This window comes from Barbus barbus (genome assembly GCF_936440315.1).
Source record: "Barbus barbus genome assembly, chromosome: 39".
In the NCBI taxonomy this organism is placed as follows: Eukaryota; Metazoa; Chordata; class Actinopteri; order Cypriniformes; family Cyprinidae; genus Barbus; species Barbus barbus.
In genome coordinates, this window is record NC_136717.1 from 5261942 (window position 1) to 5334030 (window position 72089).

Consider the following 72089-nt stretch of genomic DNA (forward strand, 5'->3'; position numbering starts at 1 on the left):
GAATATCTTCCCGTCAGAAAAATCTTCCAAAAAGTCACCTGAAGCTTTTTTGCCGCTTCTTTGAAAAGTCAAAAAAGTCCTTTTTCTCTAGCTGGACCTTCATCAGATATGTATGGAAGCCCGTTTCCGCCACTGAATTAAAAAATTTTCATCTCACAATTCTGACTTTTTTCTCATAATTGCGTGATACAAACTCGCAATTGTGACCTTTTTACACAGAATTGTGACAAACTCGCAATTGTGAGATATAAAGTCAGAATTGCGTGATATAAACTCGTAATTGCGATTTAAAGTCCAGTTTTGAGGGAGGAAAAAAGACTGATATGTTCTCAGAATTGCGAGTTTATATCTCACAATTCTGACTTTATCACTCGCAATTGCGAATTTATATCATGCAATTCTGAGAAAAAAGTCAGAATTGTGAGATAAAAAGTCGCAATTACCTTTTTAATTTTTTTATTCAGTGGTGGAAACGGGCTTCCATAGATATGGGTATATATACAGGTAGGGTTCCTCAAATGTTGCCCTGGAGGGTCAATGTGCTGCAGAGTTTAACTCAAACCCAGATCAAACTCACCTACCTGTGATTTTTCTGAGTTGATTTTCTTGAAGATTCAAAATAAAAAGAGCAATATGATGTTTCAGACCACTCAAAAGTATATTCAGATCAAAATGAGGGACACAGTTGTCATCAATGTATTGCAAGCTCTCTGTCTCCATGAGGTCGGAATGATTTGTTTCACATTCATGAGTCTTCCTGGATGGAGGGCAGTTACATTTTATGGTATACGTAAAACTTGACATTATTGTAGCTCCTCTTACACCCATCTATATTACATATTATTTTAAAGTCTCGATGGTGTGATGAAGTAGTTACAAATGTTTCAAATGTACCTCTGTAAAGTGTCTGATAAATGTCTTTAAAATGTCAGTTTTACATACATTCTAAATCATAAACCTCTTAAAGACATTTTCTAAATGATGTTTTATTAACAAAGTTCGGGAGGAGCACGTTCAGATAATTAACACAAGTGGAGAGCACTCAGCAATCAATGGTAAGAGGTATATATACACTCAGCAGTCCCACCTCATTCCATTGACAGTTTTGCAGCAATGTCTCAACGTCCAAGCTCTTCCTCCGACGAAGAAGCAAACTTTGCCAGGGATGCACCTGCGCATTCCACCGGTCCCACGACCATACCTCCTACGCCGGACGTCGCACCTGAGCCCCAGGCTTCTTCGCACACCGGCCCGAACAGCCCTGCGCTCACCAAGACGCCGTGGCCAGTCTTCACCGCCCCCGGCAAGACTTCCATCTTCTTCCCCGGCTTCCTCCTACCACTCGGCCGTCCCGACGATCCCACCTATCAGGAAATGGACCGTAGCTGGATTAAAACAAGCACAGGGGAATTCAGACATACACGCTTCGTGGAAAATGAACAAGGCGGAGCTGTATGATCTGTACGTTTCCTTACAGTCAACTCCCAAGATGACCCACAGGCAGAGCAAAGCCCGCAGCAAAAATCGCCTGCCCAGTCACCACCGTCATCTTCCCGCACAGGATCCGGATCGCTTCGCCCATCAAGACGCAGCAACAGGCCTTCAGCGAGCCTGGGCCGCGCACCAGATTCCGCCATGGCACTCCCACCTCTCAATGAGGCCCAGCCCTCCACCACGGCTTCTGCTGCCACAGCCGGGCCCAGCGGCCTCCCCACAACCACTCAGTTTTATACTCCCGCTGTTTATAACCCTTTTCCTTTTCAGTGGCCTCCAGCTCCTGTCACAGACACTAGCGCAAGGCTATCACCGCTAGCAGCACAGGTCCAACCACTTCAACAGTCTCACCCAACAGGTTACAACCCCACCCACTTCCAGTGGCCTACAGCTCCAGTAGCTCAAACAAGCACGGGCCCGCCTCCGCTTGCAGCTCAAGCCCATTTTTCATCATATAATCCTTCCATTCCTTCATATCCTCCAACTAACTTTCCTTTTTAAGCCACAGCATGTCATCCAAGCGTGAGGCCGCCGCCGACATTTGCAGACCCGGCTTATACCCTTTCCAGTTCTATGTTACAACAAAAATCACCTTATTCTCTGTTCACAGCAACACCGATGCCCGTTCCGTCCAACGCCATGGAACCACCACCAGTATCCCAAAACATCCGCGCACAGATCCTCTCAGGTGCGGATGTAGACCTTTACTCCCCGCAGCTGAACCAGACCGCCAAATAGATTGCGGGGATTTCTCTGTTACCCTCAAACACTCACTCATCTCGCGTTCTTTCATTTTCAGAATTTTCAATTGCTTTTTCCCGTTACACTGAAATCATCTATTCAGCTTTCCCCCACAGGCGACGCGAACTGAATGATTATCAAGCAATCATAGCCGAACTCGCACTGTCCTATGGGGTTGGGCACTTCTTCACGTACCATAAACTTTTTTCAGCCAAACGTGCCGTGCGAGTCGCACAGTGGAACCAGTGCACATACTGGGGCGCACTCGACAGCAGGGTGTTTTTAGGTTGCAAAAACATTTCTTGCGCGGTCTGCAGGTCAGTAGCGCACACGACCGCGTCATGCCCGCAGGTTAACCCTTCCTCTCTTCCCCACCCGGGAACAAGCACATCTAAATCCACCAGCTACGTGCCTCGTGCAGCAACCACCAGCGCAAACCAGGATTCCACTTTCGACGAAAGCAGACATCCTTGTAACCATTTCAACGCGGGTAAATGTAACAGATCGCGTTGCCGGTTCATGCATATCTGTAGCTTCTGTGGCGGCGCTCATGCCCGCATTACAGTGGGGATCGAAAGTTTTGGCACCCCAGGTAAAAATTTGTATTAATATGCATAAAGAAGCCAAGGAAAGATGGAAAAATCTCCAAAAGGCATCAAATTACAGATTAGACATTCTTATAATATGTCAAAAAAAGTTAGATTCTATTTCCATCATTTACACTTTCAAAATGGCATCTGCAAAAGTTTGGGCACCCTGCAGAGTTAATATCTTGTACTGCCCCCTTTGGCAAGTATCACAGCTTGTAAACGCTTTTTGTAGCCAGCCAAGAGTGTTTCAATTCTTGTTTGAGGTATCTTTGCCCATTCTTCCTTACAAAAGTCTTCCAGTTCTTTGAGATTTCTAGGCTGTCTGTCACGCACTGCTCTTTTAAGGTCTATCCATAGCTTTTCAATTATGTTGAGGTCAGGAGATTGTGAAGGCCATGGCAAAACCTTCAGTTTATGCCTCTTGATGTAATCCACCGTGGATTTTGAGGTGTGTTTAGGATCATTATCCATTTGTAGAAGCCATCCTCTCTTTAACTTCAGCTTTTTCACAGATGGCATCAAGTTACCGTCCAAAATTTGCTGAAATTTTATTGAATCCATTTTTCCTTCTACTCGTGAAATGTTCCCTGTGCCACTGGCTGCAATACAACCCCAAAGCATGATTGATCCACCCCCATGCTTAACAGTTGGACATTCATTAAATTCTGTGCCCTTTCTTCTCCAAACGTACCTTTGCTCATTCCGGCCAAAAAGTTATATTTTAACCTCTTCGGTCCACAGAACTTGTTTCCAAAATGCATCAGGCTTGTCTATATGTTAATTTGCAAAGTTCAAATGCTGATTTTTGTGGTGAGGACGTAGAAGAGGTTTTCTTCTGATGACTCTTCCATGAAGACCATATTTGTACAAGTATCTCTTTATAGTGGAATAGTGTACCACAACTCCAGTGTCTGCCAGATCTTTCTGGAGGGATCGTGCAGTCAAACGTGGGTTTTGACTTGCTTTTCTCACAATCCTGCGAGCTGTTCTGTCTGATATTTTTCTTGGTCTTCCAGATCTTGCTTTAACTTCCACTGTTCCTGATGACTGCCATTTCTTAATTACATTCCGAACAGAGGATATTGGCATCTGAAAACGCTTTGCTATCTTCTTATAGCCTTCTCCTGCTTTGTGAGAGTCAACTATTTTCAGTTTCAGTTTTTTAGACAACTGCTTAGAAGAACCCATTGTGCTGATTGTTGGGGCAAGGTCCGATGAGTCTGGGCATTTAAAACCTTTGAGATTGACATCACCTGGTCTTTCCAGACGATGATTGAGAACAATCCATGACACTGTCAGGTCTCAGCTTTCCAAAGGGGGCAGTGCATGCTATAAACTCTGCAGGGTGCCCAAACTTTTGCAGACGCCTTTTTTTGTTTTCTGTTATTTTGAAAGTGTAAATGATGGAAATAAAATCTAACTTTTTTTTACATATTATAAGAATGTCTAATCTGTAATTTGATGACTTTTGGAGATTTTTCCATCTTTCCTTGGCTTCTTTATGCATATTAATAATTTTTTTTACCTGGGGTGCCCAAACTTTCGATCCCCACTGTATATGTCCAGTTTACAAATCTGTGAATAAAAAATCTAAAAATTATTTGGCGACTCCTGTAAATATTTCACGCATGCAATTCGAACTAGCTCATCACCCGGACGTTGAATTTACTCATTATCTGCTGTCAGGTCTAAAAAATGGATTTAAACCCGGCTTAGAATGCCCACTCTCCCAAAACATCACATGTAATAATCTTCAATCCGCCCTCATAGAACCTGAAGTTGTAAACAAACTGATCAAAAAAGAAGTTGAGTCAGGCTTCATGATTGGCCCGTTTGACAATCCTCCATTTAATCTGTTTCGTATTAGCCCCATCGGAGTGGCTACAAGAAAATTCTCGGGTAAAAAACGCCTAATAATCGACCTGTCAGCCCCACACAATTCCCCGTTCCCAAGCATAAACCGCTTGATCCCTCTCGATGAATTTTCGCTGAAATACCACGACATAGATCAGGCTATCGACATAATCAAAATCGCAGGTCGGGGTGCTTGGCTTGCAAAAATTGACATTACATCTGCTTTCAAAGTAATGCCCATACATCCAGATTCTTGGCACCTATTTGGAGTTCGCTGGCTCGGGAAATATTATTTCGCAGTGCGTTTAACGTTCGGATGCAAAAGCAGCCCTAAAATTTTCGACATGCTATCAGAAGCCGTCTACTGGATTTTGTCGAACAACTACGCCATTCCCCACCTCATTCACCTGCTAGACGATTTTTTAATAATCTCGTCTCCCAATGCTATCCCAGCCGCGCACATCCTCACAGTCCAAAACGTTTTTCCTGAGCTAGGAATTCCTATCGCAGAGGAAAAAACCATGGGCCCTGCAACATCCATTGAGTTCCTAGGAATTCATTTGGATTCAGACAAATTCCAAGCATCCCTGCCCAAAGAGAAAATGTATCGAATAATTCTTGTCTCTTCTACTCTCCTTAAAAAATTAAATTGTTCAAAACGCGAACTCCTATCCCTGCTCGGCCATTTAAACTTCGCAATGCGCATCATTCCGCAGGGCCGCCCCTTCATATCGCATCTCTTCTCACTCGCGTCCTCCGTCCACTCGCTAGAGGACCTCATTTCTATAACTCGAGCATGTCGCGACGAACTCAGGCTATGGTTAACATTTCTAAACCAGTGGAACGGCCTATCCTTTTTCTATAAAAACCTTGTTTCGTCCCCGACCGATATCCAACTGTTCACAGACGCCGCCCCCTCAATTGGTTTCGGGGGATTTTTTCAAGGTCGTTGGTTCGCGGCTCCGTGGCCACCGCAGCTCCAGGACATATCTCAATCCTCAGCTCTATTCGAGCTTTACCCTCTCGTGGTAGCAGCTTTTCTGTGGGGGAAAGAATGGGCTGCTAGTAGCATTTTAGTGCATTGCGACAACGACGCAACAGTGCATTGCATTAACAAAGGCCATTCCCATTCACCTGCTCTGATGCCACTCTTAAGGCGTCTCACCTGGATTTCAGCTTGCGACCAATTCATCATAATTGCTAAACACATCCCTGGGTCAGAAAACCTAATCGCTGACTCCCTGTCTCGTTTTCTGTTCCAGAAATTCAGGACACTGGCTCCAGAGGCGGATCAATTCCCAACTCCAGTACCTCGCTATTCAGAACTAATATTCCCGTAACCCACCTGTTAAACCCCTGCTTGACGCATCGCTCGACACTATCCTCCAAGCAGTTTCTCCCAGGACCCTCCAAACCTACGTAACTGCTTGAAGATGTTTCAAAACATTCTATGTCTCTTATAACATGCCTTTCCCTGATTTTTCTCTTCTTTCAATCACCTCAATAGCGTTAAGGGCCTTCAAGTCGGGTCCATCAAAGGTTACTTGAGCGGCATCCAGTTTTTCCATAAATTGATGTACGGCGCTCCTTCCCCTGAGATAAACAATTCACAAACCTCCCTCCTGATCAAAGGGATTCAAAGATCCCAGCCCACCCGTCCCGACGCCAGACAACCCATAACGCTAGACATTCTCACCAAATGTATTCACGGCCTCCGCACAGGCTACCAGCCCATCAGTACCGCTCGCACACTCGACGCCATGTTTATCCTAGCCTTTTTTGGTTTTCTTAGATGCTCGGAACTCGCCATCACTTCCAAATTCGACCCAAAAATCCACCCCACCATCTCAGACTTATCAGTACTAGATGGTGAAACAATTTCATATTTGATTAAACAAAGCAAGACCGACCAAACCAAAAAAGGTCATTTCATCTACATTTTTAACCTCTCATCGCCAATCCAACCATACCAGTCAATTCTGGCATATTTGCAATGGAGAAGCTCTCAGGCTAAATCTCCTCTGGAACCCCTATTCATAGACGAATCCAAAAAACCTGTGACACGTTTTTGGTTCCAGAAACACCTCAAATCTGTTCTCCAACAGTCAGGCATTCCAGTAAAGAATTGTTTCATCTTCCGGTCAAGCTCTCATCTTCCTCTTTCCTGTTTTTTCTTTCTGTCCAGCGAGGATTTGGTCTCACAGCGGACGCAGTGTGAGAAAATCTCCCGGTCAAGCTCCCATTTTCCTCTTCCCTGTTTCCTCTTTCTGTCCAGCGAGCATTTAGTCTCACAGTGGACGCAGTGAGAACTTTCCCGGTAGAGCACTTACGTTTTCTCTTTCGTCAAGCGAGGAGCATTTGGTATCACAGCGGACGCAGTGTGAGAAAATCTCCCGGTCAAGCTCCCATTTTCCTCTTCCCTGTTTCCTCTTTCTGTCCAGCGAGCATTTGGTCTCACAGCGGACGCAGTGAGAACTTTCCCGGTAGAGCACTTACGCTTTCTCTTTCGTCCAGCGAGGAGCATTTGGTCTCACAGCGGACGCAGTGTGAGAAAATCTCCCTGTCAAGCTCCCATTTTTCCTCTTTCCTGTTTCCTCTTTCTGTCCAGCGAGCATTGGGTCTCACAGCGGCCACAGTGTGAGAAAATCTCCTGGTCAAGCTCTCATTTTCCTCTTTCTGTCCAGCGAGCATTGGTCTCACAGCGGAGAAAGAAGGCGCAAACTCTCCCGATCGGTCGCTCCAAATTACAACTGCTCCCCGTTGCAGGCCAGAAGGGCCCGTCAGTCCAGGCACAGTGAGCCGCCTGGGCAAACATCCAGACCCTTTCTCGAGATACCAGCCCGCCAAACTCGGCACTCATTTGGGGGGGTCTTTAGTTCGGTGGCTCTCCTCTGCTCTTTAGCCTTTTGGGGGGAGTACTCTGGGTTCGGGCCGAACTCCGAGCTCGGAGCCCTCCCTCTGGACAGCACGCCAAATACGCATTAAAATTTACCCCTTGAAATTATATGTAAGTGTGAACTCGTGAAATGATGTTTTATTAACAAAGTTCGGGAGGAGCACGTTCAGATAATTAACACAAGTGGAGAGCACTCCGCAATCAATGGTAAGAGGTATATATATATACACTCAGCAGTCCCACCTCATTCCATTGACAGTTTTGCAGCATCCCTCCACCACCCCTTCTAGTCCTAAGCACTTACATAAGGAGGGAGTACTCTGGGTTCGGGCTGAACTCCGAGCTCGGAGCCCTCGGACAGCACGCCAAATACGCATTAAACTTTACCCCTTGAAATTATATGCAAGTGTGAACTCGTGAAATGTCTATTTGACACCTGACAGGATATGTCCTAGAGACATATTGCAGATGAGCAAACACTCTTCTCACCTTTATTCCAGGTAAGAAATAAACATTTTAAATTCTAATGGTTTTAATTGTTATAGGGTATTTTTAGTGAATATGTTCAATACATACATGCAGTGCAAGCCAAAACAAAACCATGTTAAATTCTAATAAAAATAATTGACAACACACTGCATTCATTTATTAATCTGCATTTAAGTGTCACTTTCTACATCTGAATTTGATTGTGTGGGTAAAAATTGGTTTGAGTGAGTGGACAAAATTGTAGGGATCAGCAGTCAGATGTGATGATTCAGGAGCGATGGGTTTTTTAGCGCTATAAGGGATCAGATTTTGAATGTATAGCTGTATATTTGAGTAATCAAAATGCCAGAGTGACCTAAATAAAAGTTGCATGGAAAAGATTGGGAGAGTGCCTCAACTCTCAAAACGTGAATCACACCTGTGGAGGGAGATGACATGAAGGCTCTTGATGTCAGTGTAACTCTGAAATCAGAGTACAGCTGAATAATTGAATCAAAATCAAAACATCTTTTAAATGGTCCAGATTGGTATATCCTTCAAAGCTGCTGGATTACATTAGTTTTGACTGAAAGTTATGTATTGTATTCTTCAATATGTACTTCACAAAATAATTCCTCTAGTTCTGACTGCTGACATTGAAAATGATGCATGTTTTTTTTTTTTTTTCTCGGATACTGGGAAATTCGTTGATTGCCATTTTGACATGTCTGCTTACATATTTGGTAATAATTCTCTTTTCAAATAGATTTCTATATTATTTTGTATTAAGGATTTAAAAATGATCCTTATCAACCTTGATTGACATGGCAATATTCTATCACATTATTTTGACAGTTAATGTTTGGGCGTTATTTTGTTGGAGTGGGTGGGTTTCAGTTAACTTTTGGCTTGGAAATCATCCATCCAATATGGCAACACTGATTAGCATATATGAATAGCAATTAAAGAGACCATTCACCATTTCTCCAAGTTTGCAGTTTGCAGATGACACCACACCGATCGGCCTCATCCAGGACGGTGACGAGTCTGCTTACAGATAGGAGGTTAAGGAGCTGGCTGCCTGGTGCAGTCTTAACAACCTGGAGCTTAACACTCTTAAAACTATGGAGATGATCATGGACTTCAGTAGAAACCCCCCTGCTCTCCCCTAGGCTTGCTGCGATAGACAGATAGATGGCGGTGATACCGCAACACCGGTTACTTCACTTGCCCACCGCTCTGCACTTCAATAACTGTCTGGTTCAGCTCAGCTACCAAATCTGACCTCAGAAGACTACGGAGAGTAGTCCGGACTGCTGAACGAAACACTGGTACAACCCTCCTCAGTCTCCAAGAGCTGTACTCATCCAGAGTGAGGAAAAAGGCTGGTTAAATCACTCTGGACCCCTCACATCCAGCACACTCTGTGAACCTGAAAGGCCAGACACAGAAACAGTTTCTTCCCTCAGGCAATCCATCTCATGAACACTTGACTAAACGTGGAACACCCAACTCTATTATAAATTATTTACCACACTTACTTTTTTTCTCTCATTTCAAATTTGCACATATCAGACCTGTACACACATAATTGTCTATATTATATATTGTTTTTGCTGTTTTGTACATTGCCTATTTGTATATTATTCTTTTATTATCTGTGTCCTGTCCTGTTGCTGTCTTTCTGTTGCACTGTGGAGCTTCTGTCACTACAACAAATTCCTCGTATGTGTAAACATACCTGGCCAATACAGCTCATTCTGATTCTGATTCTTAAAGGTGTGGTGCCAGACTTGTTTAGGACATAAAGTTGAGGACTTGCAAAGACTCAAGACTTACTTGTGACTTGCAAAACAGTGACTTTGGCCCCGTTTACACTAGTGCGTTTTCGTTTTAAATGCATAACTTTTGCTACGGATACGCCATTATCCATATCGTTTACACTACTCCTCGAAAACGGAGACGTTTGAAAACGCTGCAGACCCCGTTTTAGATTGAAAACTCCAGGGTTGTGTTTCAGTGTAAACGGACCAAAACGGAGACTTTTGAAAACTATGGCGTGGCTGCCCACATTTGCTCTGCGTATACTTGACGACCGTGTAAACAATAACATCATGTTCATTATTGTACCCATAGATATGTATGGGTAGATTCCCCATTCGACTGCTCCAAGCACGCAAATGCATCCGGAATCTAAATAATAGGGAATCTACCTATACATATCTATGGTCGTACCTGCATAAATGGTCATGTGACATGTGTTTTCGGTTGTGTAGTATTAACGAAGATCGTTTCGAAAAAACACCAGTGTAAACGTTGATCGTTTTCATTCTAAAACGCCGTTTTAAAACGAAAACGCACTAGTGTAAACGGGGCCTTGGTCTCACCTCTGACAATTCCCTCTCTCATGAACTCTTATGTCAAGTCAGGCAAGTCAGCTTTGAAATGACATCAATTCAGCTGTAAAGCAACTCTACAGAAGATTTTTTTTAATTTAATTCATTATTTGACAGGGACAATAGACAGTCAGAAAACTGCCCCAGAATTAGCTACAGAGCTAAATACGAAACAAAATGTGGCAAAAACATCAGTATAATACCATTTACAGTAAAATCCCCCCACAATTTAACAGATAAAAAAAATATAATCCCCCACATAGAAACTACAATCCAAATCTCTACAAAATATCCCCTATAATACTACAAAGCATCATCCTACAAACAATTATAAAAATTTTACAATTCAAAGTTTCATTCAAAATACAGAAATATTTAATGGTCACACACCTGACTCGTCTTTAACCATATTTTCAAATGTAGCTTAAATTGTGCTAAGGTAGAACACTGGCTTATATAAAATTGTCAAAAGGAAAAAAAAAACTTTTTAATAATCAAACGATGATTTCTTATTGAATACTTTTAGAGCATGTTTATACAAAGTATATAAAGGTCTAAGAGTAGATTTTCCTGCTTGCGACCATGAAGTAACACAATAAGAGAAATGAGAAAAGATCAAAGAATTCAAAAAGACTCTTGAAGCTTCTATTGAAAGTTGACTCTGTATACATTTTTAATTTCTAAGTTGAGGTGTCACTACACAAACTATATTTTCACCATTACCTAATATATCTGGTTGCACCTCCTCCTTTTTAAATTTAAAATACATACATGCACTTTTACGAACATTTAATGTTAAGCAGCACTGAGTAAACCAATCTAAAAGTTTTGTCATTGCGATAGATCATTTTTGTGCCACCTTTTCTTTTGTTTTGTCATGTATATAAATTACAGTGTCATCTGCGTACATTTGAATATGTACATCAGGACAAACATTTGGAAGATCGTTCAAATACAGACTAAAGAGTAATGGCCCTAGGGTTGACCCCTGAGGAACCCCTGTAGGACGATCTCTTAAAGAAGATATGTATTAATCCGGGTACACTGTTTCCTTGATGTAAGATAAGTCTCAATCCATTTTATTGTATCTTCTGAAAAATTTCAATGTGATCATTTGGATAATAAAATATTGTGATTTAGTGTATTGAATGCTTTTTTTGTGAATCAAGGAACACAGCCCCACCCTTATCTAATTTTGACCGAATTTGCTCAATAAAATAACATACAGCAGTTTCTGTCAAATGCGGTTTACCAAACCCAAATTGCATAGGACATAATAAATTTTGTATATCTACGAATTTCACAATTTGATCAGTTACTACTTTTCTACTATTTTAGACACTACGAATAGAATTGAAATCGGACCAATAATTTACCACATTAGTTTGATCACCCGTCTTAAAGACTGGGGTAACTAACCCCGTTTTCCAACAACTTGGGAATGTAGATTGTCTAATTGATAAATTCACAAAATGAGTAATTGGTGCTAAAAAGATATCACTATTATTATTTTTTTTTTAGTCTAAACCATCTATCTGAATTATACTCTCTGTAACTGTTGTCAAATGAAATGCAGATTTTACTAAATTCACTAATTTAATTTCTTTGTAGACTCAGTTCAAAATTTGAGTGATAAATTTGGAATAAGACAAAGAAATTATTAAATACATCAGCAATTTCATCAGGTTTATCAATTATACTTCCTTTAAAATCCAATTCTAAACATTTATTACATGATTTAATGTCTTTATTAATAGTTTCCCATACCCTTTTACTACTGCCTTTAGCCTCATTTAAAATATTAACAAAAAATTGTATCTTAGCCTGCCGTAATGTCTTAGCTACCTTATTTCTTAAACTATTAAAAAGTCTATCTTGTTGCAAACCAGATTTTATAGCTTTTTTTAAGCAGTATCACGCTTTTTCATAAGCATCCATACCTGTTCATTAATCCATGGACTTATTTCCAACTAGCTTTTTATATTTATTCCTTACATTTTTTAGCTCCTCTATAAATATTATATGTGCAGTTTCCAGGTTTTCAGAAAATAAAAGTGATTGCCAATCAATTTGTCCAAGCTCTTCTTCAAAAGCACTCATATGCTTTTTTGGTATTCTATATGAATAATTCTGGTCAGTATTATGATATACAAATCTATTCTTATTCAGCTTCCTAGAAATAAGCATTAAATTGTGATCTGATATTCCAGTTAAAAAAGATGAAAAGTTTTTGTAATTCTGTCTGGTTTATTAGTAAAGATAAGATCTAGGAAGGTTCGAGAAGTTCAACCAATTGTGTAATTCAGTTACTTCCTTCAGTTTATTTTTGGTCATTTTATCAGCCCAGTTAAGATTAAAATCCCCCAAAACAATACACTCTACTTATCTCAATTTCTTTAAAAAGTATTCTAAAATGATCATAAAATGAAATATCAGGTGAAGGGGGCCTATAAACTGCAACAATGGTAAAAGACGAAGCAATACATTCAAAATCATTTGAGCACTCAAGATGAACTTGTTTACTTATAAAATGTTCTTTAACAGGAAAAATGGCAGAGGAGGAGGGCTTCTTATCTTGTCTGAAATATTTATACCCTTACCCAGGCATTGCTAAAGATGCAGTAGGAAAAGTTTTAGTTAGCCACGTTTCAGACAAACACAAGAAGTCTAAATTTGAGTCCATAAGCAATTTTTCAAGTTGTTCATGTTTTGATAACATACTTCGAAGATGGTATGCCATCATCCAGCTTATGTGAAACTAGAGATTTGCTTTGTTTCTGGAAGTCTTTCCACAGTGAAGGCACATGATAGGCTTCTCTCCGATGCCCCTGAATGATTTCTTGTCTGTAAAACGCATTCCACACTGATGACATTTAAACAGGTCCCTCGAGTAAATACCTAAGGTTAACTTTTCGGTTGAACCCTCTCTCCGGTGTGCATTCTTCTCATGTGGGCTACAAGGTTTCGTTTTTGACTGAAACTCTTTCCACACTGAGGGCATGTGTAAGTCGTCTCTTCAGTGTGAATTTTCATATGAATTTTAAGGTTTCGTTCTCGCTTGAAAAATTTTCTACACAGATGGCAGATGATGGGCTTCTTTCTAGTGTGAACTTTAATGTGGTAATTTAGGCTTCCTTTTTGGTTAAAACTTTTTCCACACTCTTTACAGGTGAAAGATTTCTCTCCAGTGTGAATATTCATGTGGATTTTAAGGTTTCCAACTTGATTGAAACTCTTTCCACACTGATAACATATGCAAGGCTTCTCTCCGGTGTGAATTTTCATGTGGTCTTTAAGGTGGCGTTTTACGCTGAAACTCTGTCCACACCGATAACATGTGCAAGGCTTCTCTCCGGTGTGAACTGTCATGTGCCTTTTAAGGCCTCCTTTACGAGTGAAACTGTTTCCACACTGATTGCATGTGTAAGGCTTCTCTCCGGTGTGAACTGTCACGTGCGTGTTAAGGCTTCCTTTAGTGAAATTATTTCCACACTGTTGGAAGGTAAAAAGGCGTTGGACGTCAAGGTTTCCATTTTGATTGGCACTCTTTCCAAACTGAGGAGAACTGTTGTGAATTTTCATGTGCCTGTTAAGGCTTCCTTGTTGACTGAAAGTCTTTCCACAATGAAAGCAAGTCCTACTTCCTGCTCTTTTTTGAGTGGAAGTCTTTTCAGACTGTAAGGAACAAACCGATTTTTCTCCGATTATGAAATCAGGAAGATTCTCATACTGATCTTTCTCCTCAATTTCATTCATTCCGTCCCTCTCCTCTTTCATTGCCATTAGGTCTAAGGTGGAAAAACAAACAAAAGTTAACCCCAGTTTAATAGCTCAAAGCAGTCAGTATAGTATATATTTAATGCCATGTCAGCATCAAAGACTATTTTCAAGGCAAAACAATTTTAAAAATACAAGTATAACACATAATAAAAAAAACAGCAAACAAACAAACAAGTTATATTACACAAGATTTTTAACATTGTGATAAAAATTCTAAAACATTTCCTGGCAAAATTATAATAACTTCATAAAATAGTTTTCTACATACATTAAAAGCTGGACAGTCCAATAAAATATGTTTGACAGTAAGAGGAACCTTGCAAAACATACATAGAGTATGGTCTTCACCTTTAAGCATAAATGCACGTGTCAAGCCCAATGTATACTTCTGTGTCGAACCTACGCCGTAACTTACACATAGACGCACACCTCTCCAAAGATCTAACAGCGCGTCAATTCTACGTGGACCGCAAGTGCTGTGATTGGTCTGCTAGAACCCCTCCCTCTGGATGTACTTGAGTTTTGTGTGCGTTTATGAGCTGCTGCTCCAGCCCCTTTCCAGAATAGAGCTGTGCCATTTCAGCTTGTACCTGCTAAAATATCTGTTTTGATTCTGATTATCATGTTTATCGAGCTGAAAGCATGCGTTTTAAACCATATTAGTTTAAAGGAGCACTGCGTAAGTTCTGAAATTTCTAACAGTTACTGACACCAGTGCACAGTGGCCGTTAGAGGAACTGCAGCCAGTCTCATGCACGTTCTCGGTGCACACTAGATAAGGCTTTTTTTAATTTTATTTTAAGCTTACGAGGAGTTTCCGTGGGTGTCTGGGTTGTGCTGGAGGCTGGTCGCTTCTTTCCGTCCGCAGAGTCCATTTCAAACACTACCGCTAGCGATTGCCGCTGTAGACGAGAACGCGCATGACGTCACATTTTCGCGCCAATTCGGACCCGACTCCTCCAGACACAACTGTGCCTGCAGGCTGATAGAAGCAACCGTGGTGGACAGTCAAGGTGTCATTCTTCCTATTACATTATGGTTGGCTCATAAATGGACAAATGAAAACTCTATCTTAAAGATTTTTTTAAGCAAAAACCTACAGCCCCTTTAAACTTCTGATATACGGTTTTCTGAGTGCACACATATGAAGCACACGGACAGAAAGCGACTGTCACACCATGTGAGTAAACTACGTTTTCTGTGCTCTTCTGTGCGGCCAAATACAGAACAATTAGCATGTTTTGCTCAATCTTTCACCATGGCATTAGAACTCGTACACCGTTGTCACTTGCGAAATCAAACTGAAGGCACAGCGGGTGGAAATTTACAGATTAGGGGGCGGTAATATTATAATGAGATCCCTTTGCCACGTCACCAAAGGAGCGAAAAGGCTCGTTTTTTCAGAAGCTTGCAGAAAAGGGCTCACTAAAACAAAATTACTGGGTTCATCTTTTTCACGTGTTCTCGGTTGGTAGATGAACTGGGGACCTGATTAAAAACTTGGAAAAGTCAGATTTTCATATGTCACCTTTAAAAATAAGAAGCAAAGAACAAGTGTCTTCTCATTTATTATACTACATAGCATTATACATCAGTAGTCGGCCGTGACAAACAATGTTGATCTTCCATCGTAAAAGTCAGCATTGAAAGAATGCCATCTTCTCCTGTTCCGTTGTTGTCTCCTTTTTGTAGTTTTAAATAATGATTTGATATGTATTTGCTGCCACCACGGCTATAATGCTTCTCCGACGACCCGGTACTGCGGGTTACACCAGCAACATGCCCGTGGACACTGCAGACTAGCAGTCTGCATGTGTACTGCACGTCGACGTGGACAAAAAAAAAATGGAGAAAAACTAACTTGGAAGTTTTTAGAATTGCGTGGAAAAACAGTATGTCCAGCTATAGACAGGCTCTAAAAGCTGCCAGGGTAGAGCATATCCGCAAACTCATAGATAATAACCAAAACAATCCAAGGTTCTTATTTAGCACAGTGGCTAGATTAACAAATAAACAGACACCGCCCGATCTAAATATTCCCTCACAATTTAATAGTAATGATTTTATGAATTTCTTTACTGGTAAAATAGATAACATCAGAAATACAATAACAAATGTAGATTCTACTGCGTCTAGTATTTCAGCTTCATTCATCGCACCCAAAGAAAAACTGCAGTGCTTTACAACTATAGGACAGGAAGAGCTAAACAAACTTATCAGTACATCTAAACCAACAACGTGTTTATTAGATCCTGTACCCACTAAACTACTGAAAGAGTTGTTACCCGTAGCAGAAGAACCGCTTCTCAATATTATTAACTCATCGTTAGCCTTAGGTCACGTCCCAAAACCATTCAAGCTGGCGGTTATTAAGCCTCTTATTAAGAAACCACAACTAGATTCTAATGAACTGGCAAATTACAGACCCATTTCAAATCTTCCGTTTATGTCAAAAATTTTAGAAAAAGTTGTGTCTGCTCAATTGTGCTCCTTCTTGCAAAAAAATGATCTCTATGAGGAATTTCAGTCAGGTTTCAGGCCTCACCATAGCACAGAAACTGCACTTGTTAAAATTACAAATGACTTGCTTCTTGCTTCAGATCAAGGCTGCATCTCATTGCTAGTATTACTTGATCTTAGTGCTGCGTTTGACACTATAGACCATGATATACTCATAGATCGACTACAAAACCATATTGGTATTCAAGGGCAGGCTTTAAGATGGTTTAAATCATACCTGTCCGATCGCTACCACTTTGTTCATTTAAATGGAGAGTCATCACAATTATCACCAGTAAAGTATGGAGTACCACAAGGATCAGTCCTAGGTCCTCTTCTATTTTCAATATACATGTTGCCTCTTGGTAATATTATTAGAAAATACGGGATTAGTTTTCATTGCTATGCTGATGATACTCAACTATATATCTCAACAAAACCAGGTGAAACTTCTAAACTATCTAAGATAATAGATTGTGTAAAAAATTTAAAAGATTGGATGACCAATAATTTCCTCCTATTAAATTCAGATAAGACAGAGATATTACTTATTGGACCAAAAAACAATACACAGAATCTCTTGGATTACAATTTACAACTTGACGGATGCACTGTCACATCCTCTAAAGTCAAAAATCTGGGTGTTATATTAGACAGCAACTTGTCCTTTAAAAATCATATTTCCCATGTTACAAAAACAGCATTCTTCCATCTTAGAAACATTGCCAAGCTTCGAAACATGCTACCTGTTTCTGATGCAGAAAAGCTAGTTCATGCATTCATGACCTCTAGACTGGACTATTGTAATGCACTGCTAGCTGGTTGTCCTGCATCTTCAATAAACAAGCTACAGATAGTCCAAAATGCAGCGGCTAGAGTTCTTACAAGGTCAAGAAAATATGATCATATTACCCCAATTTTACAGTCTCTGCACTGGCTACCTATTCAGTTCCGTATCATTTACAAAATATTATTACTTGCCTATAAGGCCCTAAATGGTTTAGCTCCTGCGTACCTAACTTGTCTCCTACCACGCTACAATCCAACCCGCTCCTTAAGGTCGCAAAACTCTGGACTTTTGGTAGTACCTAGGATAGCAAAGTCCACTAAAGGAGGTAGAGCTTTTTCACATTTGGCTCCCAAACTCTGGAATAGCCTTCCTGATAACGTTCGGGGTTCAGACACACTCTCTATGTTTAAATCTAGATTAAAGACACATCTCTTTAGCCAAGCATTCACATAATGCATTTTATAATCTTGTACTGTAGTATATCTGATCAAATGTACATTATTATTATTCTTTAGCTTGGGATGGAACAGCAGCTACGCTAATTATGTTTCTATTTGTCTCTGTTTCTGCCACGGGATTAACATCCCGTGGTAATTAGGAATGACAGAAGCTTCAGTCTGGATCCAACCCCTAAATGATCTGAGATGACCGAACACCTGAGAAAAGATAATGCCAACCCCTCAGAGGATGCCAACGCTCAGACAACATACAGAATTACCAAATGACCACTGGAACTAGTTGAGACCTTACAATCTGACTTTGCTGCAGTTAAATTGAACTGCTGGTTTGTTGGCCAGAGGCCAATGTTTGATATTGATATTGTGATATGTTTGATATTGATATTGTGATATGTTTGATATTGTGCAGTTGCTTTGACACAATTTACATTGTTAAAAGCGCTATATAAATAAAGGTGACTTGACTTGACTTGACAAAGACGCAGAAGTATAAATGAAAACCGACACACAGCTTACAGCAAATACGACAAAATGTGCAGGGCTTGGGGTCCTCCAGGATAGGATTGAACACCCCTGTCCTTGGGGATAAAATGCAACAAATTTAGGGAGAAAGGAAAAAAGTTACACCTCAGGGAACCTAATAAAAAAAGTAAATCAAATTGGACAATTTATTGGTCCTACACCTTCCACGGGATGTATAAATACATTTAGACCACTTAGCTATCGGGATGTGAAGAGACTGTCTTCAGAAACATTTTTTGTTATGCTGTTTGAAAATCACCTATTGCTCCTATACAGTGGGGGAAAAAAATATTTGATCCCCTGCTGTTTTTGTACATTTGCCCACTGACAAAGAAATTATCAGTATATAATTTTAAATGGTAGGTTTATTTTAACAGTGAGACAGATTAACAACAAAAAAATACAGAAATACGCATTTCAAAAAAAGTTATAAATTGATTTGCATTTTAATGAGTCTAAGTATTTGATCCCTATCAATCAGCAAGATTTCTGGCTCCCAGGTGTCTTTTATACAGGTAAGGAGCTGAGATTAGGAGCACTCTCTTAAACCTGTATAAAAGACACCTGTCCACAGAAACAATCAAATTCCAAACTCTCCACCATGGCCAAGACCAAAGAGCTGTCTAAGGGGCCGTTCACATATCGCGCCTAAAAACGCGTGGAAAACGCTAGGTGCGCCGCTTTCTCCTTTTTCCCCAAAGCGTTCGGGCGGTTGCGCTCAGGAGGCGCCTGTCGTTGCTAAGCAACCATCAGCTGCGCTCTCCGTTACAACAAGGAAATTTCAGCAATGGATTTCCACCACCGAAAAACCCTTGCTGTAACTCTGTTACAAGATTTATTTACTAAGAAAAAAAAAAATATGCCACAGTGTTTGGGTGCACCCCATACTTCAAAAATGCAAAAACCATGGGAAATTTCACCAGCTGATTCAGGAGCTTCGCCTGGACAACATGATGAGCCATGAGTTCAAAGCCATGATGATGAGCCAATGCTCCTCCATTTTTCTGCTGAGGTTTCAAAGTAACAGAAAAGGTGAGGAAGCTGATTGGTTATGTAATGGAAGTCGTGGCCTAATGGTTAGAGAGTCAGACTTGTAATCCAAAGGTTGCGGGTTCAAGTCTCCGGCCAGCAGGAATTGTAGGTGGGGGGAGTGAATGTCCAGCGCTCTCTCCACCCTCAATACCACGACTGAGGTGCCCTTGAGCAAGGCACCGAACCCCCAACTGCTCCCCGGGCGCCGCAGCATAAAATGGCTGCCCACTGCTCCGGGTGTATGTTCACGGTGTGTGTGTGTGTTCACGGTGTGTGTGTGCATGTTGGATGGGTTAAATGCAGAGCACGAATTCCGAGTATGGGTCACCATACTTGGCTGAATGTCACTTCACTGGTTGGTTCTCGTCACATGACATGCGGTGCGCTTGCGACATTCTGAAAAGTTGAGATGTCTTTATCTCGATGCGGCGCGGACGTGCCTGGAAAAAACAAGTGCGTCGCTTCCATTATGAGCGCACATACCGCGCGTCTACATTTGAAATAACGAACTTGAGCGCGCAAAAGACGCGATATGTGACTAAGGATGTCAGGTACAAGATTGTAGACCTACACAAGGCTGGAATGGGCTACAAGACCATCGCCAAACAGCTTGGTGAGAAGGTGACAACAGTTGGTGCAGTTATTTGCAAATAGAAGAAACACAAAATAACTGTCAATCTCCCTCGGTCTGGGGCTCCACGCAAGATCTCACCTTGTGGAGTTTCAACGATCATGAGAACGGTGAAGAATCAGCCCAGAAATACACGGGAGGATCTTGTCAATGATCTCAAGGCAGCTGGGACCATAGTCACCGAGAAAACAATTGGTAACACACTACGCCTTGAAGGACTGAAATCCTGCAGCACCCGCAAGGTCCCCCTGCTCAAGAAAGCAGATGTACAGCCCGTCTGAAGTTTGCCAATGATTCAGAGGAGAACTGGGTGAAAGTGTTGTGGTCAGATGAGACCAAAATCCAGCTCTTTGGCATCAACTCAACTCGCCGTGTTTGGAGGAGGAGTAATGCTGCCTATGACCCCAACAACACCATCCTCACCATCAAACAGAGGTGGAAACATGCTTTGGGGGTGTTTTAATCCTAAGGGGACAGGACAACTGCACCGCATCAAAGGGACAATGGACAGGGCCATGTACCGTCTGGGCCAGGGCATTGAAAATGGGTCGTGGATGGGTATTCCAGCATGACAATGACCCCAAACACACAGCAAAGGCAACAAAGGAGTCCTGCAGATTTGCTTTATCCATCATCAAGAAGATCAGGCCCTTTCTTTTGGAACATGCTCCACAACTCCTTGTTCAGGGTCCTCGAACAGTTCTCAAATCACCTTAATGTCAGAGTAATAGTTTACTGATATGTGAGACAAATGTTAAGGTCGAGACTGAGGAGCATTTGTGCAAAGGGTAGCGAACTAATGTAGTGATAACGTAACTTACAATCTTCATAGCTATCGCAACAGCAGCCTCACGCAAAACAAAACAAACAACAACAAAAAAACGGCTCACGATGTAATCACCATTTAAACTGGAACACCATAATTGACAGCAGATACAAATGCATTCCGTCCGAAATATGGACAGTTGCCTGCAGCGTCTAAAAGCTAGGCTTCAGGAGTGAGATTGGTTGGATGAGGGAAACAACATTAAGGTAAACCAATCAGAGGCAGAGTAGGTCTGGTCCATTCCTTTGCCAACAGGGGAAAAAAACGTTACAGGTGATGTGAAACGATGACTCATACGACAGATACGACAACAACCCGCCCAATTATTTATTTTTATTTTTACGTTTCTACATGATTCACGTGAATGACCTATTTCACCGAAAAGGTGACAAGTTTGCACCCCTGCTAAGACTGACACTTAAGGTTTAGACCTACACTTTGCTGAAATTACGACTGAGATAAGTAACTTTTAAGCGCAGCTATGAGCCAATAATTTTTTTTTACTTAAGTCAATTCTTAGAGGCTTGATAAATATGGACCCTGATCAAGTGCCATGGTGTAAATTTCCAGTTATGCGGGGGATATGCAAATCTATTTTTTTGCACAGCCCAACTCTGTTTTTTCCTTCTACTTCTTTAACATCTTGCCTACATGATCTTAAAACGGACATACACACGGTTTCACCCAATCTCATGTTAATCTTAAATTCCTATACTATAGATTAGTATTGCATCCTTCATGTCTCCGAAAAGTCTTTTGTTTTATCATACTTACAAAAGAAAGATACAGCTTTATGATTCTCTCCGAAAAAAGCTGAGCTCTTGGAGGCACACCGTGGGCGGAGTTAAAGAGTGACGAGCACTTGTGCCGATTGCCAACAAAACACAGACTTACCGTCTGCAGTTCTGAATCATGACCGGGATCGTTTATAGCTGGGACTGCTCCATCTTTCAGTATCAAACGATGTGCAAATTCAGCATCGAACTGGGCCTTGTTTATAAAACATTTTTAACACACTTGAGAAACTCCGTTGCTGCCCCAGAAAAACAAACTGCATAGACGGTTAACGTAACGCTGAGTTCTTTGGGAAGCTGCACAAGGTTATCTTTCCCTCACAACCAAAAACAGTTCTTTAGAGACATTCTTCATGAGGGAGTCTCGCTCAGTGCTGCCAAATGAAGCGTGTGCTCTCGCTCTGGTCGATGCGTGCACGGGCATGTTCTTCCAGGAGAAATGCCCATAAAAGGAGTTACAACCTTGTTTACGTCATGAAGAGCCACGACCGAAAAAACTCTCCGAAACTTGTACGAACCCAGAAGTGAGATTTTTGAAACTTACTTAATATCGACAGAGTACATCCTTCCCCTACTGTACATAATCTTGGTGTATTATTTGATTCTGCACTATGCTTTGAATCCAATATAAACCAGCATGTCAAGTCCTGTTTTTACCAACTTCGCAATATTGTCTGTTTACGACAATCACTAAATTTCAAAAATGCTGAAACTGTTATTCATGCTTTTATAACTTCATGCCTGGACTATTGTAACTCCTTGTTATATGGCCTTCCTAACAAAGCCCTTAATTGCTAACAGCTAATTCAGAATGCTGCTGCTCGTGACCTTACATTTACCAAAAAATCAGCCCACGTCACACTCATATGACCCTCTTCATAAATATCATTCATTTCTGTAGAGCTGGACATTTTAATAAGGATCTCATGAGTGAGTTCAGCTTTGAGAATGAAAACCAACCTGTTTGTTCCTCAGGATCTTCATGTTTGACTCTGAATGCTTCTTCAATCGTCATGTCTTCACTGTCTTTAATAAGCGCCAGCTTTGTTTGTTCCTCAGGATCTTCATGTTTGACTCTGAATGCTTCTTCAAGCTTCATGTCTTCACTCTCTTTAATAAACACCAGCTTTGTTTGTTCCTCAGGATCTTCATGTTTGACTCTGAATGCTTCTTCAAGCTTCATGTCTTCACTGTCTTTAATAAACACCAGCTTTGTTTGTTCCTCAGGATCTTCATGTTTGACTCTGAATGCTTCTTCAATCGTCATGTCTTCACTGTCTTTAATAAGCGCCAGCTTTGTTTGTTCCTCAGGATCTTCATGTTTGACTCTGAATGCTTCTTCAAGCTTCATGTCTTCACTCTCTTTAATAAACACCAGCTTTGTTTGTTCCTCAGGATCTTCATGTTTGACTCTGAATGCTTCTTCAAGCTTCATGTCTTCACTGTCTTTAATAAGCGCCAGCTTTGTTTGTTCCTCAGGATCTTCATGTTTGATTCTGAATGCTTCTTCAATCTTCATGTCTTCACTCTCCTCTTTTATAAACGCCATCTTTATAGTAGTGTCACGTCGATCTCAGTTGCTTCAGCAGGAGGGTTTTTTTTGTGCCTGTGAGCACTTTGTCCTGTTTAAGAAGAAAATAATTAACAGAAAGTAAATTATTCTCTAAAATAAATCTTTGTGCCTCTCAATCAGATCCCTAGTTCATTAGTTCATTAATATGTACATCATATTAAATAGATTCCACTTTCATGAAACTATTTGCAGCTGGTTTGTAAAAGTTGTCATTACACAGTTTGTGTTAATATATAACTCATGAATAACTAAAACTTTTATTAATAATTACTGCATCAGCAAAGAATTAACGTTCTATATGATGCATAGATTAAGTAATCAAATTGTTATTAGTTAAACGTTTCAATGCATTAAAGGGTTACTCCACCCCAAAATGAAACTTGTCTTTAATCGCTTACCCCCATGTCGTTCCTAACCAGTAAAAGCTTCGTTCGTCTTCGGAACACAATTTAGATATTTTAGATGAAAACCGGGAGGCTTGTGAGCGATACTCTACAAAGTGGCACTACAGTGACGTTACGCTGCCGAATTGTTGAATAAAGTTATTTTTGTTTTATTTCCATACAAAAAGTATTCTCGTCGCTTCATAACGTTACGGTTGAAGCACTGATGGCAGATGGACTATTCTGACGATGTCTTTCACACTTACCTGGACCTCGACAGTGTAATTTACTTGGCAGTCAATGGGACAGTTAACGACAAAATTTTCATTTTGGGGTGAAGTATCCCTTTAATTCCCTAATATTCAACTTATAGTTGTCTGCTTTAATTAATCATTAGCTATTGCAAAGATAACATTGTTATGACTTTACCTCCTTTTTGAAGCACATGACTAACCAATTCAAAATCCTTTACCACAATGACACAGTGTTTCCCACACGTTGATTTATTTGTGGCGGGCCGCCACAAATACCCATCGCCCGCTGCCATCAGCTACCGTGTCTCAAACACACGAGCGCGAACAATATTTAGCAACTTTTGGACCCTTTTGGCAGCTTTTTTTCCATAACGAGTACATACTGACAAACCTAGCGACTTTTTTGAAAAAACCCTTAGCTATCGTTCAGTTGGAAGATGTCTCCAGTACTGCCCCGCGAGCGCGAGGTCTGTTTATTAGTTGCTGATGTAGTAGTCATTAAGTAGTTTTTCATGAGAACTCAATCTGAGTGATTATCTGTGCATTAGTTAAGCATGAATTCCCACATGAAAAAAATTCTGTAGTAAATTATGGTAAATACTATAGTGGTTTTGAACCATACTATAGTAAAGTACTTGATTTAATTTTTTGTGGTAATATAACAACTATAGTAATAAAAAACAAATGACTTTACCCAAAACTGTACGTTTTCTACAACTATAGGATATATTATACTACAACACACTACAGTTTACTAACTAAAGTATGCTACAGTATTTACTATCAGGTCACTATAGTTAATAATACAGTAGCATTCATTAAGAAAGTGTTGTAAATACTATAATATATACAGTATAATACAATTTACCATAGTATGGTTCAAAAACACTACAGTATTTACTATAAATTCGAGTATTTTGTTCATGCGGGGTATTGTAAAGTGTTACAGTGTTTGTTGTTCTCGTTTATCGCGCGCGCTGATTCGAATCTCGACTGATTCTGTTCCTATGATTCGGTTTCTCCGTTTCTCTCATCACTTCTTTCCAGTGAAAGATGCACTAATGCTGTGTTCCAGGCGAACTTCTACCCGTGAAAGTGCACTGCAGTCAAACCCTGAACTCATGCTAGATCCACGTTACTCCCACAGCCCGCGAAACAACAATAGCAGCCCCCACAGATGCGCGGTTTATGCAACAAATAGATCAATAATAAACAAAACAAACAAAGAAAGAAAGAAATGAGAAATAAATCAGTCGTGAGTTGTGGTTTGAAGTCGTGAGCTCAAAACGCTGCCTGGAACGCGCATTATTCACGATATAATGAGCCAAATGAGACGCACCTTTTCTGTTCTTAATGAGGATATATACTTAACTCTAAAAAATAACGCTAAATAAAGTATTACCACGTTATATTTAAGATGTATTCATTTGTTTTATGTAGCAAGTAAAACGGTGTAAAGTAGTTTGAACTGATTTAAAAACCACAAACCTTTCTTCAGCCGAATCACAACAAATGCAGGAGCGGCGCAGCTTTGTGACGTCACATCACCAGAACAAAATAAAAGTCCCGTTCACACAATAAGGTTATTATATTTCCACAATTAGCATCGTATATATATATATGCTGAAAAAATAATAGAACCCTGCCCAAAACACAATAGAAAATGTAATGGATTTAATGGTTATGATGGGAATTGTATTGGTTTTAATGGAAACTATAATGGTATGTGATGGATTCTATTGGTGGATGTTAAATCCTATTGGAAAAATGCCCAAAACACAATAGAAAAATGAATTTTGTAATGGTTTTACTGGAAAAAGCTAATGGTTTATAATGATATTTTAATGGAAACCATTGGAATTTCTGTGATGGTTTCTATTGGGCTTCTAGCGTATTTTTTTTTTTTTAGCAGGGTATATATATGTAAATATATCTTCCATTCATTCCCCTATTTTGGAAAGTCATTGAAACAGTTTCATGGATTTTTTTTCTTTTGCTCTTGGGTCACATGAGAACACAAACATATACAGTGCCCTCCAGCTCCACTAATATGAGCAAAGGCGGCTGTGAAAATTAATCTGCATTGTTTATCCTTTTTATCATTTTTTTTTTATTTTTTTTAATTGCAACAGTTTTTATATTTTCTTACAGATATGAGGTATCCAAAATAAACCTAGACAATATTTTAACAGCTGGATATAGTGTACAAAAAATAAATAAATAAATAAAATAAAAAACACTACAACAACAGGACATATAAAAACCAATATCAGACTAGATAACAGATTAAGTAATATACATGCCTATTTACGTGTTTATATTTTTACATTCAATACAAATTATACATGTAAATTATTACAAAAACTGAAGATGATGTTGACTTCCATTGTAATTTAAAAATGTTCTTCCACTCTTCCTCCGATATTACAAAATGTCCCTCTTTTTCCCATTTATTTTGAATATATTAGCTGTTCTCTGATTTACTGTCTTGTAGACTTCTGTATAATTTCGTGATTATCTTGTTCTTGTTACCTGCTTTATATGCAGATATAAACAGTGTAAGAATACCATTATTTGTTTTTTCATTATATTTCCTAACAGTATTTTTAATTTTATGTTTTATTTGTAAATACCTATGAAAATCTTGATCTCCTAACAAGAACTCACTTTTAAGCGTATCAAAATCCTTCACTTCTCCTTTATGTAAAAAAGTGCAGTATGAGGTGAGACCTCGTTTAATCCAAGTTTTGAAACTGTTATCTATATTATTTGGAGCAAATGTTGAGTCATAAGCAGACCATCTTAATATTGTTACTAAATCTGTCAAGTCGTTTTTGTTTTATTATATCTTGCCAAATTTTTAATGAGTTGCTTGTCCATAGGTTGAATTCCTTTCCATAGTTTTTAATCAAATTATCATCTGCCATTATAGCTTGCACTGGAGGTCTATTAGGGTTAGCATTTTCTATTTCTTTCCATCTGGCCTTATAATTTGGATTGCACAAACATATTAATGGTCGTAATTGGGCTGAATAGTAATACTCTTCTAAACATGGCAGGGCAAACCCTCCATCTTCTTTCTTGCACTCTGATTTATCTTTTCCTTCTTTAGGGATAATCGTAATTGTAGCTTCTCTCCAAGATGGGGGAATCTCTCCCGTTTGGAGGCCCAGTTACATGTAGTTTGGAGTCTTGGGACTATTTGTTCTCGAAAGCATTTATACCATTCAGATGTGCTTGGGCTTTTGTTAGCTTTTAGCCTTGTTATTGACGCGTTTATTTCTAGTTCTGTTATTTCTTTTATCAAATTGGCATTCTGCTCTCCAGTAACTCCTGGTAGGTTTAGTGAGTCTATAATTTTTTTTATATATTGTTCATTCTGCATTTGGGGTTGTGAATATAAGGTTCTATAATATATTTCAAAACTCTGCTGTATCTTTTCCAATTTATGATATACTTTTTTAGTTTGGGGATTTTTTTATTTTATAGACTGCTGAATCTGTTTGTTGTTTTCTTAATTTATATGCTAAAAGTCTTGTAGATTTATTTCCTGATTCATAATACTTTTGTTTAAGGAACATTAATTTACGCTGAATTTCATTTGTGAACAAATCATCTCATTCTTTTTGCAATTTTTTGATTCTCTCTTTTTTTCCCTGGATCCTTTGTTTTCTTATGCTCCTTCTGTAACTCTTCCAATTGTGTTTGTAAACTATCCATTCTTTTTTGTCTATTTTTCTTTAATAGGGCTGAACGGGCAATCATTGTTTTGCCTGTCTTTTGTCATGGCCCTAGACTTTATTAAGTTAAACCCTCAAAACATATACCCCCGGTTTCACAGACATGGCTTAAGCCTAGTCCTAGACTAAACTGTAAGTCTGAGCTGTTTCTGCTGAAATAAACTTGTACTGACTGATCATAAAATATATCAGTGCCTTTGTTTTGTCTCAAGATGCACCCCAGTAATGTTTTTTTTCCAAGCATGTTTATAAATATTGCTGAAATGTCCTAATTGAACTATGGCCTAATCCTGGTTTAGTCTAAGCCCTGTCTGTGAAACCGGGCCTTAGAGTACTACTCTTCGTTTAGGCCTTTTTATTCACTTTGTCGGGAGCGACTCGTTAACACGCTGCCATCTTGTTGTCGTCCAAACCGGAAGTCCCCATCCATATGTTTTTCAATAACAAAATTATCGGTAACAGAGTCATTAAACATTAGAATTAAAGATGAGATTATAGAACAAGTATCAGAAGAAAAATATCTTGGTATGATTTTAGATTCTCAGTTAAATTTTAAAAGTCATGTTAAAAAGTTATGTAAAACAATTAAGGCAAATCTCGCCACCTTTAGAATAATAAGAAATTGTCTAACATATGACCATGCTTTTTTGTTTTTGAATTCGATGATATAATCACATATGGTATATGGATTATCTATTTGGTCTCAGACAAATCAATGCATAACTAATCAGGTTGAATGCCTCTATAATAGAGCCTTGAAAGGTTTAGATCACTTTGTCTTTTTTCATTATGTAAAGCTTGTGTTTAAATGTTTAAATGGACTTGCTCCTATGTCTTTATGTAATTTTTTTGTGAGATTACAGGGAAGCAGTAGATCCACTTGAGCGCTTCTAGTGGGAATTGTAGAGTTACACATTGTAAAACATCATTTGCTCAGACTTCTCTCTCAGTGAAAGGTGTGAAATTTTTTAATTCATTGCCTGATTATTTAAAATCTACTGTAAATTATAATTATTTAAAAAAAGCCACAAAATCTTGGTTGATACATCAACAAACCTGTAGTCATGTTTAGGGTATTAGTATTATAAATTTGTGTACTACTTGTTGTTTTTTTCTTGTAATAGCCCTTCTAGGGACAAGTGTTGCGAATTAGCTTTGGCTATAAGCACTATGGTACGTGCATGGGATGACTGTTGTTTCAGTTCCATCTATGTTTATTGTATCTGTCCCTAAACAAAACAAAAAAAAAGTTAGGTATCTTAAAGAATGTTGGTAACCAAATAGTTGTGGGGCACCTTTGACTTACGTAGCATGAAAAATATACTATGGAAGAACTTCATGTAGGTTTACAATAATATACACCAGGGTGAGTAAGTAATTTTTGGGTTAACTATTCCTTTAACCCATCATCAGTGTTACCAATGCCCTGCGAACTGCTTGCACGTCATCAGTTACTCTGTTGTGCTCTCGGTCAGTAGCCTCAGCAGAAACGTCACACTGGTGGTCAGTGTTCCATTCAGGCAGGTATGTGTCTTTCCTGAGTTCACAAATATTGTGCAGGATGCAACAAGCTACAACAATATCAGACATGATATTTATATCAACATCATTGCGCTTCAATAAACACCTCCAGCGACCTTTGAGGCGGCCAAAGGCATTTTCTACGACCATTCGAGCTGAACTCAAGCAGAAGTTGAAGGTAGACTGGTTGAGTGTCAGATTTTGGTGATTTGGGAACCCCTTCATTAGCCATTTTTAAGGGGGTATGCGGCATCTCCAATAAGATGGATGGGAACCTCCACTCCATCCACCACCATAGATTTCTGTAAAATAATTAATATAGTGATTATTTAAAAATGAGTGGCATGTCAAAAACTGTTTTGTTGCTTTTGGAATCTTGAAAATACCTTGCATGATAGTAGTTTTTGGTAACACTTCTTACTATTATCCTCCAATTCTCACTATTAACTTGTTGCTTATTAACATGCATATTAGCTGTTTATTAGTACTTAGAGCACATATTAAAGCCTTATTCTGCTTCACTTAGTCCTACTAAATACCTAAACTTAACACTACCTTACTATTTACAAGCAGCAAATTAGGAGTTTATTTATTTATGTAAAACGTTGTTAATAGTGAAAATTGGACCCTAAATTAAAGTGTGACAGTTTTTTTTTAATAATATTATAAAAGGTGTACCTCACGAGGAAACAAATACCCATCCTGGGCCTCAGCCATGTGGTATATGGGAGAGTTGGCTAGCACTCTTGCATCATGAGTTCGACCAGGCCAACCCACATACACATCCGTAAAGCTGAAAAACAAACAAGAATTTATATTATCTCAGTAATACGTCAAACATGAATAACATTTTAGAATGAAAACATTATATAAATCACAAATTTCCATGCATATGCATACACGTAATGATAAAAGTTAGACATAGCACTGAAACAATATAGCTTATGTAGCACATAACTAGAATGAGTTTAAATAAGCAATATCAACATTTCATCTCGTAGAAGGCCGAATTACAGTGCTTAATATTAGACCACCTTCATAAGAAAAGCAAATATTTAATCAATCTGAAAAAACTTGTATTGTCATTTATTAGAAAAAAAAACTGAAACAACTAAATAATCTTTATGAATTAGTGTTTTTATACCCATTTTGAGCTGGCACATTTAGCTTCTTTCAGAAGTCAGAAATTAATCAAGCATTAATTCAACCATTAAACTTTTTTTTCTATTAAGGACTACAAGTAAATAACTGTAATTGGGTATCTCAATAAAAACAAAATAATAAAGTGCTTTACTGATTTTGGTAATCATCAATGCTGTTAGTTTACGGCAGCTGTGGCACAAATCGTACATTGGGTGGTGGTCTAATAAGTGTGTTAAGCACTGTGCATTCAGGCCTTTGAGGTTTTTCTTATGTCTACTTACCAAACATTGTGATCCACAACAGCCTGCAACACTATAGAGTGCCAACCTTTACGGTTGCAGTAAGCAGCCTGGTCCTCATGAGGTTTTATGATAGCTATGTGGCATCCATCGATGGCACCTGCACACATCTTGTAGCCACGGGCAACAAAACCATCAATGGTTTTTTGGAGACGCTGGCCTTGAGGCAGGCATATAAAGCGCTTGCAAAGGGATGTCTTCAGAGCATATGTTACCTACGGTGGTGAAGTTAGTTTAACTTTGACATTTGTTAAACATTCAGTTTCATACCCATAAAACTGAGCATTTCATGTTTTGAGCCCTAACCAACTCAGATATGCATATACAAATGTCCTTACCATAGCATAATTAATTGATCAGAATCATTAATTTGGGGTCACCAAGGTTTAACAACAACAATAACGTAAACGTAACAAATAACGTAATTAAAAAATGTAATTAGCAATAATAATAATAATAATAGTTGCTGTTGTAATTGTTATTATTATTATTAATTGTCGTAAGGGTAACTTCACTGCCGTATATTACCTGACGAACAAGCATGCAGACTGTTGATATTCCAAGGCCAAACAAACAGGATATGGTCCTGTATTCACTTGGGGTAGCATACCACCACAACACAACAGCGAGTCTCAGTCGGGGTTCCAGCGGTTTTCGCCAGCCGGTAGTCTTTCGTTCCAAAGAGGGTCTCACAAGCTGCAGCACATACTCAAACGTATCTCTCGACATGCAAAAGTGTTCCGTCCACATCTCATCATCGAAGTTGTTCAAAACACTTTCCCAAAACACTTTCCCATGTATCCGCGGAATTGCCCATGTCCGTCGCACAGACCTCTGTGTAGCCATATGTGTAAACATAACTGTTTTTTTTAGCTGCAGGTAACGCCTCTGCCTTCGGATGCTAGCGACAACATTTTTTCTCCTATAATTCAGTATTTTGTTTTGTAGTCGTCTACTACGATGTCTCTGGGACAAAAGCAGCTGCATGAATGTGAAAGTTTGAAACAAAAATGAAACCAACAAAAAGACTGACCACATATACCCCTCCATGTTTATAAATACAAGCGCAGCTGTTTGGAGGTTAATGATGTCACAGAATTTACCGGTATTTTGAATGGATGTGTGAATGGTGCTTTTCTGGGAAAAAGACAGAATGTCGTTGCCTGTGTGAACAGCGCGTTTTTGAATTTACCGGTAAAGTCGTTCCGGCAATTTTACGGCAATTTACTGGTATTACTGTGTGAAAGGGGCTAATCGGTCAACAAGCCACTTCTTCTACATAGTTTATTGTTCACAAAACATGAGAATTTTATGAACCATGAATTAAATATTTAAAAAAATAAATATAACTTGCATTTAAAGAAACGATCTCAATCTCTGAAATGAGATATGAACATTTTAAACAACAAACATCATCAAACAAAATTTACATCAATAGGTATGAAAATGTGTACGATGAACATGAAACTGTGAAAATGTGTACGATGAACATGAAACTGTGAAAATGTGTACGGTGAACGTGAAACTGAAAATGTGTACGGTGAACATGAAACTGAAAATGTGTACGGTGAACATGAAACTGAAAATGTGTACGATGAACATGAAACTGTGAAAATGTGTACGATGAACATGAAACTGTGAAAATGTGTACGGTGAACATGAAACTGAAAATGTGTACGATGAACATGAAACTGAAAATGTGTACGATGAACATGAAACTGTGAAAATGTGTACGGTGAACATGAAACTGAAAATGTGTACGGTGAACATGAAACTGAAAATGTGTACGATGAACATGAAACTGAAAATGTGTACGGTGAACATGAAACTGAAAATGTGTACGGTGAACATGAAACTGAAAATGTGTACGGTGAACATGAAACTGAAAATGTGTACGATGAACATGAAACTGAAAATGTGTACGATGAACATGAAACTGTGAAAATGTGTACGATGAACATGAAACTGTGAAAATGTGTACGGTGAACATGAAACTGAAAATGTGTACGATGAACATGAAACTGAAAATGTGTACGGTGAACATCAAACTGAAAATGTGAACGATGAACATGAAACTGTGAAAATGTGTACGGTGAACATGAAACTGAAAATGTGAACGATGAACATGAAACTGAAAATGTGTACGGTGAACATGAAACTGAAAATGTGTACGGTGAACATGAAACTGAAAATGTGTACGGTGAACATGAAACTGAAAATGTGTACGGTGAACATCAAACTGAAAATGTGTACGATGAACATGAAACTGTGAAAATGTGTACGGTGAACATGAAACTGAAAATGTGTACGGTGAACATGAAACTGAAAATGTGAACGATGAACATGAAACTGTGAAAATGTGTACGGTGAACATGAAACTGAAAATGTGAACGATGAACATGAAACTGTGAAAATGTGTACGGTGAACATGAAACTGAAAATGTGTACGGTGAACATGAAACTGTGAAAATGTGTACGGTGAACATGAAACTGAAAATGTGTACGGTGAACATGAAACTGAAAATGTGTACGGTGAACATGAAACTGAAAATGTGTACGGTGAACATGAAACTGTGAAAATGTGTACGGTGAACATGAAACTGAAAATGTGTACGGTGAACATGAAACTGAAAATGTGTACGGTGAACATGAAACTGAAAATGTGTACGGTGAACATGAAACTGTGAAAATGTATTGCTCGTATGGCAGTAGGACTGGGTTGACAATATTGATTTCCCAGTTTTAATAGCTCTTTATTTTGATGAATTAAAAATTGAATTGATCCTTAAATCTCAAAATCGTTCTTTTGGTCAATGCTGTTTTCAGCTGATCCATGGACAAAATGTTACTAAACATTATTTATATCAGGGCTGCCATCCAATAATCACAACAGGCTTTGAGCTTTATTACTTCTGATAAGTACCGTTACACTAAGTACTGTTCTCTACTCGTTTACTTTGTGAGCATTAAGTGATGATCACAAACACATTTACAGTAGGCTATTTATTCAGCATTTCAGTGACATTTCCCACACTAAGCTAATAAATAATTAATATTAATTATTTTCAAAAATTTTACCAAAAAATTTGTTGAGAATTAAAAAAACAAAAACAAAAAAAAATGTCAATTCATTTTCATTTTTGTTAATTTTGTTCAAGTCATTACATTTTGACTCTGTTTGACAAATGATTAAAGCCTTATTAATTTTCAAAAAGAAGGAGTGTCTCATCATCCTCATTTTGCAGCTGCACAGCCTTTCTCTGGTCCTTCTGCTGAAAATGAAAAGAATGTTTTAGTTTCCATGCAACAAATTTCACATTTAAAGCAAACAGACAAACAAACAAAAACATTTGTTGGCAATTGAAACCAGACATATTGAACCAGTAGTTCAAAACATGAGCAGTAGAGCAGGTTAGAGAGCTTATTTGTTATTTGTTTATGACTGAAAAATATGTAAAAGTTTGACATTTGGGGCAAAAAGTTGCATTATTATTTTATATTTTTGCTAAAAGCACAATATAAAAAATAATGGTGATTTTTCCTTTTTTGAAAAGAAATGTAAGATTCAGATAGTCGATATAATTTTAGCTGGGTGTCTGATAATAAGCAACACATTTTATAATGAAACCATCATATTTAGAATATTATAGTAATCATATATAATAATAATCATAAGGTTCCGGAACTGAATGCAGATAGCGGTTTCTGACGGTCTGTTTTTGACAGTTGTTGCTGACGGCGGGATATGAGAAACAGCTCCGCATGTGCTCTGCGGAGATGCTGTGCGTTTATGCAAACTATGTGAGTAATCATGCATCATATCTTTCACTTAATATCTTATGTCTTTTGTTATGAATATCAGATGTCTACGGTATAATAATTATGACTTCTGTGTGATAGCCTACAGTGGCCGCGAGAGCTCAACACACTGCAACTTCAGAAAACACATGCAAATAGGTGACAAATCTAACCCTTAAACTTTAGGCAGTGTATGTTTGAGGTATTACTTACAAGTCATATGGTTCATAATGTCTAGAGATGTTCTTCGACAGGAGATACGCTCCAACTCTAGAGCACAGCCATCAGCGTGGAAGAATCTAGGAACATAAACAATCTGTCACAGAGCCAACAATATTTATTATACAATGCCAGGTTTATTAAACTATAGCAGAGGTGAAATGCAGAAAATAAAAATAATAATTTACAGAATATACAATTTAATAACAGAATGTACATTATAGGTTTACTTATTTAGTAATGCTCTTACAGTGTTACTTATGTTTGGACATCAAAGCCTTTTTAAAGTAACTAACAAGCAAACACACACACGCACACAATTTTGCAAAGGAAAATTACAGATGAATGGTGATATAGGCAAAATATGTTGTGAAAGATGCATATAAAGTTATTTAAGCTTTCTCAGATCACCTGTGTTTTCTATTTCTCTGTCAGCAGCTCCCTTCAGAAATAGTTTAAATCAGGAACTTCTCCTGTGTCATAGAGAGTTTTTTCTGACACTTCTGTAATCACAGAACAAGTGTTATTAATATGTGTTTAAAGATCAAAACCTGTTTTAAGTTTCAGCCCATTTTCACGCTCTGTGTAAGAGATGTATCCGATTAACTGTACAGTAACGTTACATACTTTTAGGTTGAATTAATTAGTTTACTTCCATTCATCCTTTGACAACTTGCCAGCAAAACCTTTATAAAATTTTATAAAAACGCTCATCTACACATAAGATGACATTAAAAGCCCAAACTTTCAGAAACAAGAGCTCAAGTCTATAGTTAAGTTAGCTCTTATAGTTAGCCTCACGGTTGAGATGCTAACGGACTTTTCCCGAAGACACTAAACCATTTCTTTAAAGTAAATATTCAACAAAATTGTGTTATTTGCATGAAAGAAAGTGTCAGGAACACTTGTATGTACTATTTGTGGAATTTTAGAGACTAAACTTACCTGAAATTAGTGAAAACAACAGTGAGAGACGGCGTTTAGTTGTTTGACAGTTGAGCTGCGCCCAGTTTCCATGGTGACTTCTTCCGCTCCAGCTCAGCGCGCGCGCGCACATTAAAGCACGTAGAAGTCACGCAGAAGTTACGTAAATATAATATAATATAATATAATACCTTTAGAAATGGTAAACGTGGTGTAGAAATAACAATGAAAAAACATTGATTAAAAACTAAGGCGTATACATATGAATATATTTTTTCGTACACATTAATACATGCATCATGAACAATTTTTAAACTTTGTTTTATGTATTTTCAAAATATATTTTCAAAATGTATTTCGATATATTTAACAGCTCTCCATTCCTATGGGTGTAATTAATGTGAATTTATTAATAGGGCTATATAAAGGTAGTTTATGATAGTGTTTGAACTACTGAGATGTTTAATATGTTTTTAAGGATGCATTATAGGCATATTATATAAATGATTGTTAACAGATGTACTACACAGCACAAGCGTTTTTAACCAGATAACCCACTGCCATGCCAAATATACAGTATATTTACATATAGTTTGAGAATATTAATAACAAATAATCTATGGGATGTGCAGGTTAGTGTGTAGACTACAGTTTAATTATACTGGATGAAGAAAAGTTTTGAACATCTCTCCAGCTTGTATAAATGGAATCTGTCCTAGTAGCATCACTGTTGTGTTGGAGAACACACATTATAACTTCCTTCAACTGTAAGTCTCGAGCATAGCAGGCTCGTGGGCACCTTCTGAAAAAAAAAATCGTAGAGAAATGATGAATGAATGAATGATACATTTATATAGCGCTTTATTGTGTATTGGCATACACCCAAAGCGCTTTACAATCATGTGGGTGGTCTCTCCTCAACCACCACCAGTGTGCAGCATCCACTTGGATGATGCAACGGCAGCCACAGGACAACGGTGCCAGTGCGCTCACCACACACCAGCTACAGGTGGAGAGCAGAGGGAGTCATAGAGCCAACCAAGTGGAGTGGGATTATTAGAAGGCCATGATAGATAAGGCCCAGTGGAGGGAATTTGGCCAGGACACCAATGTTCCAAAAAAGCATCCCATATAATTTCATTCTAGAAGGACATTTATATAATATAATTTTATGTACAGTCTTACAATTGATTCCACTTATGTTAGTTATCAGATGATGGGATTCAGCACTGTAAAATTGTCAAGAAGTATCTGCAAATAAATAGTGATTATTATCATGATTCTGTGCATGAGAATAAACCTTTGTGAGGTGATATGGTTTTAATATATGCTTGTAAATACTGTTTGAAAATAAAAGTGGTAACAGACCTGATTCAACTCTTAAGATGACTGGTAATTTGCTAAGACCTGAGCGCAATGTTGGGGGCCTTCAAGGAAAATGGTACGGCAACACTAAAACATTGTGCATGACCATCCTCTATGTCTGATACACTATTTAAAAAAAAAAAAATACTAAAAACTACATTTTTGTCACTGTCAAATGAAATATAACTTCATTTTGATACATGCTAAAGAAAAAAAAAGGTTTTGAAAGGGATCTTTGCAATAATCTATATTTATTTAATTATAGTTCTTGTTTTCAAAAGTAAACAGAAAATAGAAAACAGGAAGCACAAATATTTAATTAACTAAAAAAAGACTTTGCCAATCAATGAGCGCCCTCTACTACCTGATAATGGTCATATAATTAAGCCTTTGATCACTGCTGTTAAAGCACACGAAACATTTGCAACGTTTTAATTGGTTTACATGTTAAGAAAAATAGAACAGAGCGTTCCCTTTAGGTTATAAAATAGAACCTAAAAATAACCTACAGGGAACGTGTTATAAAAATAGAACCTAAAAATAACCTACAGGGAACGTTCCCAGAACGTTCTCCTTATGTTATAAAAATTAAACCTATAAATAACCTGCAAGGAACGTTCTGGGAAGGTTATCTTTAGGTTATTTAAAAAATAACCTACACGGAACGTTCCTAAAACGTTCTTATTTGGTTCTCAGAAAATAACCAAATGGGAACCATACGGGAACGTTCTGTGTTTGTTGGGTAAACAATAATAATTTGATCCTCAGATTTAAGATGTCCTTATTCAGGACTATTTAGTGTGGGTTTTATGGCCTTATTTCCTTATATGCCCCCCCCCCCCCCCCCCCCCCCAAACTTACTAGCCACACATATTTTTTTCTAAAAATGCAAACATGTACATCCATCTTACTCACATATTATTGTAGCACAGTTTGTGCTGAATACAAAAAAATATATACGTTTATCAATAGTATAAGTAGCTGAAATAAGAACAAATGTCAGGGCATGTCAAAACATCTCAAAGGCCCCAAAATCACCTCAGACCCCAGAGGGTTAAACCTGCTATAGTGAATGGTGTGATGCTGGACTTGTTTAGGACTTGAAGCTAAAAGTTGAGGACTTACAAGTCAACTTGGACTTGACTGCAAAGACTCAAAACTTACTTGTGACTTGCAAACAATGACTTGGTCCCACCTCTGATAATTCCCTCTCTCATGAACTCTTATGTCAAGTCAGCTTTATTTCAATAAAGCTCTTTATAATACAGACTGTGTCAAAACACTTAACAGAGATAAACAGGAAAATTCAGATTCTGCTGTAAAGGAGGTCTAAGTTTGAAATGACATAAATTCAGCTGTAATCAGTTCTACAAAAGACAGCAATGTAGTTATTCAATTAGAATCAGTTCAGTGTTGACTAAATTCAGTTAGGTACCAATGTCAATGTTGCAAGATGTGATTCAGCTGTAAAGCAGCTCTACGGAAGATGGTATGCCAACATCCAGCTTATGTGAAACTGGAGATTTGCTTTGTTTCTGGAAGTCTTTCCACAGTGATGGCACATGATAGGCTTCTCTCCGATGCCCCTGAATGATTTCTTGATTTCTCATTCCACACTGATGACATTTAAACAGGTCCCTCTTGAGTAAATCTTCATGTGGTACCTAAGGTTACCTTTTTGGTTGAAAACTCTCTCCAGTGTGAATTCTTCTCATGTGGGCTTCAACGTATCGTTTTTGACTGAAACTCTTTCCACACTGAGGGCATGTGTAAAGCGTCTCTTCAGTGTGAATTTTCATATGAACTTTAAGGTTTCGTTGTCGCTTGAAAAATTTTCCACACAGATGGCAGATGAAGGGCTTCTTTCCAGTGTGAATTCTAATGTGGTAATTAAGGTTTCCTTTCTTATTAAAACATTTTCCACACTGTTTGCAGGTAAAAGATTTCTCTCCAGTGTGAATATTCATGTGCATTTTAAGGTTTCCAGGATGACTGAATCTCTTACCACACTGATAGCATATGAAAGGCTTCTCTCCGGTGTGGATTGTCATGTGCCTGTGAAAGCTTCCTTTATGACTGAAACTGTTTCCACATTGTTGGCAGGTAAAAAGGCTCTCCGTAGTGTGAATTTGCCTGTGGATGTCAAGGTTTCCTTTCTGATTGAAACTCTTTCCACACTGATTGCATGTGTAAGGCTTCTCTCCAGTGTGAACTCTCATGTGCGTGTTAAGGCTTCCTTGTTGATTGAAACTTTTTCCACACTCATAGCATGTGAAAGGCTTCTCTCCAGTGTGGACTCTCATGTGCGTGTTAAGGCTTCCTTGTTGATTGAAACTTTTTCCACACTGATAGCATGTGAAAGGCTTCTCTCCAGTGTGGATTGTCATGTGCCTTTTAAGGCTTCCTTTACAAGTGAAACTGTTTCCACACTGTTGGCAGGTAAAAAGGCGGTGGACATCAAGGTTTCCATTTTGATTCTCATACTGATCTTTCTCCTCAATTTCATTCAGTACGTCCCTCTCGTCTTTCAGTGCCATAAGGTCTAAGGTGGAAAAACAAACATATAAGTAAACCCCAGTTTAATGGCTCAAAGCAATCAATATCAAAACATGTAGATATGTAATGAATTTATGCTAGATCCTACACCAGGGTGCCCAAACCTGATTCTGGTCAGCCGTTATCCTACAGAGGTTAAGTTAATTCATTATACATTGAATTAAAACAACTACATTTTCTAGACTTCTTAAACTCAAGTCATTAGATTTAAACTGATCTCAGTATACCATTATTATATCTCCTATAGGATAAAATGCAACAAATTTAGAGCGAGAGGAAAAAAGTAAAGGGACCAACCCCCCCGCCCCTACCTTCAGATGAGAAATGCATCACAAATTAATTCCTTGTAAGGTTTATTAAAAGGGGCAATGGTGTTAGCAAATCATAAAAGTGGGTGGTTACACTGACCTCTTGAAAGACCCCAAAACCAACTGCGAGGCAGAGAATGATAAACAGGGTGGAAAACGTTCATAAATTACTTAATTTTAAATGTTTTTCATCCAAAAACTTTAATAAATATTATAATTACACCTCAGGGAACCTAATAAAAAAAGTCAATCAAAATGCTCTGAACGAACAACATTTGGGCCCCTTAGTACCAATTGAGCATCGTTTAAATGCCACAGCCTACCTGAGTATTGTTGCTGACCATGTCCATCCCTTTATGACTACAGTGTACCCATCTTCTGATGGCTACTTCCAGCAGGATAATGCACCATGTCACAAAGCTCAAATCATCTCAGACTGGTTTCTTGAACATGACAATAAGTTAAATTTACTCAAATGGCCTCCACAGTCACCAGATTTTAATCCAATAGAGCACCTTTGGGATGTGGTGGAATGGGAGATTCGCATCATGGATGTGCAGCTGACAAATCTGCAGCAACTGCGTGATGCTATCATGTCAATATGGACCAAAATCTCTGAGGAATGTTTCCAACACCTTGTTGAATCTATGCCACGAAGAATTAAGGCAGTTCTGAAGGCGAAAGGGGGTCTAACCCGGTACTAGCAAGGTCTACCTAATAAAGTGGCCAGTGAGTGTATATACATATACACACACACACACACACACACACACACACATATATACACATACATATATTTCTCTGCAGCCATATAGTGGTAATTTAATGTCCTTTTTATTTTTGAATAAATGGAGGCAACATATGAAAGATGGACAAATAATGTCATCACATTAAAAAATAACTTTCAAATTTGGTAATACTTAAAAGATTTGAAGTGCTGGGAAAAGTTGTGTGAAGCATTTAAAAACACTCAAAAATGGGTCACCTGACCCATTCTGTTTACACCACCATGCTGGCAGGCAAGAACAGCCAGGAGCGAATATGAAATGAATGGTGCCAGCATTCTGGCATCCTGGCGCACAGCAGCTGTCCACCATGTTATGTGAAGTGACATTCAGCCAAGTATGGTGACCCATACTCGGAATTCGTGCTCTGCATTTAACCCATCCAACGTGCACACACACAGCAGTGAGAACACACACACACACACACCGTGAACATACACCCGGAGCAGTTATAAAGGTGTAAGGCTTGTAAGGTCTAAATAGTCTGGTTTTAAATGATTGTTCTACAACTGTCGATACCAATGCTATGGCTGCTCTAGCGCTCTACTGGTTGCCTGCCAAAATGTCGGAGTTTAGATTGCGTGACGTTGACCGCCGGAGCTCTATGGTGGAGGTTTGTGTTTATTGAACAATGTTTTTCCTGGTTTCCACATCAGTGGCGTTTGTTCTGATATCCATAGCTTTAATAGAATTCTGCGCCGAATTTGAATGCTTCTCACAAGATTTAAACGAGATGTTATTTGATTCTGCGGTAAGTTCGATTACTTTCTCCACTCTATCTCCCAGCGCTGTGTATAACGGTGTCGTGTGATCAAGAGCAGCCCGCAGCTCTGGCCCAAGCAGATAAATGGTCTGGGCCTAGTAGTGCGGATTCGTTCTGCTTTTGGTTCGTTTGTCCAACGTAGCTCTTGTAAATCGGGCATGATGAGAACTCAAGGCTGTTCATTCCATTTTTCAAACTGAGAAACCTTTCTTTGACAAGGCGCGTAGCGATAACGTCACGGGACGTGTCTAAACCCAAAATCTGCACCAATTCCGAAAATTTGCAAGCTCTTATGAAAATTGCGGAGTTTGCTTGATTTTGTGATAAATTCAGCGATTGCAGAATCGCAAATCCTGGAGGGACTGGCAAATGTCTCCCACATCAGATTTTTTTGCTCACATGTGACTCGAATTTGTTTTTGTCATGACAGTGTGAACAGCACAAACTGCATAGAATCTGATATTTTCAATTCCGATTTGTGTCACTTCCATATGTGGTACTAAATCAGATACAGGTGTTTTGCAATGCGATTGCAGTGTGAACGGTCATGTCGGATGACCGTTAATCGCTTACTTTTTATATCCTCAGTGTTTACTTCCGTATGACAGCGCGCTGGTGCAAGTGTTGCCAAATCCACAGTTTCACTGCGGAATTGGGCTACTTTTCCCCCTTTTGCCGCAGGTTGTTTTTCAACTTCATGGGTTAACGTAACCCCACTAACGCAATATTTACCCCCTGAACATGATTGAGCTAGTTTTGAGAAACAATTGGTGGATTTTGTACCATGCTCGTATCGTTCTTTTGCACATGCGGGTCAGTTCAGAACCATGATCTGTTCACACTGGAAATCTGATATTGGCCACATATAAAAAACAATGTGAACAGCTATACAAAATAATCAGATCTGAGAAAAAAGGCTTGCCGTGTGAACGTAGCCTTAGATGCATTTATGCAGACCGTTTAATTAATTTCTGGGGTAGAAGCATGAATATATTCACCTATTAAAATTACTGCATAAATAATTTTGTGAGATAAATGTTTTATTTTTAAAAATGCAATGATACTTTTACACATGAAATTAAACTGCGAGTTGGTGTTGGCAAGTGACAAAGGGAGACACTGAATCATTCATTCAACGATTCATTCAGATGCCTGATTAATTCAAGAATGAAGCAAATTACTCTATTTATGGGTCACTGTATCACTAACTCTCAGGATTTATACAAAAATTTTGAATCAGTCAGTAACAAAACACGGTTGTGTGTTGTTCAGAGATGCGCAACTACTCTTCTGTGATCTTTCTTTGGAACTATTTTCATCAGTCAATATTATCTTTAAAGTGTAAGTCACTTTGTTAACTACTTGTTCATTAAACTGTTGTATAAAAACTGTCACATTTCAAATCATGCTGATATTTAGGAAAACAGCACTCTTGGTTATGTGTTGTTGCCGATTATCATACGCTATAAATATATATAAAAAAAACTTTTTTATATTTTTACCACAGTATGTTTCTTCTGAGTTTCTTTGTGCTGTTTTGATTTCTCCATGAGAGTCTCTCATGAACCATAATCCATTATCAGTCACCATTTACACTGAATGTAATAAAATCAGAAGCATTCTCACCAAAGTTTTGGTGCCTCCGTAGTTATATTTTGTTAATGACATTTTAATCAGGCCACTTGTCCAGTTGAGCAAGTAAAAGTCTCTTTCATGTGCCACTTCAAAAAATCCACTTGTCCCAGACCAACAGACATGCATAAGTACTAAAATCAATGATGCTGTCAACATTGGACTGATTGGACTTGTTTGAGAGTCTCCTAGCTTTGCCTGGAATTTAGGCAAGAGTGAAGTAATTCTGTTTGCCATTCTACTCCAATCTCATTTGTCTGCATTACAGGAACTGTCCTGCAGTGGCTAAGCACATATCTCTTAGACAGGCAACAGTTTTATTAGCATTGATAAACACAAGTCTTGTTCTGTCACTTCTTCCCTTTTGGAGTGCCTCAAGGATCTGTTCTTGGTTCACTTCTGTTCTTAATCTACATGGTTACTCTGGGTCAGATCATCAAGTGCCATGATCTAAATTTCTACAGTTATGCTGAGGATATGCAAATTATTATTATTTTTTTTTTTTCACAGCCCAACTCTGTTTTTCCTTCTACTTCTTTAACATCTTACCCACATGATCTTATGGATGGCTCAAAACTTCTTAAAATTGAATACTGAAAAAACAGAGATTCTGTTAGTTGGCCCAAAATCCTTTGTGTCCTCTCATCTTGACTTTTCTATTAATATCGACGGAGTTATAGTACATCCTTCCCCTACTGTACATAATCTTGGTGTATTATTTGATTCTGCACTATGCTTTGAATCCAATATAAACCAGCATGTCAAGTCCTGTTTTTACCAACTTCGCAATATTGTCCATTTACGACAATCACTAATTTTCAAGGATGTTGAAACTGTTGTTCATGCTTTTATAACTTCGTGCCTGGACTATTGTAACTCCTTGTTATATAGCCTACCTAACAAAGCCCTTAATCACTTACAGCTAATTCCGAATGCTGCTGCTCGTGACCTTACATTTACCAAAAAATCAGCCCACGTCACACTCATATGACCCTCTTCATAAATATCATTCATTTCTGTAGAGCAGGACATTTTTTAAGGATCAAATAAGTGAGTTCAGCTTTGAGAATGAAAACCAACCTGTTTGTTCCTCATGATCTTCATGTTTGACTCTGAATGCTTCTTCAATCTTCATGTCTTCACTGTCCTCTTTAATAAACACCATCTTTGTTTGTTCCTCAGTATCTCCATGTTTAACTCTGAATGTTTCTTCAATCTTCATGTCTTCACTCTCCTCTTTAATAAACACCATCTTTAAGTGTCACGTGGATCTCAGTTGCTTCAGCAGGAGTTTTTTGTGCATCCCACTTTGTCCTGTTTAAGAAGAAAATAATTATAATATATAAGTAAAATATTCTCTAAAATAAAAGTAAACTAAATCTCTGTGCTTCTCAATCAGATCCCTAGTTCATTAGTTAGTGCACTGGTAAGGGAGTCAGTCAGAGTGATAGTTATGCTGCCTTCATGTGCTATCATAAATAAAGAGTTTCCTAATCAGAAATTGGACATGAATGGCCTCTCAAGTCGTATTTACTACTGGGAAATCGGAAATAATTTTGATACCAGAGTTTCCGAGTTGGGCGGGTCATAAATTGTAACATGCTAAAGGGGACAACCATTGCTGCTGTCAATGCTGTTCTCACAACAACTACATCCCTGTCTTGTCACTACAGTAGTGTATTTATAGGCTAAATGTGAACGATCATTTGAAGCATGTTGTATGTTTTATAAGCAGTGAAATGAGCATGTATTTGACTGAAATTCCTGAATTTTCAGCAAACTGCATGTATAGCACCGTGAATGTTTATATCAACCAATGGGATGCTACATTTGATTCTTTCCGACATTAAAGCATTTGAATACGACAAGCTTGATAAGTGGGAAATAGGACATTTCTGATAGTACGTGAAGGCAGCATTAATGGACTTCAATGACTTGATTAAAATATATAGGTTATAGTAGGTATTTATGATTTATGTTTGGCATTTTATTTTTTTACATAATATTAAATAGATTCCACTTTAATAAAACCTGGTTTGAAAAAGTTGTCATTACACAGTTTGTGGTAACAGTTTATAATACGGTGGCACTAATATGCATGACTTCATCCTTAACTAATGCACAGAGTTAATATATAACTCACGAAGAATTGAACCATTTATTAATAATTACTGCATCAGCAAAGAATTAACATTCTATATGATTCATAGATTAAGTAATCGATAAATTGTTATTAGTTAAATGTGTCAATAATTTCCTAATACATTGTGTACATAGCTTTGAGCACTGTGGTAACATCATTATTAGCATTATTATGAGGAAACTAATTTAACTAATAACAATGTATTTATTACTTTTGTTTATTAGTTGCTGATGTAGTAATCATTAATAAATGGTTTAGTTTTGCGTGATTATCAGTGCATAGTTAAGCGTAATTATAAAACTGTATTGTAAAGCGTTACAGTGTTTGTTGTTCTCGTTGATTCGAATCACTGAATCATTTCACGAGTGATTCTGTTCAGATAACTTTCTCTCATCACTTGAACTATTTACTTATTCAGGATATAATGAGCCAAATGAGACACACATGTTCTGTTATTAATGAGGATACGCTTTACTCACAAAAATAACGCTAAATAAAGTATTACCACGTTATATTTAAGATGTATTAATTTATGTAGCAAGTAAAACAGTATAAAGTAGTTTGAACTGATTTAAAAACCACAAACCTTTCTTCAGCCGAATAACAACAAATACAGGAGCGGCGCAGCTTTATGACGTCACAACACCAGAACAAAATAAAAGTCCCGCTCACACAATAAGTTTATTATATGCGTATTATAACGCATTTCCACAATTAGCATCGCATGTGTGATTTATTTATTAATTAATTCGTTCCCCTCTATTGGAAAGTCATTGAAATATTTTTTTTTCTTTTGCTACTGGGTCAAGTGTGCACTTGCTTGGCCATTTTTAGTTGATAAACAGGAAAGTGGGTTCAAGCACCAGCAGAAGGCAGTGTAATGAAATAGTCTTTAAGAGAACCAGTCTATCAGCGGAAGTTTAAACCCAGCAAACACAAAAACGCTGTAAAAACGGTTTTTTAACGTTGTGAAAAGGTTGTGATAACGTTTTTCCCCGACGTATTTAATACAACAGATGTCGGGTTTTTTAAACGTTTTAAATATGTAATTTCATAACGTTGTGAAAACGTATTTTTTAACGTTACTAGGCACGTTCTAGAAACGTAAGTATAACGTCGTATGTGATACTTTCTGGACGTTGGCTAGGCTTTTAGAATATTTACTGGATATTTAATGTGCCTATAGGCAATATACATTTTTTTGGAAACGAATAAAAAGAACATCCCAGCAATCACAAAAAAACTTTAAACTATAAACGTATCTTTAGTACAGTTTAATACAGTTCTATCTGAGACCTGTTAAAACACAGAAACATCATTCGACAAACCTGTTAAAACACAGAAACATCATTCGACAAAACAAAGTTATACATTTAGGAATTTATTGATTTTACTTAGTGTAACGTATTAATTATATACAGTTGATCGATTTATTAAAACAACACAAGGCACATATTTCTTCAAACATTGTAAAGAATTTGTTGATTTAGTTAACGTATTAATTACAACATCAGTGGATTGATTGGTTTATTAATGCAACACAATATGATACACACGTCTGTTATGATAAAATGACAAATAATATTAACAAAAAACAATGTTGATTAATCATTTAAGACAGAGATTATTTTGAGAGAGAATATTTTAAGGAATTGAAAGAATTAAATACAATGCAAAGTTATATTTAAATAAACAAAAAATGGCGAAAAGCGTCTTCAGTCACTGTCGCAGTCGAAGAGGCAGGGAGACTGAAATTCAAATCATTGCAATAAAATCAGTTGTTTGCATCTACCAGTTGTCTCAGTTAATCACCTCAGTGAAACAATTAAATTGTAAAACAACGTGAAAGTGTACCTGTCCAATTTGGGTCTGTTAAAGAAGAATAAAAAAAGTTTGTTATGGTTATTATCGACTGTTGTGGTAAATAGTCTTGTTAGATTAAAGCAGGCCCCAAAATATTTGGTCTCATTCACTAAAGACTTACATGCAGTCTTATTATTGATATTAATAATATGACAATATCTGTATTATGGATTAAATGGGACGGGGAAATCCTGTCCATACCCAAAAATTACTTAAATGTCCTATTTTAACTATGGCTTAATCCTGGCTTAGGCCAATCCCTGTCTGTGAAACTGGGCCTTAATTTCTGAATATAGTAGCCTGTTGTCAGTTACTTTCTTACTTGTGATAAGACGCATGATGGGAAGGTCCTGAAACACTTTTTTCCCTTTTCTTCCTTTCAGACTGAAGTTGGACCACAGCATGTTTGTCCCAAATGCCCGCATCATTCGTCGAACTGATTGGCCAACTGTCCCAGAGCAAAACCTGACACTGAAAGCAATCTACACACACACACACAAACAAAAGTGTGTGTCTATGTATATCATTTTCAGTATTAACTGTATGTAAATGTGATTGTCATTTGATTGGATAGCTTGTTATACATTTACATTTAGATATATTGAAATTTAGTTACCATGGATTTTCTGAATGACCTTTCTTCATTGAGTTTTGAACAAAATGCTGACAGCTCTTCTTCTGTCTGCATTTGTTCGACATGGGCCTGCTCTTCAACCACCTGCTGCTGCTGTTGCATTGTGATTTCTCTCAACTGACGCAGCTCTCTGATCACTTCGTCAATTTTTCTATTCAGTGTGAGGTAGTCTGACCATAAAAACATGTTTGCTCTGCCAGGTACAATATACATGTAACAAGTAAACACAAAAAAATTTGTTTTAGTTTGTATGTAGTCATTTGCAAACTATTTATAACATTTGATGTGCAAGGTGTTGTAGCATTTCTGCCTAGTAATGAATAGCATTAAACATTTCGTATGGGTAGCTTTTATTATTTTTATTGGTTAGTTTGACACCTTCAAACAAATTGTACTTGCAGGTTACTTACTGATTTGTGGCAACAACACATGCTCCTGTCTGTTCTCTGTAAAGACAGGAGCTTGAGGTCTGTTTCCAGTCAGACACTGGAAGCGAGGACACTTTGCTGGTGTGACACATTCTGTGAGTGAAGACCAGATATATAGATAAGGTTATATCATGCCAGTGTTGAATGCTTGATTCTGAGAAGTTCACAGTTATTAATTTTTTTGTGACTGAATGAAGTACTTATGTTTATTAAGTGTGCCGTATTTATTCCAGATTGTTAAAAGAGTCACTGCATGATCTATTTAACAATTTAGAAACTATAATTATTGTAACAATTTTTCCTTATATTTAAGATTATTAACAATAACAATGGATTTAAATGTACCATCCTCAGTGTCACTTTCAAAACGACTAGGTCGCTTATGTGCTCTTTTTTTTTTATTTGGGTGTCGCCATCTGTTTCCACATTAGAGAGCTCCTCAGCCCGCCTCAGGTACTTCACAGCCTTTTCATAATTTGCTAAAAAAAAAATGATTTAAATAATTTGGTCACAATATTGACAAAGTATATAAATCCATGTGTTAGAAAATTAGGCTATATCACTAACAATGTTCCCATTCAGAGTTATCTAACTTTCCTATCACTTTATTTATTTTATGACATAATGTACATCTCTTTAATGTACTTGAACTGTTAACATTACTTTATACAGTGATCTAAAATACTGGCTAGTACTGAACAGTAAAAACTAAGCACATTCAATACCCTGTTGTTACTGTAGTATTTCACTGTTACAGTAGTATTTCACTGTTACAGTAGTCAAATAGTAGTAGTAGTAGCCCTTTATTGTCACTAGTCACAAGTACCAGCGAAATTAGCCATCAACCTGTCCATACATACACAACATACATACAATATGACAAGGGGGTAGACAGGACAGGAAGACAGGGAATTTAGGAAGATAATACAGCATTAACATGAGGAAGGGAGAGGAGAAAAAAATATAGCCCCCAGACTATGCTCCTGCGGGAGTACAGTATGAGAACAGGAAAAAAAAACCTCAGAAACAGAAGCACATAATCATAACATAGACACATGACTAGCAACGGGGGGGTGGTAATCCAGCTCTGGCAAGCAGCCATCTGGTCCTGCGGCCTTCCAAGTCGCCGGTCACAGACCCGCTTATTCACAGTGGCGGTGCGAAGCGGCGAAGGCGTTGGATGGGGGGTTGGGAGGTGAATGCATATCAGTATATGTTCCACTTTCCAATAGTTGGAACATTAAGCATTTATATGATAATTTGTTTTGTTTTTTTTCCCCTTTTAGGTACATGTAAAACTAGTCCACTTTCATGGAATGCAAAAGAGCAGCTTGGACACTCGGCGACTTGGTCCATGGAAGAAAAAAAATCATACTAGAATAAACAACATAAGGGCAAGTACAATAAAATATTAGCATTAAAGTGTTAGTTCACCCAAAATTGAAAATTCTGTCATTAATTACTCACCCTCATGTCATTCCAAGCCTGTAAGACCTTTGTTCATTTTTGGAACACAAATTAAGATATTTTTAATCAAATCCGAAGGCTTTGTGTTTCTCCATAGGCAGCTACAGAATTTATACATTCAATTTATAATGGGGATGAGTAATTAAAGACAGAATTTTCATTTTTGGGTTAACTAACCCTTCAAAGCATTTTAAAACTATCTGTCTGTTTAATTATTTGACCCTTAGACTGATACATTGGCACATTGATACATTGCCTTTCGAGCAATGTTGCCACCAACGGGCAACCAGGTGAGACACGTGTTGCTCACAACCAATCTAAAGTATCCAGATAGAAATTTGTTATCATTCTCAATGGGGAAGTGCCCAAGCTACATTGCTAAAAAAAAATTGCCTCGCAAAATGCTCAAAATGTTGCCTCGTGTATCATCAGCCTAAGTGTACTGTCAGAATTTCATTTCAGAAATATGGTTTTTAGCAGGTGTTCATTGTATTTACAATTTCAGAATTTTCTCTTACACAAATGATTTTTCTATCATTCTTATCTTGAAAAGTTTCCATGTCTTATCTGGCAGTTCTCCATTTTTTGCCTTCTTTGATGGCTCAGATGGAGGCCGGTAGCAGCTCAAAACCTGTTTTCATTTAGACAAATACATAATCACAAACCAGTCAGAAACTGAAAATATTTTTTTAACAAAGCATAAGCAATACTTACATTTCCATTTGCCACAATCCAAGTTCGACACATAATTGCAACTGTCTTCTCTTTTTCAAATTCAACCACAGCGTAGGTAATCATCTAAAAAAAGGGCATTTGGTTAATAAAAGAGTAATTATGTAACAAATATATACATATTTTTTGAAATTATACACTTACACATATTTGACAAAGTTTCATGATTTCCTGGAATCAATCCTGAATAGTCATGATTTTTTAGAATTTGCATGAAGGTTTTGGTAATTCTTGATTTGTCATTTTTTTTACAGGCATCCACATTCTAAATTTCATAGATTTGAGCAATTCCCCTGATCTGCGTGTAAAATGTAAAGAAATATGATCTTATCCACATGTTCATTCATGATTGCTTGAGATTTTAGCTCTGATTTTAATACTCTGCTTATTGTTGTTTCCCTTGCTTTGCCAACATAGGAGCCAATGATGCGAGAATCACAAGGTTCTGTGAAGAGGGGAGCCGTCTTGTAGTAGACCCTACATAGTAGTCCTTGTTTTTCCAGACCATCTTCTTCAATGACCTCAAAGAAGGTCTGGTCAGTTCCAAAGACATTGTTGGGCCTTGTACACTTAATCTGCGCCTCTGGTGTTCTCTTCTGCATGCTTTGACCTTCCAGAATCCTTCTTGTGATCTGAGCCAGTGGACTTCTTCCAGACTTAACCATTTTCTTTAGTTTTTGGTTGAAGTTTTCAAATGCACTGCACTCATCCAGACCCTCAAACTGTTTTGCAACATCTGCAATATGGAGCAATTGATGGCCATTGTATACAAGGAAACCCTCTCCGTACAGTTCTCTGCACTGGGACACAAAGAATTTCAGGAGATCCCTTGCATATTGCCAGTGTTTCCTTGTGAGACTTGGTTGGACAAGAATGCACATGGCTGTGGAGAAGCACATGAAGTTGTCATACAGCTCTTGTTTCAGAAGTCCTTTCACGACAATCTTTCCTGTGTACAACATTAGTTGCCTATACTCGGTTGCTTTCCATCTGTCTATTTCATTCAGTCCCCTGGGGCGCCTGGCAAAGACATTTGGAATGCTGTTTCGGAGGTTTTCAATCTTGTCTCTTTTGGCCCTCACATCCATGTCAGGACAAGTTTTTTCATAACTCCAAGACACGCTTGATGCATGTAATCAATAGGGAAACCAGTAACCATATCAATGTTTAGCTGGCAAAGTGGAGTTTCTTGTTCTCCATTGTGGTGCTCTTCCTGCTGCCTTTGTCTGAAAGACATGTCAGTACGCAGCTGTAGATTGTCCACTTGCTGAAATGTCATACGCCCCAGCCACTGACCTTTCTGAATGCATCGGTCACATCCATAATACCCTGAGAAGTTTTTGATTGATTTGACGAATGCCTTGGCAGGTGCATCACAGATAATGCCACTAATTTGAACTGCGATGTGTCTTCCTTGGTACCACAGACCATCTTTCTCCAATTTCTGAATTTCCTCGACTGTGTCGCATAAAAATTCTAAATCACAGGGCTTTGAATTTCCGCATGTGATGGCCACAGGAAATACATCTGTTGGTTTTAGGTTGGTGCTGCAAAGAATTGGCCAAAGACAAGTTTTCGAACTTTTAAACAGAGTTGAGACTTAATATCGATGGTCTCCCACTAAGATATCCATCCTTGCAGTTGTTTCGACAGAGTATTTCTGCATGTGATTTTTTTACATTTTTTTCTACTCCAAAGCAGAAATACTCCCTTCCTGACTTCTGTTGAATATTTACAGATTTTGGAGTGTCAAGCAATGTTCTTGAACATAATGGAAGGTCTTTTGTTCTGCGTTTCTTTAACAGTTTCAGAAGACCATCTATAGCATTATGGGTAATTCCATTTTCCATGCTCCAAGATGCAATGTCCCTTGCTATATTTGAATTTGAATCACCCATCTCCAGAGAGTCTTTATCTGAAAATTGTTCAGAAACATCTGAATCTTCAGAGATGTTTTCTGTTTCCAAATTCAGTTTTTTTATTTTCATCAGTCTCCATTATTCCATGTTTCCCGTGTTTTTCCATGATTTCCATATTTGTGTCTGCAGTTTCAACTCGTTTGGCTACCATTAAAGTTTCTGCATTCTCCCTTTTTCTCTGTAGTTTACTTAGTCTTTTCAAAGAAACCCACTCTCTGTCATACTCTCTCTTCTTACCCTTCCTGTCCATGGCTTAAATCAGAGAGAGAACAAGATTCATTGCCTAATCTCACTAGATATTTTCTGATATTCAGTTAGGGCTAGGATTAGTGTCACAGGTATGTCTTTGAATAAAATATGTTTTCTGAATAGGCACAAAACAGTAAATGAATTGTGAGCCTTTTTACAGAATGGGGGTTAACTTCTATACATAATTGACTCTGTTGTCTGCAAAACTATAGAAATTCTATAATATTTTTTTCTTCTTCTTTTCTGTAGAATCATGTTACTCCTTGACAAAAAATCTGAACTCATTGACGAACTGGATTAAAATACATCTCGCTTCATTGCATGATGTCTGTAGCAGATCAACATCAGATCAAGGTAAGTTTTCATGGAATTTCATGTCAGTTTAAATCAAGATTGGAAAAAGCTATTAATATACCTGTGGTTTTAAAAGCTATTGCTATTCAATTTTTGAATGTACAAACTTCATCATTAATTCATCATACACTGCAGACAACATCACTGCTTACACTCATGCTTCAGTAATTTTCTTTGATAATGTAAATGTTCTTTGTTCGCTATAATTTGTTCGTTGTTGGAATAAAGTGGACATGCGCGTTATAATTAAACTTAAACTTAAAATTAAACCATTCACATGAAATTCTGTCAGTGTGAGGGGGAGATGTACGGACAAGAAAAATACAACCGCACTAGGCTATATATTTCTGGTCAGTTTAATAAATAATCACAAAAATTAAGTATCTTGGGGATGATCGAGGGGCAAAAGGAAAATCTCAGACCCAGCCCTGCGGCAGCCAATTCTAAAGCCATGGCAAAACATATAGTGAAAGTTTGGACCGTGTGCTCCGCCATGCCATACCCAGGCCAAATGTGACAGCTATCAGCCACATTTGGCCCAACAGTTCTTGCTATTTCGGTAATATCTCTTTCATGTGTTTTTACCTGTTGTCCTACTACTGCGTATACTACGAGTTTATGTTTCAATTTGGTGTAGGCCTGCATCGTAATCGGCTCACGCATGCACACGCATGTGAAAGGCGCCACAGTTCGTCTGCAGCCAAACTCAGACCATCTCCTTTCAAGTAGTCTCGGGATCAGAAGCCCGGTGTAGGCCTACACACCGGGGTCCACGTGACAAATTTTATGTTTATCAAGCGTACCGTGCCCATGTTTTTAAGTAAACTGCCATTGTGAAATTCCCCTAAACATGCGTAATGGTTTTCAAATACCTCCGATTTCACAGTCCACACTAACACGTAAAAATTGGCGGCGTAAAAATTGGACCAACCCATACCGATGGGTTAACAATTTTATTTAAAATTTAAACTCAACTGTTGGGTTTCTCCATATTTTAAACAATTTTGAGTTGAAACAAACAGCATTTTTTAGAGCGTTACCTTGAGCTCGCAATGATACCTTAATATATGCGTAGGCTAATAGTGTCGGGGTGACTTTTATAGTATTGTCGATATTGCAATAACCATCACCTGTAATGCACACAACTGGCTCACCTGCTACAAACCATATCAAAGTTTAGGCCATGGTTATAAAGGTGCCACAACTAATGTTTCAGTTTTATTGAGAAAGTGAACTACTAAACAGTGGAATTTCAATAATCATGGCAAAAACAAAAAGGGGAAAAGGGGCTGCCAGAAGAGACACGTGGACAGCAGCTGGAGGTAAAGAGGTACTTGTTAAGTTTTTTAAGACAGCAAACATAAATCAGCAAGACACAACTCAGACGGCACCGATCTGGCATACACTGTCTACTAGCATTTTTGGTCAAAACACGCAAAACAATAGACAATGGCTTTATGTTGTGTGGCGATACAACAGGAGGGACCTGAGAACAATTATTCAAAAGGAAGATACATCCGCTGATTGTATGCCTTCCAACTGGCATCCAAGAGAAGAAATTGAGGATAATCAGAAGAGGGGTCATACTGTCACGGTGCACACAGCAGGGAGGACACAGGAAACACGGAAACGAGGATGTAACTCAAAAACATACTTTACTAGGACATCAGGGCAGGACAAGGCAAGGCCGACACTGACAGGAACACCGGGGAGTAACGAGTAGACCAGACAAAATGGCACTACACAGACAGGACTATAAATACACAAGTAAATTAACGAACACGGCTGGACACGAATAAGCTACTAATTACATGAAACGAGAACAGGAAACAAACCAAATATGGGCACAAGAGGCAGGAACACATGACACACACACAACAGTTCTCTTACACATACAGGGCATGAGAGAGTGAAAACAATGGAGAGTGACACTGACGCGCATCCTTCCAGTGAGTGTTGAAATTGAAGCTGATGATGTGCCTCCTCCCAGTGATCTGAGTGTTCAGAGTGAAACTGATGTGCATCCCCCAACCATCAAAGGTACAAAAGATGACTTTCGACACACGTCACACCCCCCACCAAAAATATTTAAATTGCTCATAGAACCCAAAATTTGGAAACAAATATCACCTTTGAAAGGGATAAATAAACTTAGACGGCCATGGACTCACTACATGTATCAAAAATTTAGGAAAATCACTCCTGGCTGTCCACTCAGATTCACGTACCAGCACGTACGTGCAACAGGAAGTCGAAAACGGCAGTGCCCATATATAATGGTGAGGGCCAAATATATCTTCCCTTCATGCAGAGCAAATTACAAGTTCACCATCACACGAAAACCTTTGAAACACCAGTACGTTCCAGTGACCGTGTGCCGTTCTGGTGAAATTCTTCACAGTAAATCTCATCAACGCTTTTGACAAGCAAGTAACATCAGGTGGGGATCTATAGCCAGAAGTGTCATTGAAGGCGTGAGCAAAGAGTATTACAATAGATTGCGAAACACCCCAGTGGAGGAGCTTGTCGCGGGAAATATAACCCACAGCCTCAGTAAAAACATCCTGAAGTAATCTCTCATGAAATAAAACAAAACAAAACATGCAGCTTCATGACAACATTTTATTGGAGACACAGCTGACACAGTCAATCATCAGACAAACAGATACATCATTCTATAACACACCAGGATATGTACACAATTTTCAAGTTGACCCATTCGGCACCCACCTTTACACCGAAACGGGGATGACTATTTTAGCACATTGCATAAAAAAAATAAAAAATAAATAAATCGCCAGTAACGCTGTATTTAGATACTACAGGCAGTGTCATCTCCATATCAGAATAAATAAATTCTGTACTATGCACTGACCTTACCAGGAGGAAGAGATGCCCCACCTTTGCCGGTTAGCAAAATGATTTCTTCTGAGCATTCTGTCCTGCCTATTACTTTCTGGCTGATGCAGTTTTTGCTGAAATTGTCCACTTACACCACAGTGCAAATACACCGTGTAGAGACGGGTTATAGCTGGTCTCTACTGCAAGTGGTTCTTCTGTCTTTCAATAAAGAATCAGTGCTTGCATACCTAGAAAATGTGCATGCGATCTGCCAAAAGCAGAAAAAATGGTCAGAGATCAGATCAAAGACTATTTTACATCTGTGTGCAGCACACGTAATAAAAGCCGTCTCTGCTGCTTTTCGCAGAAAAACCAGCTATAAAGGCTTGAAAGCATTTGCCACGTTTGTATTTGCGAGATTGCAAAACACCGTGTGTGGACGAAGCCCTGGAGATTTTCAATGCCCTGTGCGTTGCACTGCTTTCAAGATACATGACCGCAAGTGTGTTAAGCAGTGTAGCATTCTTGCGGGACATAATAAATCAAGACGTACCCATGCAAGAAACAGAAGAGACCCCAAACTGGAAAGACGAAGAAAATACATCTAGGACAATCACCGGTGGTTTTCCTTACAGTAGGCTCTTCTGAAGCTTGTTTGAACACTTTGGAAGAGGAAACACATGAGGAATTCCAACTAAATCCATATTACTGCCCTGGTATCGTCACATTCCTTTTGGAGAATTACATGCCAATCTTTCCACTTTGGAGCGGCATACTTTTAGGTGACCTAAAAAGGTAATCTGTTGATTTTACTGTTACACTGCCATCTATGCCAAACACGAGACACCAACTGTCACGCTGAGATACGGTTTGGAATTGTCAAAAATTCAATTCAAAGCGAAAACTCAGACCAGCAGAATTCATTACCACCATGTACACCTCACTGAAAGGACAATACAGGGAAGGCACTAATAGTAACTTTAATCGTGTTAGCATAATGTTAACAAAATGTTAAAACAAAATTAGCGTGTTGCTAGCATGATGTTAACATGTTTTAAAAAAGCTGTTAACGTGATTAGCATGATGCTAGCAAAATACTAACATGATTAACATGTTGCTAGCATGATGCTAACAAGCTGTTTTTAACAAGAAGGTAACATGAGTAGCACGATGCTAGCAACAGTATACCCCCATTTCCCCATGATATTATATGAACTTACAAGTCATTTGTCTTGTTTTGACTAAGTATACAAAAAACTATAGATCTCTTGTAAGAATTTTTTATTTTTTTTATAATTTTCAACACAATACAAAACAGACACATACACATGCTGCCAGATATATGACAAAAGAGAATACAAAAGCAAAATTATACATGAGATGACAAACAGAGCATTGTAACACCGATCAAAATTAAAAATAAAATCTGGGGAGAATACATGAATCGTCTATACACCTCTAGGAACACTATGTTAAACCAAACCACAAAATGTCAGAAGCATTTGTGCAATTAAGGTAAGGTGTCCATATATGATTAAAAGCATCTGTTGTAGAATGAATAATACAGGTCAAGAGTTCCAGAGGAATAATCTCCCTAATAATTGAATGCCAACCTTTGATGGAGGGAGGCTTATCACTGATCCATGACATCAGTAGATTCTTCCTGGCAGCAAAAGTTAACAGACTAAAAAGTCGCTTTTAAAATGTATAAAAAATAAGCTTACAGGGAAAACCCAGAACAAGTGACAATGGATCCTGCTCCAGATCCAAACCAAAGATGTTATTTAATTGAGCCACAACTCTGAACCAATAAGCCTGAATCATGTGACAGTTCCATATGCAATGAATATAATCTCCTATATTAGACCTACACTTAGGGCAGAGCTCTTGTAAGATTTGTTTTGTTTGGATGATTCTAGAGACCTTCATGATAATTTAGATGTCAACAACAAAAAAATACTTATTTGTAACATGAAAATGACCTTTCTTTGGGAGGGTTTGCCTTCGCCATGCTTCCTGGAAATAGGAGTAGGAAATTGACAGCCTCATGTGACAGGAAGGAAGTGAATACCTTTTCCCCCTCTTTATTTGGTTGTTAGCTTGCATGTCATTGAGACAAAAAACATGGATAACATCTAGAAAAAGACTTACAAAAGGAAAATGACAACTATAAACTGCAGCAACTATAGTTGCCGATAGGCTTAAATGGGTAAAAAAAAAAATCGATATTTTAGTACTTTTTCTATATTTTGGTACAGATTAATGTCCTTGTTTTAATGACTGTGTTAGCACTACAGCTAATTATATTACAGTACAAATTTTTGATCATTTAAAGCAAAACAAAAAACACAAACAATAGTTTCGTAAGAAGGGTGAGAACCAGAAGGGGGCGTAAGTGACATTTTTGGTGAAATGGAGCTATATATATATATATATATATATATATCAAATGAAAGCTCTTAATGAGCTCTTTCTACTGGCAAAAGTACTGTCATCCATGAGTGTACAAATTTGTATTATAAACAATGGAAATCAGAACAAAGTCAGATCAAACTATGGTAAAATTTTTGTTTTGGCTCTCCTGTAAAGCTGGTGAAATGTCACATACGCCCTTCTGGTTCTCACCCCCATCAGCATACTGCTGTTACCAGAGTTGTTGTAAAGTAATGAGAGTTGTCATAAAAACAAATAATTTCTGAGAACTTGTAAAATCTTGGGAAAGCCTTTATGTCTAGAGTGAATCATGTTCTAGATAATTTCTTACCAGAGGTTTTTCGATCTGACACAGAGATACTGAGGCTCTAGGATAAAGCCTGAATCCAGCATATAGTGGTTCAGCGAATGTGGTGTTGAATGTGTGTAAGTGTGTGAGTGTGTGTGTGTCAGAGATGCAGTAGAAGGACAGAGTGCCAGCTGGCCAATCCAGATATGCTCCTACTCTTTTAGACAGAGAGGGGACAAATTCAGATACATCAGTGTTCTTATTATCGTGCCAGGCCGTACAAACATTGCCTCGGTTAATCCAGAAAAGACACCAGGAATGTTCATTGAGGCCAAACAGACAATCAATCCCTTCTTTTCTACTGACTCTTTTATATGTAACTGCAACATGACCATTGCCATTGAATTCAGTCTCCCAGTAACAGCGTCCAGTCAGACATTCTTTACACATAACCTGCTCATAGTGCTCAAACCTCTCTGGATGATCAGGATATGATTGCTCATCTTTGACATGTGTCACTGTTCTGTTCTCGGACATCAAGAGGCTTGTGTGTGCTGTGTTTGCATCCAGTGTGAGATCACAAAAATCTGAACACAAAAAGACATTAAAACCTTAGTGGAAAAAAATGATTGAGTACAACAAATGAAGGCAAACTGAAAACAGATTTACATTTTTGTAGTCCTGGTGTGATTCTGAAGACTTCATTATGGTCCACACTGAAAAAAATAAACAGTGTTGGTACAGTAAATTTGTCTCAGTTTAACATAAATTCGCATAACTTAACAACTGTAAGATCAAAGAAGTGATTCTCCAAATCTTTTATAGCTAATATTTTATTAGGGAGGTTTTAACTTTTTAAATTTGATATCAGTATTTTAAGTTACTATGTTCTCAATAATGATACCAATACTGATTATTACTTAAATGGGTATGTGATTTTTCAAAATAATATTCATATTTAGGGAAAAAAATATGATTAAAAATCTACATAACACATACTGGCCATTAATAACCAGTTTATCAAAAAAATCAAATATTATCACTATTAAATAAAAATGTGTACCAGTAAGTGTAAAAAATAATATTGTATTTTATAGAAATATTATGATTAAATAATAAAATAAAATACCATGTATCATGCATCATTGTACATAGGTTAAAATAGCATCCCAGGTGAAAATAAAGTATTCTTGAATGCACTTAAATACAAGCAAGTACATTTGTAGTACATTCTTATTTTTTGTGATGCTGAATGTACTGTGGAAGTACGCTCTGACGAAGACATCGATGGAATAATCATATTCTCAAATTGAACCCTTCTAAATTCAAAAGGTAACGAAATATGCTTTTTTTTTATTTTTCTGTAATTGTTCTTAAAATATCAAGAGAGTTGTTTGTTATTACATTAGTTAGAGATCCATCCGTGCTGGATATATAGGTCCGGGTCACTAAAGACCCGAATATGTAATAATGTTTGGCAAAACATTCATGCATTTAAGGGTTAACGGGGTGGTTGACTGTTTTTTTATTGTGTTTATGGGGTGCAGTCTAACACGTGTTAATGCATCGTTTTTAAAAAACGCAGTATTTTTCACACAATTTACCTTTATTCCACACCGCTCTGTCCCTTCTCCTCTAAAAGCGCTGATCATTTCCTGCTTTTATGAAGCCCCTGCCTCAAAAATATGCAATGGGCTCAGATCGGTTAGCTGGTCCAGTGTGTTGTGATTGGCTAAACTGCTTCTAGTGTGCGTCTGAACGTCCCAACCCCTCAGCTCAGCGGCATGTGCTCTGGTTGTATTGTAAACAATGGCGCTGTCAATATTACTTATCAATTTGAGCCTGAATGAGACGCAGAGAATATTAGTGAAGAGGATTGCGCAGAACCTGTGCAAGCATGGCTCTTAATGGTATGTGTTTTGTTTGTTGTTGTCTCATACGTTTAGATACGCTATAATGCTACGGCTTATGTTAGCTTTTAATATACGGTTTTATCCTGATTAAAGCTTTAATACAGCACACCAACCGCACGTCCACGTATAACGCTTCTCGTAGCTGTGTTAAAAGAAGTGTATAAATGGAACAGTTCATTGTTGGAGCCGAGATGATGATTTGAATGAGAGAGAGATAGATGCAGAGCAGGAACACATCAAACTACTTTTCTTACCTTCATTCACACACAAACACACAGGGCATATATACAGAGCTCCAGACCAAATCAACACCTCATTTATACATATATATGTGACCCTGGACCACAAAACCAGTCACAATTTCCATTTTTCGAAATTGAGATTTATACATCATCTGAAAGCTGAATAAATAATCGTTTCATTGATGTATGGTTTGTTAGGATCTGACAATATCTGGCAGAGATACAACTATTTGAAAATCTGGAATCTGAGGTTGTAAAAAAATCTAAATATTGAGAAAATCACCTTTAAAGTTGTCCAAATTATGTTCTTAGCCATGCATATTACTAATCAAAAATTACATTTTGATATATTTACGGTAGGAAATTCACTAAATATCTTCATGGAACATGATCTTAAAATCCTAATGTTTTTTAGCATAAAAGAAAAATTTATAATTTTGACCCATACAATGTATTTTTGGCTATTGCTACAAATATCCCACGGCGACTTAAGACTGGTTTTGTGCTCCAGGGTCACATATATATATAGTAAGAATATTTAAAATTTTACACTCTAAAAATTAGGTTGTTAAATTTTTTACTGATGTTACTGTTTGTGCCAATGAAAATATTTGCATCTGCATCCCAACTCAAGCTACTGCTACTGTCAACCCAAGTAAATTTAATCTAGCATACTTGAGTTTTTCCAGCGTGCAGTTTGGATCACTGAGTCTGTCAGAGAGCAGCTTGACTCCTAATTCTCCTGGGTAATTGTAGCTCAAATCCAGCTCTTTCAGGTGTGAAGTTGATTTCAGAGCGGAAGCCAGATAACGACAGCCAACCTCTGTCACCATACAGCCAGATAATCTACAAAGAGAAAGGAAATGGGTTAATTGAGCACCTGCACTGTATTTTAAGTCTATGGATGATGAATATGCCTGTTCAAGCATAATTGAGCACAAGATTTTAACAGCTTAAACATTTTAGAATTAATGCTAATATTATTTATCACTGTCAGCACATTTTTATCAATACGCCCAAAATATGTCATCTCAAATGTTAAAGAAATTGAAATATTTAAACTAAACATAATAATAAAAAAATGACCATGAAAAACTCTCTTGCTTTAACTTTCTGAAGAGAACTAATCATTCACGATCCGTCAACTATTAGAACTATGTCCAAAATCTGGAACATCTTTCCATTATTTGCCGCCCATTTTATCTGCCCCGGGAGTTCTCATCGATCATTGTTACTGCTGTGTACATTCCACCACAGGCGGACACCGGCTTGGCTTTATCTAAACTTCACGATGTGCTCAGCGGCTACATTAACAAACATCCTGACGCTGCCTTCATCATCGCGGGGGACTTTAACAAAGCCAACCTCAGACAGGTCATGCCGAACTTCCATCAACACATATCCAACTAGAGGACCGAACACACTGGATCATTGCTACACTCAGTTCAAGGATGCCTACAAAGCCCGCTCACTACCGGCTTTTGGCAAATCGGACCATGCCACCATTTTTCTAACACCGGGATAAAAACAATGGCTCGTTCAGGAACCTCCGGTGCAGAGAGTAGTGACGCGCTGGTCCTCCCACTCAGAGACTATGCTGCAGGCGGCGCTTGATGACGTCGACTGGGACATGTTCCGGGCGAGTTCTTCTGACGTCAGCGAGTTCACGGATGTAGCATTAAGTTTTGTAAACACGCTAACCGAGCAAGCTACAGAAACAATAACGATAAGGACATTCTCCAATCAGAAACTGTGGGTGGACAGAACAATCCGTGCCGCGGTTAACACACGCACTGCCGCTTACAATGAGGCTCTTCTGTCTGGGAATACGAGCGAGTACAAAGCATCGTGCTATGCTCTCCGACGCACAGTAAGAGCCGCCAAACACAGATACAGAGAGAGAATTGAGTCTCATTTCCAGCTCAACGACTCTCGACGGATGTGGCAGGGACTGAGGACCATCTGTGACTTCGGAAACAAATCCTCCGCGGAGGTGAGAGCAGATCCGTTGCTGGCCGACGAGTTAAACATCTTCTACGGCCGCTTCGATGGCAACGGCGGTGGCGCGTATCTGCCGACCAGCGCGGCAGGAAGCAACAGGCAGAGCAGCGACGATCCTGTAATCACCCTGTCGGAGGATGAGGTTCGGAGGGCGCTAAAGAGAGTGAACGTCAGGAAACCAGCCGGACCTGATGGGATAACCGGCCGTGTTCTGAGGTCCTGCGCCGATCAGCTCGCTGGTTTGTTCACTTCCATTTTTAATGAGTCCCTTGCTACCTCCGTGGTTCCCACTTCATTCAAAAAATCCATTATTATCCCTGTGCCAAAGAACAATAAAACCTCTTGCCTGAATGACTATCGCCCAGTTGCCCTCACATCTATAGTCATGAAGGTTTTTGAGAGACTTGTAAAGAGCCACATCTGCTCCTCCATCCCTGATACTTTGGACCCTCTCCAGTTTGCCTATCGCCCAAACAGATCCACGGACGATGCCATTTCTCACGTTCTCCACTCTTCCCTCACACACTTGGACAGCAACAATGGGAATTATGTAAGGCTGCTATTCATTGACTATAGCTCAGCTTTCAACACTATAGTCCCCATCAAGCTGGCATCTAAACTCACAGACCTCGGCCTAAACTCCTCACTCTGTGATTCAAGACTTCCTCACCGGCAGACCTCAAGTCGTGGCCCTACGGGGAAGTCGTGGCCTAATGGTTAGAGAGTCGGACTTGTAATCCGAAGGTTGCAGGTTCGAGTCTCCGGCCGGCAGGAATTGTAGGTGGGGGGAGTGAATGTCCAGCGCTCTCTCCACCCTCAATACCACGACTGAGGTGCCCTTGAGCAAGGCACCGAACCCCCAACTGCTCATCGGGCGCTGCAGCATAAAATGGCTGCCCGCTGCTCCGGGTGTGTGTTCACGGTGTGTGTGTGTTCACTGCTGTGTGTGCACGTTGGATGGGTTAAATGCAGAGCACGAATTCCGAGTATGGGTCACCATACTTGGCTGAATGTCACTTCACTTCACCTCAAGTGGTGAAAGTTGGCCAGTTCACCTCAAACTCCATCACTCTGAACATAGGAGCCCCACAGGGCTGTGTCCTGAGTCCCCTGCTCTACTCTCTCTACACGCATGACTGCGTGTCCTCTCACAGCTCCACATCTATTGTCAAATTCGCTGATGATACTGTGGTTCTGGGCCTCATCTCCAACAACGATGAGACCGCATACTTGGATGAGGTAGAGAGACTCACATCATGGTGCCAGGACAACTGTCTCTCTCTGAATGTGAGCAAAACTAAAGAGCTGATCATGGACTTTAGGAAGAGACAGGGTGGAAAGGGTGAGTAGCTTCAAGTACCTCGGTGTAAACATCTCCGAGAACCTGGCTTGGACTACACACATCCAAACACAGGTTAAGAAAGCCAGGCAAAGACTGTACCATCTGCGACAGCTGAGGAAATTCTGGGTCTCACCAGCAATCCTGAAAACGTTCTATTCAGGGACCATAGAAAGTGTATTGACTCAGTGCATCTCAGTGTGGTATGGAAACAGCTCCAATCAGGACTGCAAAGCACTACAGAGAGTTGTGCGCTTAGCTGAGCGCATCTCAGGGTCTGCGCTCCCCTCTCTGCAGGACATCTACCTCAAACGCTGCCAAAACAGAGCTGTTAAAATCTTCAAGGACCCAAATCACCCTGGTAACCGTCTATTCACTTTGCTTCCATCTGGTAAGCGCTTCCGTAGCCTGATGGCAAAAACTGAGAGACTTAGGAGGAGCTTCTTCCCCCAGGCCATCAGGCTCCTAAACTCTAACTCTGTGTCATAACATCACTTGACTCCATGTAAATATCATATATCAATAAGCTATTCATAATTTTTCTCTATCTCATATTGCTGCTATTCAAATACCCTGTACAACTTTTTGCACATTATTTTTGCACATTCCTCTTTTACTATTTAAGTCAACAACATACTGACCTGCACATTTATATTTATATTTTTTATCTTATCTTATTTTATTTTATTCTTTTATTTTATTTTATGTTTTGTACTTCTCCTTCTTAATATTTGTATTCTATACAATTGCACTGTCCTTGGAGCGGACCTGACCTACATTTCACTGCTGGTTATACCCTGTATAATTGTGTATGTGACAAATAAAAACTCTTGAATCTTGAAAATCCAATGCGTCATTTACTAATTTGTAGTTCTACCCTTACACACCGCAGTATCTCCAGTTTGCAGTTTGTACTCTTTAGTGAATCCGAGAGCATCTTCACTCCGGTGTCTTGCAGGTCATTGTTACTCAGGTCCAGCTCTCTGAGAGGAGAGTTGAATGACTGTAGAGCCGAGACCACAATTTCACAGCTCTGACCAGTGAGATTGCATTCAGCAAGACTGAAAGAAACACAAATACACAATTTAGTAAGTTTTGAGGTATTATGACTCGTGCTTTAAAAAAAAAATCACATCATCACTTCCTCTGTAGCGATCTTGTGTTCTGAGCAGAGTTTGAACAGAACCACAGTTAACCACTAGTTAATGTAACCTCACCTACAACATGTTTGGTATCTACAGATTCATATTTTGATGATCTAAATCAGTGCTTCTCAAAGTCCGGACTCTTACAACTTAAGTCACATGGAATGTTTCGATGTTTTTGGTAACTTTCTGGACTTTGACAGTTTCATGACCCTTGCTGTCTATGGGAGGGTCAGACAGCTCTCGGATTTCATCCAAAATATCGTAATTTGTGTTCCGAAGATGAATGAAGGTCTCACGTGTTTGGAACAGCATGAGGGTGAGTAATTAATGACAGAATTTTCATTTTTGGGTGAACTATCCCTTTAATTTGAACAGTGACAGTTATTAGGCAAGTGGCTTTATGGAGTGCTTTTCAAAAATGCTTGATTCTTAATTAAGAGATTCAATTAAGTAACAAACCTAATTAATGTAACAAATCAGCTTCACAGGTTAAATTTAACAAATTGCTAATTACGACACTGAAATATTGGAAAGAACTCAGAATCGTGTAAAAAAAAATAGTACACATTTCCTTTGTCTTTTAAAATGTTTGTCATTTTAACACGTTTGTTTCCCTGTTTTGTCAGGTGTGTGATGTTCTTTTTTAATTATGTGATGTCATTACGCTGTTGTCTTGATGCCAACCAATTGCTGCATTGCTGATCACTGCTGTGAAAGAGTCACTGAGCCATTCATTCATTTGATTCGTTCAAACAGCTGATTCTTTCAGCAATTAAAGGATTAGTTAACTTTTAAAAAAACTTTTGCTGATAATTTACTCACCCCCATGTCATCCAAGATGTCCATGTCTTTCTTTCTTCAGTCGAAAAGAAATTAAGGTTTTTGATGAAAACATTTCTCAATATAATGGATTTCAATGGGACCCAAACGGTTCAAGGTCCAAATGACAGTTTCAGTGCAGCTTCAAAGGGCTTTAAACGATACCAGACGATGAATAAGGGTGTTATCTAGCGAAACGATCGGTCATTTCAAAAATAAATAAAAAAGTTTTATAAGCACAAATGCTCGCCTTGCTCTGTTCTGTGATGCGCGTTCGTGACGTCACGTAATACGCAATTACGTTGAAAAGGTCACGGTTGACGTGAAATCCAAAATTTTCTTTTAGGCATTTTAATATTAAAACACCCAGGATACGCACACGAAATGGGCATTTTAAACGATAAACTGACACAAAGACATTTGAATATGTGTATATGGTCCTCCTTCCGCACATTTGTAAACACTGACTCGGTACTTCCGCCTACATCAACCGTGACCTTTTCAACGTAATTGCGTATTACGTGACGTCACGAACGAGTAAATGGCGCTCTTTTTTTTAATGGGCCACTGAATAACTGGTTCACCCAATTCATTCAAAACAAGAATTGCTCGGTGTTTTATGTGTTGCTCGGAAACACACAACAGTTCTACTGTAGCTTTATTAGGTATTTGCATTGGAAAAAATTTATATTACGTTTTTAATAAGTTTTTATTTATTGAATTGTTGTATAAAATCACATTTGCACTAGTTGTATTTTGGTCAAAAACAGCACTTGTGTGATACTGCACTTGTTGCTCCTGTTATATTGTTTAACTATATTATATATATGATGTAAATATGATACAAAAACTAAAAAGGGGGCATTTTAGCCTCAATCTCCTGCATTTATGGGGCATATAACTGCATTCTATAGGATCTATCACATAATGTGTTAATTGTGTTAAAAAAAGATGTTACATTCTTGGCATACATATGTTTAACAGTAGAACTGCATATTTAATGAGACACATTTAATTACTGATGTAGTCAGTCCAATTGAGAATTTCGAGGTGCACCTATAAAAAGGTTAACTACTCATAATGTCGATCTAATTCATCGGAGCTTGCACATTTTTTTTTTTGGACAATATGATAAGAATAAAGTTACCTACAGAACTTTTCTGCAGTTGTTCACAGCTGGTATCAGTCGCCTTCTGCCCTCCTCTGATGTGTTGTATTTCTTCAGGTCCAGCTCATCCAGCACCTCCTCTGAGATCTGAAGCATGCAGGTGATCGATGAACACTGAGCAGGAGTGAGTTTCTCTGAGTGTTTGTCTGAGTGTTTGAGAAAATCCTGAATCTCTTTGTACAGTGTCTGATCTTTCATCTCCAGTAGACAGAGAAACAAATTGATGGATCTTTCAGTGGGGAGACATTTGTCAGACTTTATTCTGTCTTTAATGTACTGGGAGGTTTTTTCAATGCTTTCTGAGCTTTTTACTGTGTATGTAAGTAGATCATTTAAGAGTCTCTGATTAGACTCCAGTGAGACACCCAGCAGGAATCGCAGAAACAGATCCAGTTGTCCATTCTCCCTCTGAAGGGCTTTAGATACGGTGTCCCTATGGAGATTATGTACTTGATCCAAATACTGCAATGTGTTGTCATTTTTTATTATATAATAGTAAAACACATAGAAAGCAGCCAGAAACTCCTGAATGCTCAGATGAATGAAGCTGTAGACTTTCCTCTGATGAATCACAGATTCCGCCTTAAAGATCTCAGTGCAAATCCCTGAATACACTGAGGCGTCAGTGGGGTCTATGCTGCTCTCCTTCAGGTCCTCCTCATAAAACATCACATTGCCCTTCATCAGCTGTTTGAAGGCCAGTTCAGCAAGTTTCACAATCACTTCTCTGTTGGACTGCAGGAGTTTCTCTGGATCTTTCTCTTCATACTTCTGGTTCCTCATGTTGATCTGAATCAGCAGGAAGTGGATGTACATTTCAGTCAGAGTTTGAGGGATTTCTGCACTCAGATCTTCTTCCAGGAGCTTCTGAAGCACAGTGGATGAGATCCAGCAGAAGACTGGGATGTGGCACATGATGTTGAGGCTTCTTGATCTTCGGATGTGTGAGATGACTCTGCTGGCTTGATCCTGGTCACTGATTCTCTTCCTGAAATATTCCTCCTTCTGAGGCTCATCAAATCCCTGAATTTCTGTCACACGGTTGATGTAGTTAGAGGGGATCTGATTGGCTGCTGCTGGTCTGGTGGTGATCCAGATGAGAGCAGAGGGAATCAGATCTCCTCTCAGGAGGTTTGAAATCAACAGACCCACTGATGAAATCTTAGTAACATCAGAAATTGTCTCACTGTCCAAGAACAACAGTTCAATTCTGTTTTCATCCAGACCATCAAAGATGAACACAATTTTACTCTCCTCATAAATCCTTGAGTCCAGATCTTGAAGTTCAGGATGAAAGTCCAGCAGAAGTCTGTGAAGACTGTACTGATGATTTTGGATCAAGTTCAGCTCTCGAAATGGAAGCACAAACATGAAATCTACATCCTGATTGGCTTTTCCCTCGGCCCAGTCCAGAATGAACTTCTGCACAGAGACGGTTTTTCCAATTCCAGCAATGCCTTTAGTAAGAACAGTCTTGATTTGGTCTTTCTCCTCACATCCTGGTTCAGGTGAGGCTTTAAAGATCTCATTGCAGAAGATTGGAGTGTCTTTTAAGTGTGTTCTAGTTGTTTTCTCCATCTGTAAAACCTCGTGTTCTTCATTGACCCCTTCACTTTCTCCCTCTAAGATATAGAGCTGTGTGTAGATCCTGTTCAGGAGGGTTTGAGTCTCTTGTAGTTCGATTCCCTCAAATAATCTCTCATACCTGTTCTTCATGCTGTTTTTGTGTTGAACTTGGACCTTTTGAAAAACATCTTTTCCTGGTTGGTAAGAATCCTGATGCACGTCTTTAGTCTGCTCTATCTCTTCAAGCTTTTGTTTTGCTTCCTTTTGTTAGTCAGGCAGTACTCCAGCCCACTGCTGAGGAAATAAATAAAATAAAATATTTGACAAATGCAATGTAAGTTTGTCTAGATAAGAAAATGAATGATAAATCTCTTAAATATATCAACTCCAGTTACAGAAAAAATGGGATATTTAGTAAAATGCAATAAGAAAAAAGGCTAACAGTTTTATATAGGGACCAATATTGTCACTATTAAGTAGTTGCTTATTAGCATGCCTATTATTAACATATTGGCTGTTGTGGATAGTGGTTGAAGGCCAAAATTCTTTGTAATCTTGCTTTGAGAATTAAAAAAAAAATTTTTTTTAAATAAATCAATGAAAACAAATCTTTTCTTTGTACTTTAATTTTTTTTAAATAGAATCAACAAATCACAGATTCATTTTTTTTGTTGGAAATGGTTTATGTAGATATAAGAAGGTTTGTTGCTATTTCTATCATGTTTGTAATAATTGGTGTTCATCAAAGCCACATTATCTTAAGTCAACAACTCCATGCTTATACTAACAAAGGATCAGAGGTCATTCTTGCGTCACTGAGTGAAGAAAGATTCATCTTCATAGAGTCAACACTCTTTGGAGACACACCGCTAGGTCCGGGTAATGCTTCTCTTTTTCTCTTTTTTCCTGCTGATAATGATAAACAAACAAAACAGTGTTTCAGCACTGCCTGCAGTTTTTGATTCAATCTGTTGTTCCAAGCACTGGCTTGTGTCTATATAGCTTTAATGCACTGCAAGTCACTTTCCATCAAATTATCTGCTAAATAATGCATTTGTTACCTGATTCAGATGTCATAGCTTCATCAGTGAGATTAGGTAAATTAAACAGCTTGGAGTTTTCAGACTTTACAGCCATAATGCTAAAATCCGGAGATGATGCTCTTGGCATCTGATGCAGATCAGCACCAGACTCTTCTGTTTTCCTGCAGAGACTTGTTTTAGATTTAGAATTCTCCTCCATTATATCCTCACTGAGATTCATTTTAGATGCAGTGACCTTCCTTCCTCAAAGTGTTTCACACTTTTATTTCACACCTCAGACCGGTTTCACACCTAAACATGGAAACACAAAGTTAAAAGAGATCTTCACAACCTAGTTTCAGAAGTCAAAACTTTCTCGTTAGTCTAAAAACAGCTTATATTGAAGACAATCTGCCAAAAGGACAGGTTGTGTACGACTCTATGATGTAATAGAGGGTATGCATGGAGTGGCTGCGGCTCCGCCCACTGAGTGGCAAAAAAACTATATTGAGTTCAAATTAAAGTAATATGATTTTTTTTTATAATTTTCTGAGTGTAATAATAACAATATATACATATTACTGAAAGTTAAAAATATATTGATAAAAATATACTGATATAAATAGTTTTAAAATTAAACATGTAAATGTGCCATTAAATTAATGAAATATTTACTTAAAATATCAGGGGGTACTTTAAGTAAATAATTTATGTCAAAGGGGTTCGGCTGACAAAAAAGTTTGAAAACACTGCCTCTGCAGAGGAAGATCAACGCCTGCTTCTACATCACTGCCTGTTTAGCCCCGCCCACTGATTTGAGCAGATAAATAATGAGGCGAACGCAGGTCTATGCAGAATCCAAATGATAAAAATGGCTCCAAACACAAGAAGACACTATGGAAAAACAGTCATTTACATTGTCTTCCTTCTGATCCAACATTAGGAAAAACTGGAAGATTCTTATTTTTAATGAAGACCACGTCAGTAAAGTCGTGACGTATTGTCAAATATGGTGACCCATACTCGAAATTGGTGCTCTGCGTTTAACCCATCCAAGTGCGCACACACACACACAGCAGTGAGTAGTGAACAAATCCACACACACACACACACACACACACACACACACACACACATGTTGGGTTTCCATGTTTTATGGGGACTCTCCATAGGCGTAATGGTTTTTATACTGTACAATCTGTATGTGCTATTGCCCTACACCAACCCTACACCTAAACTTAGCCCTCACAGGAAACATGCTGCATTTTTAGATTTTCAAAAAACTTTATGCTGTATGATTTATAAGCTTGTTTCCTCATGGGGACCAAAAAATGTCCCCACAAGATTAAGATTTACTGGTATTACTATCCTTGTGGGGACATTTGGTCCCCAGGACGTGATGAATACCAGGTGCACACACACACACACACACACACACACACACACACACACACACACACACACACACACACACACACACACACACACACACACACACACACACAGCAGTGGGCAGCCATGCTGCGGCGCCCGGGGAGCAATTGGGGGTTCGGTGCCTTGCTCAAGGGCACCTCAGTCGTGGTATTGAGGGTGGAGAGAGCGCTGGACATTCCCTCCCCCCACCTACAATTCCTGCCGGCCGGGGGCTCGAACTCGCAACCTTTCGATTACGAGTCCGACTCTCTAACCATTAGGCCACGACTTCCCCAAGTAAGAACTTGGTCTTTTGTTAACTTAATTTTACTGTGGATTTGTTTACAAACAAGGCATCATTTGACATGGGATTTTCAAAGACAATGCTGTGCCAACTGTATTGGATCCAACAAGTATGAGTAACTGTTTTTACTACAATTGCTTTGTCTGTTATTACAGATCATTTGATATTTAATGAGTATTTATACATCCATCTGTGAAGGATGCAGGCTGTCAAACATACAAAAGTGTTAGCCAATCACAACAGTGTTTACTTTCGAGTCTACAATCCGCCACGCCTGTTCAAACTGAGCGTTCTGATGAGGAGGGTCAAAACAAGGACAGAAAATAGCCTATTACTTCTAAATAATGATTTTTTTAAATGTAAAAATCTTGATAAGATTATAAGTGGACTTCAGAGAACAGTACAAAATAATAAAATAGGCAGTTCATGGCCCCTTTAAAGTATGGACCCAGCCCACTTGCCATTAAGACAAACATTTTAGCTTCAGAGCCCAACTAGACTTTGCTTTTCAATAATAGCAAAATAAGGGCAGTGCTCTGTTCTTTACATAGATGGACTAGATTTGCCAGTTTCAATGATTTGTGTTCCAAATTCAGTCTTAATCAAGCAGACTTCCACTGTTTTCAGATTACGTCATTATATACTCTGCAGAGAGTAAATAGTAGTACCTCTTGTGCTCGAGTTTAATACAGTTTAAGGTTTTGCATTTAAGCAAACTTCCTTTCCATAGATTTTAGCTCATTAACACAAACATATATTTCACCAGTC

General features: G+C 38.4%; 3 protein-coding genes across 6 annotated transcripts in view; all 3 read right to left on the reverse strand.

The window, feature by feature from the left end:
• Nucleotides 1-10512: 10512 nt before the first annotated feature.
• LOC306858892 (uncharacterized protein) lies at nucleotides 10513-25547 on the reverse strand. Of its 2 annotated transcripts, none has more exons than XM_079399674.1 (3): nucleotides 25470-25547; nucleotides 22732-23393; nucleotides 10513-14227 (listed from the first exon to the last, which is right to left on the reverse strand). In XM_079399674.1, exons 2-3 carry the CDS (start codon nucleotides 23318-23320, stop codon nucleotides 13344-13346), a joined length of 1473 nt encoding a protein of 490 aa, XP_079255800.1. In that variant the 5' UTR covers nucleotides 23321-23393; nucleotides 25470-25547; the 3' UTR covers nucleotides 10513-13343. The 2 variants fall into 2 exon arrangements, with proteins under 2 accessions (XP_079255800.1, XP_079255801.1); XM_079399675.1 differs by lacking the exon at nucleotides 25470-25547 and adding an exon at nucleotides 24157-24235 and having other exon boundaries at nucleotides 10519-14227.
• An 11227-nt stretch (nucleotides 25548-36774) lies between these two features.
• On the reverse strand, nucleotides 36775-45829 carry LOC306858925 (uncharacterized protein). Its single transcript, XM_079399731.1, has 3 exons — nucleotides 45764-45829; nucleotides 44115-44348; nucleotides 36775-39532 (listed from the first exon to the last, which is right to left on the reverse strand). Exons 2-3 carry the CDS (start codon nucleotides 44284-44286, stop codon nucleotides 38661-38663), a joined length of 1044 nt encoding a protein of 347 aa, XP_079255857.1. The 5' UTR covers nucleotides 44287-44348; nucleotides 45764-45829; the 3' UTR covers nucleotides 36775-38660.
• An 11126-nt stretch (nucleotides 45830-56955) lies between these two features.
• The window catches only part of LOC306858860 (NACHT, LRR and PYD domains-containing protein 3-like), a 16241-nt gene continuing 1107 nt past the window's right edge, over nucleotides 56956-72089 (reverse strand). For all 3 annotated transcript variants that reach the window (XM_079399628.1, XM_079399629.1, XM_079399630.1), the window contains exons 2-9: nucleotides 69644-69916; nucleotides 69371-69491; nucleotides 67000-68876; nucleotides 64769-64942; nucleotides 61217-61387; nucleotides 59056-59102; nucleotides 58304-58973; nucleotides 56956-57208 (exon numbers count right to left, since the gene is read on the reverse strand). In XM_079399628.1, coding sequence (XP_079255754.1) covers nucleotides 58396-58973; nucleotides 59056-59102; nucleotides 61217-61387; nucleotides 64769-64942; nucleotides 67000-68732 — 2703 coding nt within the window. In that variant the 5' untranslated portion in view covers nucleotides 68733-68876; nucleotides 69371-69491; nucleotides 69644-69916 and the 3' untranslated portion in view covers nucleotides 56956-57208; nucleotides 58304-58395. The remainder of the gene's footprint in view (nucleotides 57209-58303; nucleotides 58974-59055; nucleotides 59103-61216; nucleotides 61388-64768; nucleotides 64943-66999; nucleotides 68877-69370; nucleotides 69492-69643; nucleotides 69917-72089) is intronic.

Excerpts from the sequence above, each read along its gene's own strand:
- LOC306858892 (XM_079399674.1), bottom strand. The coding sequence starts at position 23,320 with ATGGCGTTTATAAAAGAGGAGAGTGAAGACATGAAGATTGAAGAAGCA. Across the intron at positions 14,228-22,731 it reads AGATCCTGAGGAACAAACAG|ACCTAATGGCAATGAAAGAG; the intron begins GTTGGTTTTCAT and ends TTTCCACCTTAG.
- LOC306858925 (XM_079399731.1), bottom strand. The coding sequence starts at position 44,286 with ATGGTGTTTATTAAAGAGGAGAGTGAAGACATGAAGATTGAAGAAACA. Across the intron at positions 39,533-44,114 it reads AGATCATGAGGAACAAACAG|ACCTTATGGCACTGAAAGAC; the intron begins GTTGGTTTTCAT and ends TTTCCACCTTAG.